The sequence below is a fragment of the Pangasianodon hypophthalmus genome, chromosome 9, assembly GCF_027358585.1.
Source record: "Pangasianodon hypophthalmus isolate fPanHyp1 chromosome 9, fPanHyp1.pri, whole genome shotgun sequence".
Lineage (NCBI taxonomy): Eukaryota > Metazoa > Chordata > Actinopteri > Siluriformes > Pangasiidae > Pangasianodon > Pangasianodon hypophthalmus.
Genome location: NC_069718.1, coordinates 542977 through 615065, shown reverse-complemented (window position 1 = coordinate 615065; position 72089 = coordinate 542977). Strand labels below are relative to the sequence as shown.

Here is a 72089-nt window from a genome sequence, read left to right as displayed (position 1 = left end):
AATAACAGACAGCAGTAACAGAATAACAGACAGCAGTAACAGAGTAACAGACAACAGTAACAGACAGCAGTAACAGAATAACAGACAGCAGTAACAGAATAACAGACAGCAGTAACAGAGTAACAGGCAGCAGTAACAGAGTAACAGACAGCAGTAACAGAGTAACAGGCAGCAGTAACAGAATAACAGACAGCAGTAACAGAATAACAGACAGCAGTAACAGAGTAACAGACAACAGTAACAGACAGCAGTAACAGAATAACAGACAGCAGTAACAGAGTAACAGACAACAGTAACAGAATAACAGACAGCAGTCACATACTAAGAACGCTCGTTATTATTGTAAAGGAAAAACATGTACGGGTTTAAACTGAATTCTGCTGAGCATCAGACACACTGAGCATGAACACAGTTATGCTGTAGATACAAAATAAAGGTTTAAACTGGATGTGTGTGAGTTTTAAAAGTGGCGTTACTTCCTGTGGAGGTTGTTGCGTGATGCGTTGATCACATGACAGCGACATGAAGGTGTTACACAGCAGTGTCTAGTGAACGGTTTACTACATCACCTGAGACACAGTTTTAGTAACGGACACACTGTCCTGAGTTCCAGCATGACCTTGACCCCAATGTCTGGTTCACTTCCTCTTCTTGTGTATATAAGCTCACAGTTTCAATAGTTTATTGCTAAATTTTCCTGTTCTCTAGTTGGTGAGTTCTGAACCTTGTTCATCCCCTTAACTCCTGAATGTGCTTCAGCTGGTTGTCTGTTCATTTAACTCCTCTTCAGGTTTTCCTCTAGTTCTGTCAATTAATACAGAAGCCCTGAACTGCAAGCTGTGAAAGTAAATTTTGAAGTGCTATCTCATTATTTCAACTTAATATCTTGTTATTACTTACATCTCTTTATTTCAAATTAATCATTATTTTGTGTTATGATCTTACAGTTTTTCTTGATTGCTTAAACACATTTCTTGAAACTATCCCTCGAATTCTCAAAACAGTAAACACAAATCCATAACGTCTCACCCAATTCCCCAAACCTCCTATTTTCAGGTCAGAATGAAGCTCTACATCCAAAACCATTCCCTCTTGCTGAAAAACCAAACTTTGCCCTCAGACATCACACACAAGCCCTCAAAAACACACACACTACAACATAGTCTTACACACTGGTGCAATAAATTCAAAACAATATTTCCAAAACTGGTAAGTTATGTTGCTTGTGGTTTCCCCCCAAAAAACCTTTTCACATGATGAACACAAAAGACACAACCAATGTATACACTGGCACATTTTTATTCATTCATGTACTACACAGTACAACACACACACACACACACAAAAAAAAATATATATATATATATATATATATATATATATATATATATATATATATATATATATTATTCCGCCTCAGCATCCCGTCTTTGGTCTGGGTCAGGCCAGAGAATCTCGTGCACATCACAGGCTGTACTGGTCCTAGCCAGGCAGCGGGGGTAAAATCCCCTGACACGCAGCTACTGATACGTCTAGGCTTCTTCCATGGCCTGGAGGAGGTGAACACGGATATAAGGTTCTCGGTCACACACTTTCCACCGCCATGCTGAAAAAACCTCCTCTATCGGGTTTAGAAAGGGAGAGTATGCAGGCAGAAAGATGTTTGAAAACCTCAGGTTATTGGTAAACCAGTCACGAACCAGAGCAGCACGATGGAAACTGACGTTATCCCAAACAACAGCGTAGTGAGGCTGCTCTGGCAGCTGCCCCCCCTGGGTCCAGGGCTGGAAGAGAAAGGGGTTATGATGCCTGGTGCATGAGTGTCGACTTAGTTTTGCATAATGGGGGGGGGGGGGGGGGGGGCAGCAAAATCTAAGTCGATACTCATGCACCAGGCATCATAACCCCTTTCTCTTCCAGCCTGGACCCAGGGGGGGCAGCTGCCCGGATATTACCCCCCCCTACACTGCCCCGTACCTTCTGCATCACTCACGCTGCCACCAATTCCTGAACCAACCACATTCACATCCTGGAGTCCTGGCTGGGGTTTGAACCAGCAACCGCTCAACCCAGAGGTGACGCTCATCCACATGAGCCACAGGACCTCACGCAAATGAGCTGTTTTATAGACCTTTTCACCTTCATATAGCTAAGTAAACTGCACACACAAAAAAACTGCCCTTTTCACTCCACCTTCTACACCCAGCAAACCAAAAAGAGGAACAAGCTGGATTTGAACCAGCAACCTCCAAGACCAGAGGTAAGGTTTTTAACCACGAAGCCACCAAACCCCAACACAGTCAGAGTGGAGTCTTAGCGTCTTTGTGTTTTAAAATGACACACAAGAAAAAAACACAAAACATTTTTGTCTCTTGCTTCATCCATATATCCATTGTATATACAATCTATACGATATACACTATATTACCAAAAGTATTCGGTCACCCATCCAAATGATCAGAATCAGGTGTCCTAATCACTTGGCCTGGCCACAGGTGTATAAAATCAAGCACTTAGGCATGCAGACTGTTTTTACAAACATTTGTGAAAGAATGGGCCGCTCTCAGGAGCTCAGTGAATTCCAGCGTGGAACTGTCATAGGATGCCACCTGTGCAACAAATCCAGTCGTGAAATGTCCTCACTCCTAAATATTCCACAGTCAACTGTCAGCTTTATCATAACAAAATGGAAGAGTTTGGGAACAACAGCAACGAAGTGGTAGGCCACGGAAACTGACGGAGAGGGGTCAGCGGATGCTGAAGCGCATATTGCAAAGAGGTCGTCGACTTTCTTCACAGTCAATTGCTACAGAGCTCCAAACTTCATGTGACCTTCAGATTAGCCCAAGTCCAGTACGCAGAGAGCTTCATGGAATGGGTTTCCATGGCCGAGCAGCTGCATCCAAGCCACACATCACCAAGTGCAATGCAAAGCGTCGGATGCAGTGGTGTAAAGCACGCCGCCACTGGACTCTAGAGCAGTGGAGACGCGTTCTCTGGAGTGATGAATCACGCTTTTCCATCTGGCAATCTGATGGACGAGTCTGGGTTTGGAGGTTGCCAGGAGAACGGTACATTTCGGACTGCATTGTGCCGAGTGTGAAATTTGGTGGAGGAGGAATTATGGTGTGGGGTTGTTTTTCAGGAGTTGGGCTTGGCCCCTTAGTTCCAGTGAAAGGAACTTTGAATGCTTCAGGATACCAAAACATTTTGGACAATTCCATGCTCCCAACCTTGTGGGAACAGTTTGGAGCGGGCCCCTTCCTCTTCCAGCATGACTGTGCACCAGTGCACAAAGCAAGGTCCATAAAGACATGGATGACAGAGTCTGGTGTGGATGAACTTGACTGGCCTGCACAGAGTCCTGACCTGAACCCGATAGAACACCTTTGGGATGAATTAGAGCGGAGACTGAGAGCCAGGCCTTCTCGACCAACATCAGTGTGTGACCTCACCAATGTGCTTTTGGAAGAATGGTCAAAAATTCCTATAAACACACTCCTCAACCTTGTGGACAGCCTTCCCAGAAGAGTTGAAGCTGTAATAGCTGCAAAAGGTGGACCGACATCATATTGAACCCTATGGGTTAGGAATGGGATGGCACTTAAGTTCATATGTGAGTCAAGGCAGGTGACCGAATACTTTTGGTAATATAGTGTATATCGTCTCCATCAGGGGACAGTGGATAACTTCAACAAACCGGACTTCTTGTGTTAACTGTAATGAATTTCCTGGTTACACAATCGCACTATTTGTCCTCATGTCATCTCAGGGAGTTTTTCCTCACCACCGTCACCTCTGGCTCGCTCATTAGGGATAAATTCATGAATTTAAAATTTATATCCTGAATGTATTTATTTCTGTAAAGAGCTTTGGGACAATGTCCGTTGTTAAAAGTGCTATACAGATAAAATTGAATTGAATTGAATATATATAGTTTGTTTTTTTTATTTTTCTATAAAAGTCTTATTTGAATATAATGTGTATTATCTAAATAAGGCCTAGAAAAAGATGCTACAGAAGAAAGATGCTAAAAAAAAAAGACAACAAAAAAATTAATTTTTATGTTTTGTTTCATATTTATTTTCTTAATTCAGTTGAATAATATGTTTAAATTAAGCATTACTTGTAAGTTGGTAGCTATAGGATTACAGTAATTGTAAAATGGCAGCTACAAGATCAGCCTTATGAACTTTGCAGTTTGATTGGAGCAAAGAGAAACATATTTAAATTTTCTGAAATATTTTACTTTATGTTATTGTCAGGTATCAGACAACGTCTGTATCATTTTCAACAGAATCATGGACTTAGTTCACTTATAAATGTTAAATGTCATAACCATTTATGATTAGTGAACTTTATCAGAACAGAAATGTAGCCACACCATGAACAGTCACCTCCAATATTTTCTCCTCTCTGTGGAAATTCCTGCTCTGGAAGATTAAATTCCCGTATCTCACAAGTCTGAATTTAATGCCTGACCTGAGTGTAGGTCGTGTTTAATAAGCAGAGAGAATGTCCAGGTAAAGCTGGGCTTATTTAATGACATTGATGTACAGGAGAGAATGTCAGAGATCTCAGCAGTAAAGATGGACAGAACCATGTTCTACTTACATCTACAGCATTTGGCAAACACCCTTATCCAGAGTGACTTACAGTTATCTCATTAATACCACTGTGGGTTAAGGGCCTTGCTTAAGGACCCAGCAGTAGCAGCTTAGCAGTGCTGGGATTAGAACTCACGAACTTCTAATCAGAAGCCCCACGTCTTACCCACTGAGCTACAGCGTCCCTCCCCCATGGTGCCTCTGCTGATGCCGGTGCTGATGCCGGTGCTGAGCAGTCTGCAGGAAACAGACCCTCACGGAACACGTCAGGATCCGTGCGGTGAGCTGAAGCAGCTCCGAGAGCTCGTGTGTCAGCAGGCAGCCGCTTTATCCGAGATCAAGGAGAAGTTGGTGAACATGGAGAAAGAGAAGGCAGGTAAGACGAAGAACATCACACTTACCTCCATCACAATCAGCATCACCGTAGCTGTTTATACTGTTTCTGCACTGGTCTGGTTCGGGTCGGAGAAACTGACAAACTGTAGAAAGTTAGCAAAAATTTAAAAAAAAAAAAAACTTTAAAGTCCCAGAGAACAGAGTGTGAGATTTTAATATAATTGTATGCAAAATTTAGCTGGTATATTAAACCATCAGCAAAGTAAAAACAACAACAACAGAAAAAACACCAGCTGAGCTCATTCACACATTGCCCTTTTATTTGGAAATTTAAAAAATAATTAATAAAAAATGAACAATTACTCCAGCTTGAACTCGGTAGGTTTTTGCTTTCACAAGGTAATTAATTTTCCCTTGCTAGTTATTTTTTTTTACAAGCTAGTTAACTTTCACTCAGTTACTTTAATCTCTAGCTTAGCTTTCTCTCACTAAATTTCCTTTCACTCGCTAGTTAACATTAACTTGCCAGGTTAGGTTTCACACACTAGTTTGCTTTCTCCTGCGACTCTCTTCACACTCAAAGAAAACTTTCCAGCGTGAACCTACAGTTCTGATAAAGTAATGTGGGCGAGACAAACACCGCTCCTGAGTCCACCATGTTACATTACAGAGAGATGGAGAATATGAGCTGGATGAACTTCACTAAACTGAGGTAATGAAACATGTCCATGTGGAGTATTTTACTTTAACCTGCGATTTGAAGCCCCACTGCTGAGAAACAAGAAAGAAATTGTGAGTCTGAAGAAGGAGAAGATTATCTACACTATTTAACCCAAACATTATTAGTAAGTTGTAAAACATGTGAAAATCTTTACATTTTCTGCTCTTTTATTTTCACCAAAGCTCAAGCTGCTGGCCGTGAAGAGCGAACTGGAGAGTGTGAAGAAACGAAACATCTGGAAACACACTCACACAAACAACAGATCAACATTTAGCCCTGATGCTAATTACTGAGAATTTACTGAGAAGAGTTTTAACTAAGAGCTAACAAAACGATCACCTCTCAAAGCAAGTCGTGTCAAATTCCGCCCATAGGGGGCGCTAAAGCTGAAAAACCACTAGAACTCTGCAACCATGTGATCCATGAAGTTGAAAAATTCTAATTTTCTGAAAAACGTACTTTTTTCAACTCTTTTTTGTCTGATTCACATAACATTAAGTTTTCACCATCTTGAGATGCTCCAGACAAAAAATTATCAAAAGAATTCTGATTGATTTAATCAGCGTGGAGATACAGGCCCATGTATTTGTGGGTGCGGCAAATAATAACTAATCGGCTTATATCTTGTGAACGCAATGTCCAAACCTCATGAAACTTGGTACACATGGACAACAGGACAGTCTGAGAAAACCTGTTAAATTTCTAACAGCAAATTCTAAATGATCAGCCATTTATCTCAAAGTGAGTAACAGATGTCGGCTGTAATACTAAAGTTATATTAGAATAATAAATCTTTTTAAGTCTAATCTTTTTCCTTCCGTTTGTATTAATCTGAATGGCTGAATAACTCAACATGTAATTTTAAAAAATGTATAGAAATTAGATTAAATGCATAGAACCATGTTACTCGGACAATATCTCCTGAGTTTTTTTTTTTCTTTTCAAATTAGCCTGCAAACAAATGTGTGAAATGCTCAAAGATGATTAAATGGTATCTTAACTTTTACATTTACGATTCTTCTTCTTCTTCTTCCATTTCTTATTCATTAAAAATACAGACTAAAAACAGTGACACGTTTCCAACACATACATTAATATAATGATTCTGATCTTTAACAATAATAAATAAATAAATAAATAACCAGAATCAGAAAGAGCTTTTATTGCCAAGTGTGTTCACACACACAAGGAATTTAACTTGGTATGAAGCTTCCAGAACACACATGCAAATAAGATGGCAAGACATATTATTATTATTTGTAAATTTGATTATTATAAGAGAGAATATCTAACACTGTACAGTAAACACAACAGGCTTAAATGGAACAGATATATGGACAGATATAATACTGTGCAAGGTGAAGGCAATGAGGTGAAGGCAGTGGCACAAGCAGTAAGGATATGTGTACAGGTAATACAGTAAAGAATGAATTTACATACTGCACAAAAAATTGTATCCACAGAGAAGTAATACATTAAGAAGGATCTAGAAGTAGTTAACTGTTCCTGAGGGAAATGGCTTGTGGGAAAACGCTGTTCTTGTGCCTGCTTGTTCCAGTGGTCAGGGCTCTGAGGCGCCGGCCGCAGGGCAACAGGACTTACTACAGGCTGGGCAGATGTTAGTTTCTGCCTGTATGAACTAGGCAGTGATCGGAGAGTCCCAAAGCTGCTCTGGGAACAGAACAATATGCCTCCTTTACTGTGGTGTAACAGTGGTCAAGTGTGTTATTGTCTCTGGTGGGACATGTAATGTGCTGTGTGTATTCTGTCAGTTCCCGAGTGAGGTTTGCTCTGTTAAAATCAGCAAGAATAATAGTAAGTGAGTTGGGATGATGTCTCTGTGTGTGTAATCTGATCAGCCAGCTTTTGCAGCGCCGTGCTCGTGCAGGCTTGAGGAGGGATGTAAACATTCACCACAATGAACGAGGAAAACTCGCGCGGCGAATAAAAAGGCTTGCAGCTGATGAGGAGCACGTCTGTGTCTTCAACATTGTTATATCAGTGCACCAACTGCACCAACCAGCTGGAAGCCCGGCAGATGTATAGCCCATTTATAGTTACATTTATTGTTGTGGAATGTGGGTGAAACTTACGTCGCTTACGTTATAGCAGCTGTAAACAGTTGTTTCCTCACCAGCCTCTTTTTTCTCTCTCTTCAAGTTAATAAGATAAAAAACAAACACAGCTTGTTACGCATGAAACCGCAAAGAAGCGTAAACTCCTCTGTCCTGAAGACGTCGGAAAACTTAAAGTTCCAGCTTTACCTCTGACTGTTACAAAGCACTGACACTGGAGACTCCTTCCATACATGTTACATACATGTGTCCTTACTTTAAGAAGACTTCATATCAGTGATTTTTCCTACTATAGAAAACATTTTCAGATAATTTAAAAATGATAATCAATATACAATACAATAAAAAGAAGACTTTAAAATGCTTCACAGATTGAGGCAGTGATCTCAAGGATCCAAGTTTGGCACAGGTGAAAAAAATACTGTTCTGTGACTGAATACTGTGTGATATTCCACATATTCTGAGCTGAAAAGCTTATAGAACAGACGTTAATGCTTGTCCTGAGAAAAAGTGTTTGTTCTTCATATCATAAAGGAAGGAATACAGTTTGCCAGTTTGCTTGGAGTGTAATATACTGTACTGCAGATTATGTGCCTGGGTCCTGATGGGAATATCGTACATCATTCCGGATCAAAACCACAGAACCTGAAACACACATAAAACAATTCTCTTCAATTATTTATCCTGTAATAACACAATGTTACTGGAGTTAATCCTCAGGAAACACTTTTGCTCTTTTCACTCTAATACACGCCAGTGTGTAAATGCTGAAGAATCTGAATATTATAGCTCTTGGTAATGAATAAATGGCTGTTGGCTGTTTGTGGGTTTGGAGGAATTTACAGCACATTTTAATCAAACAACAAGTTCACTCTTTGCTTTAAGCTCAGAATCCATGCATACTCTCTGTAATTGTACTTCCTTTATACATCTTTTAATGTGTTAATTATAAATACACTTTGTTATCATCTACAGCAAACTCTATATTAAAAAAACAAGCAATAAATTCATTCAAATATGTTTTCATGTAACGTCCTAAAATCACGTGAGCAATGAGACTCTGGAATCAGGATGAAGGAGGCAAGCTGCTGTTGTCTGAGCATTAGCGTTAACATTCTCCTAACAACATGCATGAAAATGCGAGTTATTGCAGTACACTGAAAGTATTGGCACCCCATCACGCAGCAAGTAGACATGAAGGTGCTGAGAGATATAGCCACGTTAAGCGCTTTTTACTGTTTCCTGTATCCCAGGGGTAAAAATATGACATTGCACACAATAAATTCCATCTAACAACTCATCACTGGTGGAAAACCAATAAACCTTCAAAGCACTAAAGAGACAGGCAGTTGCTGACCTGCAAAGTAAGGTAATAGAAATAAATGTCCTAAAAACATAAACAGAATTAAGACCATACTTAAAAGTTTAATTTTTGCAGTCAGCGTAAAAAATGTTCTGTTATTTTTCCAATAAAAACAAGCATGTTTCCACATTGTGCTGTGTTTTGTGTTTATACTCTGGATAAAGTATAAAGTCCTGTTTCTGATGGTTTCAACTTGTTTCTCTCCTTAGATTGTAATTTCACTGCAAGCTGACTCCAGTGTGTTAAGATAAAAAGCAGTACTTAATGTGCATATATAATGTGTGTGTGTGTGTGTGTGTGTGTGTTACAGTGTAGAGGGACTCGATGTCTCTTCCCCATGTTCAGGTGGTTTGTACAATCAGTAATGTGCTTAAGATGGTTTGCTGATTGTCTAAAAGAAGTCCAAATAATACTTATTAGAAAACAATGTCTATCCAATTCTAATCATCTGATTGGGGACTTTGAGTTTTAAACGCTTTGTTTGTTAAAACTGTGTTCCTAAAGTTCTGAGGATTAAACCTGCAGAGATACTCACTGTGACCACTTTCAGAGTTTGGATTTGGATTCAGAGGTAATGTGGTTTCTGGTAGATGAGCAGAGTTTCCATCTGACACTCCGCCTGTAAGAAACATTACATTTATTATATGTTTTACTCATCTCAAGTCTCAAAGTCAAGATTACTGTACTGAGGATTTTTACAAAATATTTACATGAGAAGTGCATGATAAGCTGAGTCATCTTTAAAACTAAATAAGTTCCTTTTATTTCCAGGCTATTTAATTATTTATCTAGTCAAGTGTCGGTTTGTGAATGGGGGTGGAGCTGGAGAAGGTGAGTGAAGGTGAGTGGTAAGGGTTGCACACCTAAGAAGAATTTTACTAACGTGGGTTCTGTTTGGCAGCAAGCTGTGGTGAGGATAAAGAGGGGAGAGACGAGCGCCTCGAGAGAGAGCCAAGCTGCACTCGGGAATAAAGCACCTTTGGAGTGGTGTCAAGCCTGTCTCCCATCTCCTCATTCCCTACCTGAACTGGGAAGTGTTACAGTGGAAAAGAAGGCTTATGACCTCAATGTTGTATAGAGACTTAAGTGTAGATAAGAGACAGATTACAGGTCATGACAAAAGCATCATTCCCACCAAGCTTCCGGTGAAGCTACACACAGGGTAGAAATAGCACACAGACCAATAGTATTTGCTTTCTATCTTAACACACCCGAGTGGTGAATTGGATTAAAAAAAGTGATAAACCTTTTACATGGTCTTCTATCAGTGATGTCAGTGGGTCAGCCACACCAGATCTCTTGGTTGACCATTGATTATGATGTCGTTTTTTGTGCCGTCTTCTTCAGGTGCGAACGTGTGTGACTAAGAAGACCTATTCTGGATGTGCACACTCTGGGACCGTAAGGGCACAGAAAGGATACGGTCGGTAGAGCAGTTGTAGGATTTTTCCTGTGCTGTCTGGCAGCCGTGGCTGTTTCTCGTCAACAGTGCTCAAACTTTCTGTAGGCCTGGTTGGTTGCTGCATGCCAGCTGGGTCTGTTCTGGACTCTGGATTCCAGCTCTGCCACAGGAAAGTCAAAGTACTTCAGACTATTTTTGATGCAGTCTTTGTTACGCTTCCTTGGACGACTGCGGCTCCTGTGGCCTTGTGACAGCGTTCCGTAAAAGAATCTGGCATGGGATGCAGGAACTGTCCATGCATATAACATGGCCTGTCCAGTGAAGCTGGGCCTTCATGATCATGGCCTCGGTACTGATGAGGCCAGCTCTGTCCAGAACCTCTAGATTTGTCACTCTGTCCTGCCATTTGATGCCCATAATTGATCTTAGAAGCCTCTGATGGAATTTCTCAAGCTGTTTCAGGTGCTTTCTGTACAATGTCCAGGTTACATCACCATAGAGAAGACTGATGAGCACAACTGCCTTGTACACGCTGGTCTTGGAAGCCAGCTGGATATTCCTATGGTTCAGGACTCTTATGCGCAGGTGGCTGAGGGATTGGCTGGCTTTGCTGATGCGTGCTGAAACCTACTTGTCTGGAGAGCAATCAGAAGATATGATGCTCCTGAGGTACTTAAAGTGCTCAACTGTCTTCAGCTCTGTTCCCTCTATAGTAATTGTAGGCAGAGGGGCTCTAGAGCCAGGAGCAGGCTGGAATAGGACCTCAGTCTTGCTAAGACTGATGGTGAGCCCAAAGAGGTGTGCAACTTGGAGATCAGACTCTGAGTGCACGATGAGAGCACAATCAAGAGCACAGCAAACAATACATCAAGGATCAGCTGTTCGGTCGTCTTGGATTTAGTTTTCGAAGATCAAAGAGGGAGCCATCCAGTCTGCATCACAGGTACACTCTGCTCTCGAGTCCTTGTAGAGTGTGTGCCAGAATGCAGGTGAAGAACAAGTTGAAGAGAATGGGAGCAAGCACACATCCTTGTTTCACCCCATTTGAAATATCAAATGGAAGTGAAACGCGAACCTATTAATCTAACTATTCTATTCTATAAACTAAACTATTCATCCTATTGTGGAAAAGGCAGATCAGGTTTGTGAACTTTCCAGGGCACCCAAACTTTGCATGAATGGTCCACAACGCTTCTCTATTCACGGTGTCGAAGGCCTTTGTAAGGTTGATGAAGACGGCAAAGAGGTCCACATGCTGCTCGATGCATTTTTCCTGGATCTGCCTGACTGTGAAGACCATGTCGACAGTGCTGCGGCCAGGTCTGAATCCACACTGAGCCTCAGGCAGGGACTTTTCACAGATGGAGACGATCAGCCTGTTGAGGATGATTCTTGCAAGAATCTTCCCAGCAATTGACAGAAGTGAGATACCTCTGTAGTTGCCACAGTCAGCCTTGCTGCCCTTATTCTTAAAGATGAATACCACTGAGGTGTCTTTGAATTCTTGTGGCATGATTTCCTCATCCCAGCTGCTAGTCAGGATGTTGTGGAATGTGCAGAGCGTTTCTGGGCTTGCCATTTTGAAGAGCTCAGCAGGAATGCCGTCCATACCGGGCGCTTTGCCACAGCTAGTTTGAGTGATTGCCTTCCTTACTTCCTCCAGAGTTGGGGGCAAGTCAAGGTCATTCAGAGTAGACTTCTGTGGGATGAAATCCAAAGCTGAGGGGGCAACTGTAGACGGCCTGTTGAGCAAGTCAGAGAAATGTTCCCTCCGTCGGTTGATAATGTTTGCCTTGTCTTTCAGAAGGGTGTTGCCATCAACAGAAAGTAGTAGCGTGATGCTTGGTCTTGATGGGCCGCAGACTTCAATTCAATTCATTTAAATTTTATTTGTATAGCGCTTTTAACAATGGACATTGTCACAAAGCAGCTTTATAGAAATAAATGGATTCACAAAAAAAATATTGTAAATATGTGAATTTATCCCTGTGAATTTATCCCTAATGAGTGAGTCAGAGGTGACAGTGGTGAGGAAAAACTCCCTGAGATGATATGAGGAAGAAACCTTGAGAAGAACCAGGCTCAAAAGGGAACCCATCCTCATCTGGGTGGAACGAATAGTGCGATTATAAATAAATCCCTTCTATTATTGTGTACTATATGGACAAAAAGTGCAATTGTGCAACCAGTAAATTCAGTTTCTGCGAAAGTCCGGTTGGTTAAAATCTATCCACTGTCCACTGATGGAGTCCTGAGTACGAAACTGTTCATGGCAACCGCAGCCCCAAAGCCACTACAGCAATTGCAGTCCCAAGCCATTACAGTACAGTACAGTACAGCTCCTCATATGAGATCCCCAAGCCATCTCCACAGCCCCCAGGTGGGACCATCTCCAGCAATCCAAACAGTTCTTCAGGCCGTCCATATGGGGCCCCAGCAGCAGCGAGCGATCTCAAACGATGAGAACTCCAACCAGAAGTAGGGCATCAGGATGGGTCAGGCAGCGAGGAGGAGCAGAAGGTGCATCAGGATGGATCAGGCAGCGAGGAGGAGCAGGAGGGGTCAGGATCACTGGCATCTCAGAAGTAGCATGTGTAGCTCAACAGAGAGAGAGGGAGAGAGAGAGAGTTATGTCTGGTGCTCTTGGTACATACGTGGGCAGTCGTGGCCTAATGGATAGAGAGTCGGACTTGTAACCCGAAGGTGAACCTGAAGGTTGTGGGTTTGAGTCTCAGGTCCGGCAGGGATCGTAGGTGGTGGGAGTGAATGACCAGCGCTCTCTCCCACCCTCAATACCACAACTGAGGTGAGACCCTTGAGCAAGGCACCAAACCTCCAACTGCTCCCCGGTGTCCATCCCACTCGAGAAGGTGCTGCTCTCATTTCTTGCAGCATAGCACATAGTCTAAGAACAGGACTAGTTAATCGGTGACAATCCAGGGCCAGGGAGCAGACAAGCAGGCTAAACCGACCATCTGCTAGCTGCACTGAGTCGTCATTTAGGTTCCACCGTATTGAGACTGTGTCTGTTCCCCGAGCTAAACAAAATTATAGACATACTCAGACAGTTTGTTTTAGTAACGTAATTAACATAAAATTAAATCAAGCCGAATGCATAGCCAGCACCGTTGATCTGAAGCTAGGACTGTTGAATATTAGATCTCTTACGTCTAAAGCGCTTATTGTTAATGAAATTATTACTGATCAGGAGTTTGATGTACTGTGTTTAACAGAAACGTGGATTAAACCAAACGAGTTTGTAGCATTAAATGAAGCTAGTCCTCCCGGGTACAGTTACACACATCAGCCCCGTCTAACTGGCAAAGGAGGAGGCGTCGCAGTCATTTATAATGATAATCTAGGCGTCACACAAAAACCTAGTCATAAGTTCAACACATTTGAAGTTTTTTATACTAACATAACATACGTAGCCACTAAAAATAAGTCTACCCAGGTGATTCCAGTAATTATTATTTACAGACCCCCAGGGCCATATTCGGAATTCCTATGCGAATTTGCGGATTTCATCTCTAACCTGGTTGTTTCTTTAGACAAAGCATTAATTGTTGGAGACTTTAATATTCATTTTGATAATCCAGATGACCCTCTGAGAACAGCAGTTGTGTCCATTCTAGATTCAGTAGGGGTTAATCAGAATGTAATAGGACCCACCCATAGTGGTGGTCACACTCTTGATTTAATACTAACATTCGGATTAAATATAGAAAATATAGTCTCATGTCCACAGTCTGAAGCTATCTCAGATCATTACCTCATCTCATTTAAAATGTGTATTAATCATAGTATATGCACCTTGCCACGTCACCGTGTCAAACGTACGTTCACGTCAACAACTGCACAGAGTTTTATCAGTAATCTCCCAGATTTATCAACCATGATTGGATCACCGTCTGATCCCGAAGAACTTGACCAGGCAACTGAATGCTTAGAATTAACGTTCTGCAACTCGCTAGATAAGGTAGCTCCACTTAAAAGAAAAATAATTAGGGAGAAAAAGCTAGCACCCTGGTATAGCGATCACACACGAACTTTAAAACAGACCACTCGAAAACTAGAACGTAAATGACGTCAAACTAATTCGGTAGTATTTCAAATAGCATGGAAGGAGAGCCTTTTGAGCTATAGGAAAGCTCTTAGTGCTGCTAGATCAATGTATCTCTCCACCCTAATTGAAGATAACAGAAATAATCCTAGATTCTTATTTAATACTGTAGCAAAATTAACTAGGAATAAGACCACAATAGAAACACGCACACAATCATTATATAGCAGTGATGACTTCATGATTTTTTCAATGGTAAAATTGAAAATATCAGGCAAAAAATTCAGACTATTAATTTAAAACCAGACAGTTTTATAACTAACCCTGTAGATGATAATATAATAATATCAGATCAACAACTACAATGTTTTATTCCCCTTGAAGAGACTGAACTAATTTCACTAATTTCATCATCAAAATCATCAACCTGTATGCTAGATCCTTTACCTACTTGTTTCCTCAAACAGATAATTCCTGAAACAATCAAACCTCTTTTAAAGATAATCAATTCTTCCCTTAGCATTGGCTATGTACCTAAATCTTTTAAATTAGCAGTTATCAAACCCCTGATTAAAAAACCTGACCTTGACCCCTGACAGCTGTCTAACTATAGACCAATATCAAACCTCCCCTTTATCTCCAAGGTCCTAGAAAAGGTCGTAGCACAGCAGCTATGCTCATACTTACATAGGAATAACATTCATGAAATGTATCAGTCAGGATTTAGGCCTCATCATAGCACAGAGACAGCACTGGTTAAAGTGGTAAATGACTTACTACTGGCCTCTGATCAGGGTTGTGTCTCCTTGCTGATGCTGCTTGACCTTAGTGCAGCTTTTGATACCATTGATCATGCTATTCTCCTCGATAGACTAGAAAATGTAGTAGGCATTAAGGGAACAGCCCTTTCCTGGCTCAGGTCTTATTTGACTGATCGTTATCAGTTTGTAAACGTAAATGGTGACTACACTACACATACTAAGGTAAAGTTTAGTGTCCCGCAAGGTTCTGTTTTAGGCCCACTGCTCTTTTCTCTATATATGCTACCTCTAGGCAAAATTATCCGTAAACATGGTATTAGCTTCCACTGTTACGCTGATGATACACAGTTGTATGTTTCAGCAAAGCCAGATGACAGACACCAGCTTAATAAAGTTGAGGAATGTGTAAAAGACATTAGAAACTGGATGCTTATTAACTTTCTCTTACTTAATTCTGACAAGACAGAAGTACTTGTACTAGGACCACATGCAGCTAGAAGTAAGCTTTCTGATATAATAACTCTGGATGGCCTTTCTGTTTCATCATGTGCAGCAGTAAAAGACCTTGGTGTGATTATTGACTCTAGTCTTTCTTTTGAAGCTCATGTAGATAATATCACTAGGATCGCTTTCTTTCATCTCAGAAATATTGCTAAAATAAGAAATATATTGTCAATACACGATGTAGAAAAATTAGTTCATGCTTTTGTTACCTCTAGGTTGGATTATTGTAATGCCTTACTGTCTGGATGTTCCAGTAGGAGCATAAATAAGCTCCAGTTAGTCCAGAATGCGGCAGCAAGAGTCCTTACTAGAACCAGAAGATATGACCACATCACCCCTATCTTATCCACACTGCACTGGCTCCCAATCAAATTTCGTATTGATTATAAAATACTACTATTGACCTATAAAGCACTAAATGGTCTCGCGCCACAGTACCTGAGCGAACTTTTGGTCTTTTATGATCCGCCACGCCTACTCAGATCAAAAGGTGCAGGCTATTTGTTGGTACCTTGAATAGTGCGTGCTACAGCTGGGGGTAGAGCTTTCTCTTACAAAGCCCCACAGTTATGGAACAGCCTTCCACTTAGTGTTCGGGGCTCAGACACAGTCTCAGTGTTTAAGTCTCGGCTGAAAACATATTTGTTTAGTCAAGCCTTTAGTGAATAGTTTTTTCTTAGGTACAGGGGCAGGTCTGGAGGGTTTCACAGGTATAGAGTGTTGTGGTGAACTGGGATGTTTGGATGCTGTCGCCCCTCCACTCTCACACGTTCACTCAGGTTTGTTGACGGTGGAGTGGCTGGAGCTTTATGTCCCAGGACTCCCTCATGTCTGTGTTAGCTTCTGGCTCTCCCTTTTAGTTATGCTGTCACAGCTAGTCTTGCTGGAGTCCCTGCTTGCTCTCTGCACGCAAAGTACATCGTGCTTAACCATTAGAGGACAAAAGCTCACCTAACAGTCTCTCCCTCTCTCTCCATCTCTCTCTCTCCCTCACTCTCTGTCGAGCTACACATGCTACTTCTGAGATGCCAGTGATCCTGACCCCTTCTGCTCCTCCTTGCTGCTTGACCCATCCTGATGCCCTACTTCTGATTGGAGTTCTCAACGGTTGAGATCGCTCGCTGCTGCTGAGGCCCCATATGATGGGTTCCCTTTTGAGCCTGGTTCCTCTCAAGGTTTCTTCCTCATATTGTCTCAGGGAGTTTTTCCTCACCACCGTCACCTCAGGCTCACTCACAATTCATATGATTTGTTTTGTATTTGTTGTCTTGGTCAGGAGGAGCAGATAATGAAAGACTGATTACAGTGACAGCTGTTCTAGCAGTGATAGCAGTTGTGGGGCTTTGTGCGCTTTTGATCTTTTGTCTGTGGAAAAAAAGATGTGGTGAGTAGGAATACAAGTTTTCTCAGCATACAATAGAACATTAAACCATATATCTTACAGATTTCTCTCCCAGTTACTGCTTCTGTGCACAGTTCCACTAAAACCAATCAGATATTGGAGGAATTACCACCACAGTAAACGTTTCTGTGACTTTATATATACAGTATATTTCTGTGATTTCTGGCTTTATATGTTCTCACAGAGACACTACAGGTGTTGCAAACAATCTTTTTCAGTGCATTTCTAACATTCTTACAAGTAGGTCTCAGAAACCTTTGTAAATCTAGCAGAAATCTTTAGTTGGGTTTAGTCACAAAAGTATTTACACAATTTTATTTTAAGATTCATAAAACACGCACAACAGGATTGAAAATAAGTGTTCTACTGTTTTCAGGACAAAAATAAACATAGCACTAATAAAACTTTTTTTAAGCATTTGAATGAATTGTGTGTAACTTCTTTTTGCTAAATGCACCCACAGTTAACATTATCTTTTCAGCAGGGATGTTCAGATGTTTTTCCCCTCCACTCATTTTGGTTTTGTTTTGCCATTTTTTTACTATTTTAGGACAGAGTTTTTCTGGTGGCGTCCCTAATCCGAAAGTATTGGAACAGCAAGGCCAATTTTGTTGTTTTCGCTACACTGAGTACATTTGGGCTTGAGATCAAAAGATGAACATGAGATAATAGTTCAGAATGTTAGCTTTCATTTCCTGAGATCTACATCGAGATGTATTAAACAACTTAGAACCCAGTTTTTTAGGTGAGCAAAACTATAGGAACAGATAATCTAAAAGTAAATAATACATTTACATTTATGGCATTTGGCAGAAGCTCTTATCTAGAGCGACTTACAATAGTGCTTTAGTCTATCAAAAATACATTCTGATACTGACTCACTAAGTCACAATCTAGGAACACCATCAGTCCAAAACTCTGTTGGGGAGGTGTTTTTTTGGTGAAAGTGCTAACTTAAGTACTTTATGAAGAGGTAAGTCTTTAGACGTCGTTTGAAGACTGCCAGTGACTCAGCTGTTCGGACATCTAGGGGAAGTTCATTCCACCACCTCGGTGCCAGAACAGAGAAGAGTCTCGATGCAGGTCTTCCTTGTACTCTGAGAGATGGAGGGATCAGTCGAGCAGTGCTAGAGGATCGGAGGGAGCGTGGTGCCGCTCGAGGTGTGATAAGTGCTTTGAGATAAGTGGGTGCTGGTCCGTTTTTGGCTTTGTAGGCGAGCATCAATGTTTTAAATCTGTTTTAAAAAGTGTTTTAAACACTTAATATTTGGTTGCATATCCCTTGCTCGCAATAACTGCATCAAGCCAGTGAAGGACTGACATCACCAAACTGTTGCATTCTTCTTTTGTCATGCTTTTCCAGGCTTGTAGCTCAACTTCTTTCAGTTGTATTTTGTTTTGGTGGGTTTCTCCCTTCAGTCTCCAGTGTTCCAGTTCATCCCAAAGGTGTTCAGTGGGGTTGAGGTCAGGGCTCTGTGCAGGACACTCGAGTTCTTCCACTCCAACCTTCACACACTGTCATGCATTGTCATGCTGGAACAGGAACGGTTCTTTCTCAAACTGCTGCCATAAAGTTGGAAGCATAAAACTGTGTAAAATGTAAAGTATGCTCTAGCATTAACATTCCCCTTCACTGAACCTAAAGGGCCAAAACCCGGAAAAACAGCCCCAGATCATTATCCCCCTCCACTTTACCGCTGGCACTCTGCATTCCAGTAGGTAGCGTTCTCCTGGCATCCACCAAACCCAGATAGTGAAGTGTGAGTCATCGCTCCAGAGAAGATGTTTCCACTGCTCCAGAGTCCAGTGTCGCTGCTTTGTTCTTACACAGTTCTTGTGCTGATGTTGCTTCCAGGTGCAGTTAGGAGCTCTGTAGTGAGTGATGCTACAGAGGATAGGCGATTATTACGCACTACATGTTTCAGCACTCGGCAGCTCGCTCTGTGAGTTTGCGTGGTGTAACGTTTGGTGGCTGAGCTGCTGTTTCTCCTAGACACTACCATTTCACAATAATAATGCCTTACAGTTGCCCGGGGTAGATCTAGCAGGGCAGAAATTTCACCAACTGACTTGTGGTAAAGGTGGCGTCCTACAAGATTGCCATGTTTAAAGTCACTGAACGCTTCAGCATGACCCATTCTACTGCCACTGTTTGTCTATGAAGACTGAATGGCTATGTGCTTCATTTTATGCACCTGTTAGCAATACGTGTGGCTGATACACCTGAACTCGATTATTGAGGGAACAATGAATTCAAAACTGTATCAAGACATTTACAGGAGAAAGTCGGGGCAACAGTCCATGACCTCAAGCTTAAGAGAGGTTGGGTGATGTAACAAGACAATAACCCAAAGCACACAAGTAAGTCAACTGAAGATTGGCTGAAAAAGAAGAAAAGTTGTGTTTTGTAATGACCAAGTCAGAGTCCTGACCTTAATGCAATTGAGATGCTATGGCATGACCTGAAGAGGGCTGTTCAATCGAGTCAGCCCAAAAATATCGATGAACTGAAACAGTTTGCAGGAATGGTCCAGAATTCCTTCTCATTGTTGTACCAGTCTTATACGCAGCTGTGGGAAACGTTTGGTGGAGGTTGTTGCTGCTAAAGGAGGATCTCCAAGTTACACGTTTCAAGGGTTAACTTGCTTTTTCCAGCCTGCACTGTGAATGATTACTCAATGAGCTCAATAAAGAACTGAAAAGTACTACTGTATATGTGTTATTAGGTTAGACAGATCGTGTTCCTAATTGTGACTTAGATGAAGATCAGACCACTTTTTATGAATGATCAATAAACAAACTCTGGTAACTCTATAGACTACACAAACTTTTTCTTGCAAGACTATATGACAAGTTAGGGGTGTTTATGTATGCAAAGAAGTGTGGCTGTGCAAGAGCACATCAATTTCGAATGTGTGGGATTTATCAGTGTCCATTGTGTACAGCTGGTTGTACGCACATGATCAAGTTTCTTGTGCAGAAATTAAAAACTTACTATGCATGCTATATTACCTGTGGAGTTGGGGGCGATGGTGTTGCTGCCGATCAGAGATGGAGTACCGGAGACTTTAGGCTCTGAGGGACACAGTTAGAAAGGTGACAACATTCATGTGACACAGCAAAAACAAACTTACAACTTAAACAGGATTCTTTAAGACAATCAGCTAGTAATACACAAATACATAAAGCACTGTGGGTTACGCAGACAGTTCTTCTTTTCAAACATGACGTGTTCCAATCCACAGTGGAACCACCGTGCGTTATAGAGTGAGTAGGGCGTGAGGATTGGAACGCGTCCCCAGGGGAACCGCCGTGTCGCGTGCGTTATAGAGTGAATAGGGCGTGAGGATTGGAACGCGTCCGCAGCGGAACCAGCGTGTCGCGTGCGTTATAGAGTGAACAGGGCGTGAGGATTGGAACGCGTCCGCAGCGGAACCAGCGTGTCGCGTGCGTTATAGAGTGAATAGGGCGTGAGGATTGGAACGCGTCCGCAGGGGAACCACCGTGTCGCGTGCGTTATAGAGTGAACAGGGCGTGAGGATTGGAACGCGTCCGCAGGGGAACCAGCGTGTCGCGTGCGTTATAGAGTGAACAGGGCGTGAGGATTGGAACGCGTCCGCAGGGGAACCGCCGTGTCGCGTGCGTTATAGAGTGAACAGGGCGTGAGGATTGGAACGCGTCCGCAGGGGAACCAGCGTGTCGCGTGCGTTATAGAGTGAACAGGGCGTGAGGATTGGAACGCGTCCGCAGGGGAACCAGCGTGTCGCGTGCGTAATAGAGTGAACAGGGCGTGAGGATTGGAACGCGTCCGCAGGGGAACCAGCGTGTTGCGTGCGTTATAGAGTGAACAGGGCGTGAGGATTGGAACGCGTCCGCAGGGGAACCAGCGTGTCGCGTGCGTTATAGAGTGAACAGGGCGTGAGGATTGGAACGCGTCCGCAGGGGAACCAGCGTGTCGCGTGCGTTATAGAGTGAACAGGGCGTGAGGATTGGAACGCGTCCGCAGGGGAACCAGCGTGTCGCGTGCGTTATAGAGTGAATAGGGCGTGAGGATTGGAACGCGTCCGCAGGGGAACCAGCGTGTCGCGTGCGTTATAGAGTGAACAGGGCGTGAGGATTGGAACGCGTCCGCAGGGGAACCAGCGTGTCGCGTGCGTTATAGAGTGAATAGGGCGTGAGGATTGGAACGCGTCCGCAGGGGAACCAGCGTGTCGCGTGCGTTATAGAGTGAACAGACTGTGAATAGAGTAGGATGATGTGCTCTTACTGTGAACTGTGAGGCTAAAGCTGCGCATGAGGTTTATCGTCTCATCCCCTTTGTAACAGTCGTATGTGCCACTGTCCTCCTCGGTGAGGTTGCAGAGCTTGTAACAGTTTCTATCCTGTAACTCCTCCTTGGAAACGCGTCCGCTGTAAAGCAGCTCACAGTTCTGCTGACTGCCTCTCATTTCACAAACTTCATTCATGCTGTTGAAATGACAGACGATCGTGTCGTGGGTCCCAGAGCAGTACAGCCTTACACACTCCCCCACAAAGGCAGTGACATCAGCAGAAACCCCTACAGAGAAAAATAATAAAACAGCATGAATATGACCTAAACTAACACCACTTCATCAGAAATGTATACATTTCAGAGTTTAGGTTAGAAATCCTCACCAAGACACCAGCACATCAAGACGAGAACCACCAGGACCTTCTCACTGTGAGTGCGGAACCTGCAAAAAAGGACAATAGTTGTGTAAATGTTTGTATCTGATTACTTTCATTATCAAACCAATTTATTATACGGGAATTCTCCCAGGCATTATTTCCCAACATTAAGCCTTGAGGTTTGTATTACATGTATATAACTTATTTACATATTACAGTTCATATAAAATCAGAAAAAAACAAGTCATGATACGATGCAAGAGACATTTCTGTCTGTCATTTAGCATCACTGAGTTCATCAAATGGTCAGAATCTTTAATAGATACATTTCCATTTTTGATAAATAAACATAAAAAATGATATCACAAATCCAATATGTAAATTATTGTTATTCACAACCAAGACAATCAGCTACTACTTTTTTCTTCTTCTGGTAATTGATTTTGTAGTAAATCTCAAGAATATGCTTATTTCTATGGAGATCTCTAACTAGCACATAGGGCCAAGGCAGCACTTATAAATGATGTTTTCTTTTATGGTAAGTGTCCTTGTGTATTACAATGTAATTAGCATACAGTATAGCCACAATTTTATTTGTTTGTTTTCAACTTGGGTCATTTATATTATTATATTACTATTATATCTCAATCTATTAGAATACAACTGTATTAATACTCAAATTCCTCCCTAGTAATCTTACGTTATCTTAGGTCACTGTGAACTGGTTTAGTGGTTTGATTTATATACTAATAATAATAATAATAATAATAATGATTACAGTTTCTTAATTTTTTCATAAAATGTACTTTTATTTGGCTTAATGCTTTATTGCGTCTCTTTAAACTTGATCGAGTTTGCCTGCTTTTAACTGTAAAGGATTATGAAAGCATTTATCCCGTATACTCCTAAATTCTGTGAATTGTTGTGTGTTGGTTTTGTTACTTATTTATTTAAAATGATTATTTTGTATAAAAGTTAAGTTGCTTTGCTTGTGTAGAAGCGAAGTGTGTAAAATAGGTTAAATTGTGGTTTTAGGAGGAGCAGCTATTTTATGGGAGATTTGTTCTCGGGATTTAAACTCTCAGTGACTAGAAATGACTAAAATTATAATTACTAGAATAACTTGTAGCTGATTGTCTTGGTTGTGAAAAGCAATAACTTGCATGTTTTAAGCTTTTTGAGCCCACCATTAGAAAGCTGTTTAAGACATCTCTGTGTGCTACGTTTGTGCCGACTTGTTTGTGCTGGTTTGGTGTTTGAGATATTAAACATTATTTTTTTGCCTGTGTGATGTCACTCTCCACCCCATGTCGCTCAAATCACTCCACATCAGCGCTGTTAGTTTGTGCTCGATTTGTGCCGTAGAAAGAAACATCATAACGTACTCCCATCTTTAGACATTCCAATATCTCTGGCCGAGCAGTGACGTCAGGCAAGCTGCTCTCCAGCCATCTCGTCCAGATTCAATTCAATTCAATTCAATTCAATTTTATTTATATAGCGCGTTTAACAATGGACATTATCACAAAGCAGCTTTACAGAAATAAATGGATTCACAAAAAAATATATTGTGAATATGTGAATTTATCCCTAATGAGCGAGTCAGAGGTGACGGTGGTGAGGAAAAACTCCCTGAGACGACATGAGGAAGAAACCTTGAGAGGAACCAGACTCAAAAGGGAACCATCCTCATCTGGGTGCAACGGATAGTGCGATCATAAATCATTCCCTTCTATTATTGTGTACTATATGGACAAATAGTGCAATTGTGCAACCAATAAATACCTGTCTTGTTTGTTTGTGTTTGCGCAGTGCTGGTTTGTTTCCATTGCTGTCATTTTATTTTATTTATTTATTTTTTTGATGGGGTGGAAAGTGACTTAGCTGTTCCTAAAAAGTTTTTTTTGTTATATTTAATAAGGGATCATAGTTACAGGCAGGGGCGTTGCTAAGGTTAGAAAAGATAAGGGGCTGAGCCCCCTGAGAACAAGACCACCCCGCTCAGCCCCCCTCGCCCCCCAGGGATTAATTTTCAAAATAGGAAAATTATTTTATGAATGATTAGCGAATACCACACCAATACCTATGGTGTTCTGCATTTATTGCATTCTGAACACAATAAACAAACACACAATTCCCTGTACTCTAGTGTTCTGTACTGGTCATTACCCTCTCTCTTCTTCTTGTCTCTCTAGTCTGTCTGCCCTCTTACATATTAATATTAATATAATATTCTTCTTGTTTTCGTTTTTCTCACTTCCTCCTTACTTTGTTTCTGCTCTCTTGCCTTTTTACTGTATCTCTCTTTTCTCTCCTTTCATGCAGCTTTATATGTTCTTTGTCTCTCTTCTTGTCTGGTTTTTGTCTCAGTTTCGTTTCTCATTGTCTGTGGTTTAGTTGTTTATCTTCTTCTTGTTTGTACTTCTGAAGTCCTGAAATGTGATTTATATTACGGTCTAATATGGTCTATGAAGCATTCTCCAAGCAGCGTGCTACAAGGCTACAAACATGCTCATCTGGACAAAGTGCTGAATTGCCTGAGGTGCAGTAAGCTAACTAACCAGCCTCTGATTTAACCATCACTGCAGTTACAGCTCGCTGATTTGCCCAGCACTGGATTACATCACAGTAACAGATGATATCAGACAGCTGTCTACGGCTATATCAAATCTAGATAAAGTAGTAGACCACCCCGCAGCAACCGAAACAGAATGGACAAGACAAAGATCCCCGTGTGTAAGCAACAAGATGGAGAAACCGTGTCCCAGTTCCTCACCCGCCTAACCGACATGTCATATGAGGAACATCTGAGAAACAGTTTCATGAATGGCCGAGAGAGGATATTGCACGAAAGACAAAACAAACACGGGAAAGCTCACTTTGCATGAACAGCATGGAATACATGCAGAAAAAACTGCTGAATGCAGAGAACCAAAAGAGACTAAAAAAGAGAGATGATCAAACACACAAAGTTCAGCTGACCATGTGGCAAACGGAGGGGACTCAAAATGAACACCGTCATAACGACAGAGGTCGGGGCAGAGGCAAAAAAAGAGGACGAGGGAGAGGCAGAGGAAGGGGTTAAGAGCGGGGAAATAACAACGAAGGATGTTTTATCTGTGGAAAACATGATCATTGGATAAGAGACTGTCCACAAAGACTGGCGTCGAGAAAACAGGACCAAGGCGATTGAGGTACGGTGGGTCCGGGTAAGGATGAACCTCCAGGGATGGGTGAGTCAGCTCTTTTAATGCTTTGCAAAGAAGAAAAGCTTGCGCTAAATATTCCTTTCCCCTCTGATAACTCCCTTTCTGATAATGCTGTTGATGAAAGAAATTGAGGGAACATATGCTAAATATGATATGCCTAGCCATAAGATAACTGTAATCTTGACAGTTGAGAACATGTCAGTGGAGTTTCTAATCAACTCTGGAGCAGGGAATTCTGTGATAAGGTCGTGTGAATTTCCAAAATTGCCTGAAATGAGCGATCGTACATTGCTCTCTATCCAGAATCTCAGTCATAGAACGATTTTCCACACCCTTAAATTGATAAAACAAAGACTGGATTCACATTTTCATTTTTAATTTGAGTGCTGTCCAATTAATTTGTTGGAATGAGATTTAATGTGTAGGATGGGGCTTAGTTTAAAGAGCAAACCAACGGGCCTTATTGTCGAATATGAAAGAGATTTTCAATTAGTGCAATACGACCCCAGACCCCTGCTGTATGTGTATGAGTGGAAACTCTGTACTGCTCCTATGAATGATGTCACAGCAGAGATTGTGAGAAAAGCAAAAACTCTCACCCCCTCTTTTGGCACAGACTACACAATGACGCCAGATACACTGCACTGCACACACACACACACACACACACACACACACACACACACACACGGGTGCACGACACAGAGTGTGAGAAAGAGTGGTTTAGAAAGTTAGAGAAGGCAGACATTTTGATCCTGAAGCGTGTGATATGGAGTGACACACACACACACACACACACACACACAGCATGTCTAAACTTTCTTTCCCAGTAGCAGATATGGGTGACTTACAGAGTATGATCACACTGGAGGAGAAGATTATCTGGAGGAAAGCAGGCTGCCAACTGAGAGAAGATGTCTGGCATGGCCCAAATGGTAAACCTTGTCTTCCAAAGAAATTGTTTCCTTTTTGTGCAAAGTTGACACACGGTTGAGACCATGTGTCAAAAGGAGGGATGGGTACTGAAATACAAAGATACTGGTACACAAAAGGTTTTATTAATTACTCCCAAAGATTTTGTGAACGATGTGTGATCTGTGCAACTAACAATATGGGGAGAGGCATTAAAATCACCCAAAGTGCACATCCCCCACCACAAAGACCATTTGAACATTTGCAAATGGATTTCATTGAGCCGACACCCAGTGAAGGTAAGAAGTACTGTTTGGTAGTAGTTGACATGTTTTCTAAATGGGTGGAAGCATTCCCAACCTCAAAACAGGATGCAAGTGCTGTGGCAAAAGCACTACTCACTGAAATTATTCCACGATGGGGAATTCCAGAGAGAACTGGGAGTGATAATGGAACCCCATTCGTGAATCAAGCCCTACAGAAAGTAAGTGAGTACCTAGGGTTTGACTTAAAACAACACTGTGCACACCGGCTAGCGGGGGGGCAGTGGAAAGAGAAAATGGCACTCTAAAAAATAAACTGGCTAAATGCTGTGCTGAAACAGGATTATCATGGGTGAAGGTGCTCCCCAGTGTTTGATGCACATGAGAGCACGAGTAAGGGAAGGGCCAACATGAGTCCTTTTGAAATTCTTTTTGGCAGACCCCTGAACACGAGTGTGGGACCATCCGGAAAGCAGAGGTCCACAATCGGCGAATGTGAAGATGAAATGTTGAATTATTGCATAAACTTGTTTTCTGTGTTATCTGATGTTCACAAACAGGTGAAAGACACGCTGCCTAAACCAAACCCTGATATACTGCACGACACATTGTTCGAGTCGTGAGATAAGAATTCTGTGGTCCACAGTATCAAAGGCAGCACTTAAAGCTAAAAGTATTAGTATCACAGAATCCCCCGAGTCAGCAGACACCAAAATATCATTAAAAACTTTTAATAAAGCTGACTCAAATCCAGAGTGGAATTCTTCAAAGACACTATTTAGCTCCAGAAAACTCTGCAGTTGTTCCACACAACTTTCTCTAAGATATTAGAAATAAAAGATAAATTTGAAATAGGCCTGTAATTGGAGAGAATGTTTGGGTCAAGATTTGATTTTTTAAGCAAAGGTTTAACAGTTGCATGTTTTAGGTATCTAGGAACAACCTGTGAGAAGGGACATGTTTATTATAGCTAGGATGCTAGGATGCTAGAATGCTAGGCCCAACGACATCAAAGACCTGCAGTAAAAAACGTGTCGGAATAATGTCATGAAGATGTGTGGTAGGTTTAAGCTGCTTAATAATATCTTGTAGTGAGTTAAAAGTAACTGACTGGAATTCCTTAAAGGACAAAGCACACGGAGAGAAAACAGACACATCGCAGTTTAAAGATACAATATTCTGTCTTACTTCAACAATTTCGTCTGTGAAAAACTTTAAAAAGCTATCACATACTGCAGTTGATGCATTAAGACAGACAGCACTCACAGCACTCACAGCCGAATTTAAACCAGTAAAAAGCATTTTAGGTTTATGACAGTTTTTCGCTATAATGTCAGAGAGGTATGCAGACTTTGCCGCTTTGATTGATTTTTGGTATCTAATGAGTGACTCACGTAATATTTCAGAAGACACTTGTAATTTATCTTTCTTCCACTTTTGTTCAGCTCTACAATAAACCCGTCTAAGTTCAAGTCTGGTGCTAGTTAACCAAGGTTCAGTTTTAGAATTATGCGGTTTATCTCTTAGTGGAGCCACAGAATTCATTATGTCAGTACTGATGGAACTGAATAACATAAGATGCTCATCAATATTAAACAGATCTGAAAGAGAATCAAAACAATAAGTTTGAAAAGCCTCCTTGAATAAAGCAGAGAAATCAGCATTAGAAGATGGACTAAAGGTACGAATCTGCTGTGAAACCATCGTAGTTTTTGAAACTTCATTCGAAAAAGAGCAGGTCAATGTAACAGGCATATGATCAGAAAAACTCAAATCAAAAACTTCGAGTTCACAAATTGAAATACCATGCACCAACACAAGGTCTAATGAGTGGCCCAGTTTGTGAGATGGACCATTCACCACTTGAGTAAAGTCAAAAGAGTCAATCAGATTAATAAAATCCCTAGCCAAGGAGTTTAATTCACAACAAATGTGGATATTAAAATCCCCCACAATCAAAAGCCGGCCATGGCGCAGAACAATCTCCTAAGAAGTTCGCAAACTCAATTTAAAAATCCTTATTTGGTTTTGGGGGTGATAAACCACAGCAATGGCTAACTTTGTTCATATTTAGCTGAAATAGGAGAACTTCAAAACTCGAGAACAAGTCAGTCTTTAGAGATCAGCAACCAAAACTGCTCTTAAAAACAGACGCAAGCCCAAACCAAACAACCCAAAGAGCAGACAGCTAGCCGAGCACACCGCCCCTGCCAGAGCAGCCTGCAGGAACAAGCTCAGAAAACGAAACCAAACAACCAACCAAACAAACAACCCAAAGAGCAGACAGCTAGCCGAGCACACCGGCCTGCCAGAAAGTCAAAAACGAGCAGCCTGCGGGAACAAGCTCAGAAAACGGCACAGCGAGCAAAGATTGCAAAGATTCACACCTCCGCGACAAAGGCATGGTGTCCAATGGCAAGAAAAGATTAAAAACTTGTCCTGAGACACAGGTAAAATCCACTGAAAAGCCACTTCAGGTGAGCGCCGCATAACAAAGCGATCACATCCAGGCCCAGGCTGAAGGTGATCCATAAGCAACTTCAGCTGATGCATTAAACTGAAGTTAAGTTCAGTCGCAATGCCCCCTCGCTTTCCCCTTCTCCTGCAGCGTTCCCTTCCAGGATGCGTTCACAGGCTGGGACAGTCGTCAAAAAGAGCGGAGGAGAGTCTGAATAAGAAAAAGAGCGGAGGAGAGTCTGAATAAGGAAAAGGAGAGTCTGAATAAGGAAAAGAGCAGAGGAGAGTCTGAATAAGACAAAGAGCGGAGGAGAGTCTGAATAAGAAAAAGAGCGGAGGAGAGTCTGAATAAGAAAAAGAGCGGAGGAGAGTCTGAATAAGAAAAAGAGCGGAGGAGAGTCTGAATAAGGAAAAGAGCCCCTGCCAGAAAGTAACGAGCAGCCTGCGGGAACAAGCTCAGAAAACGAAACCAAACAAACAACCCAAAGAGCAGACAGACAGCACACAGCTAGCCGAGCACACCGGCCCAATCTTTTTTCAGACTCATGAACCACGTTTTACAGAAGAAATAGAGCGCATTCTTACATTTTCCAGGAGGTTTTGGCTCCTCAGCGGAAAGACTCCTCACTCCAGGGCGTTAAGGCTGCGCTTGACACGCGGTCGCTCACTAGTGATGGGGCGGGAAGAACGAGTCGGGATCCGTTCAGTCGCGCATGCGCAACATCCTATAGGTTCTGTACTGGAATTAGTTCACCTTTTTTTATTATTAATATTTTTTACGTACAAAGAAGTGACATTACATGCAAAGCACCATTTGTAGACATATGTAACAATAAGTAAATAATACAAAACGAAAGCTTTAACAAAAGAAGTTAAAAAGATGAACTAAATTAACTGTTTTAAGAGCTTTAAGATTCTTGGAAGATGAAATAGTTTGGATATACTGTTGAACCTCTTTTTTAAAAACAATAAATAAAGGATTTTGATGAGTGAATTTACTGCGGTGAATATGAAATTTTGCAAGAAGTAATAATAGGTTAATAATAAAATATTCATTAATTTGATCTTTTTGTATATTAAAGAAGCCAAACAGTACATCCTTGAAAAGCAAAGAGAAACCCTGGAGCACACTGCGATTGATACCATTAGAGAATTCAGTCCAAAATAGCTGTGTGTGAGGACAATCCCAGAAGATATGCAACTCTCTCCTGGCAGCTCTGCCTCTGAGCTCCATTCGTCCTCTGCAACTGATCCAGAAAGCAGCTGCATGACTGGTTTTCAACCTTCCTAAATTTTCCCACACCACCCCATTGCTGCACTCCCTCCACTGGCTTCCTGTAGCTGCCCGCATCAGATTTAAAACACTGATGCTCGCCTACAAAGCCAAAAACGGACCAGCACCCACTTATCTCAAAGCACTTATCACACCTCGAGCGGCACCACGCTCCCTCCGATCCTCTAGCACTGCTCGACTGATCCCTCCATCTCTCAGGGTACAAGGAAGGCATGCATCGAGACTCTTCTCTGTTCTGGCACCAAGGTGGTGGAATGAACTTCCCCTAGATGTCCGAACAGCTGAGTCACTGACAGTCTTCAAACGACGTCTAAAGACTTACCTCTTCATAAAATACTTAAATTAGCACTTTCACAAAAAAAAAAAAAAAAAAAAAAAAAAAACACCTGCCCAGCAGAGTTTTGGACTGATGGTATTCCTAGATTGTGACCTAGTGAGTCAGTATCAGGATGTATTTTTGATAGACTTCAAAGCACTATTGTAAGTCGCTCTGGATAAGGGCGTCTGCCAAATGCCATAAATGTAAATGTAAATGTAATACTGAAGTCATGTGACCGTGGTGTAGTTGGTTTGTAGCCTAACTTTAGCTTTTTACTTCTACTGATTGTACTCAAGCTTCAAAATTCATAAAGCTTGTGTTCATTAGTGAAGATTATCTTGCTGAAAAAATGTGTAAGAATCATAAACTTTTGCTGGTCACAGAGATCACAGACATTGTCACAAAGCAGCTTTACAGAAATAAATGGATTCACAAAAAATATATTGTAAATATGTGAATTTGTCCCTAATGAGCGAGTCAGAGGCGACGGTGGCAAGGAAAAACTCCCTGAGATGATATGAGGAAGAAACCTTGAAAGGAACCAGGCTCAAAAGGGAACCCATCCTCATCTGGGTGCAACGGATAGTGCGATTATAAATAAATCCCTTCTATTATTGTGTACTTTATGGACAAATAGTGCAATTGTGCAACCAGTAAATTCATCACAGTTTTTGCAAGAAGTCCGGCTGGTTAAAATCTATCCACTGTCCACTGATGGAGTCCTGAGTACGAAGCTGCTCGTGGCAACTGCAGCCCCAAAGCCATTACAGCAATCGCAGTCCCAAGCCATTACAGTACAGTACAGCTCCCCATATGTGATCCCCAAGCCATCTCCACAGCCCCCAGGTGGCACCATCCCCAGCAATCCAAACAGTTCTTCAGGCCGTCCATATGGGGCCCCAGCAGCAGCGAGCGAACTCAACCGATGGGAACTCTAACCAGAAGTAGGGCATCAGGATGGGTCAGGCAGCGAGGAGGAGCAGAAGTAGGGCATCAGGATGGGTCAGGCAGGTCTGGGAGTAGAAGGGGTCAGGATCACTGGCATCTCAGAAGTAGCATGTGTAGCTCGACAGAGAGTGAGAGAGAGAGAGGAAGAGATTGTTAGGTGAGCTTTTGTCCTGTAATGGTTAAGCACAATGTACATTGCATGCAGAGCGCAAGCAGGGACTCCGGCAAGACTAGCTATGACAGCATAACTAAAAGGGAGAGCCAGAAGCTAACACAGACATGAGGGAGTCCTGGGACATAAAGCAGCAGCCACTCCACCGTCAACAAACCCGAGTGAACGCGTGAGAGTGGGGGGGCGACAGCATCCAAACATCCCAGTTCACCACAACACTCTATGCCTGTGAAACCCTCCAGACCTGCCCCTGTACCTAAGAAAACTATTCACTAAAGGCTTGACTAAACAAATATGTTTTCAGCCAAGACTTAAACACTGAGACCGTGTCTGAGCCCCGAACACTAAGTGGAAGGCTGTTCCATAACTGTGGGGCTTTGTAAGAGAAAGCTCTACTCCCAGCTGTAGCACGCACTATTCAAGGTACCAACAAATAGCCTGCACCTTTTGATCTGAGTAGGCGTGACGGATCATAAAAGACCAAAAGTTCGCTCAGGTACTGTGGCACGAGACCATTTAGCGCTTTATAGGTCAATAGTAGTATTTTATAATCAATACGAAATTTGATTGGGAGCCAGTGCAGTGTGGATAAGATAGGAGTGATGTGGTCATATCTTCTGGTTCTAGTAAGGACTCTCGCTGCTGCATTCTGGACTAACTGGAGCTTGTTTCTGCATCAACTGGAACATCCAGGCAGTAAGGCATTACAATAATCCAACCTAGAGGTAAGAAAAGCATGAACTAATTTTTCTGCATCGTGTATTGACAATATATTTCTTATCTTAGCAATATTTCTGAGATGAAAGAAAGCGATCCTAGTTATATTATCTACATGAGCTTCAAAAGAAAGACTAGAGTCGATAATCACACCAAGGTCTTTTACTGCTGCACGTGATGAAACAGAAAGGTCATCCAGAGTTATTATGTAATCAGAAAGCTTACTTCTAGCTGCATGTGGTCCTAGTACAAGTATTTCTGTCTTGTCAGAATTAAGTAAGAGAAAGTTAATAAGCATCCAGTTTCTAATGTCTTTTACACATTCCTCAACTTTATTAAGCTGGTGTCTGTCATCTGGCTTTGCTGAAACATACAACTGTGTGTCATCAGCGTAACAGTGGAAGCTAATACCATGCTTATGGATCATTTTGCCCAGAGGTAGTGTTACGTTCTGGGGTATGTCCACGTGTTTTTGTGTTGACTTCTCTCCCCCTTTTCTCTCACCCTCCCTCTCTTTCTCTCTCTCTCTGCAGCGGTCGCCCCATTGGATAACGTTCCTGTCTGTCTCAATTAACCCCGCTGATGTCATCGACCGTGACATCCAATCAACCTCTGACCCCGCCTATTTAAAACCCGCTGCCATTCACTCAAAAAAAGTCGTTGTTGTCCTGGTTACGTTAAACTAAAACGCTGTTGTGTCTCTGTTTGTTCAGTGTTAAGTTACACTGCCTTACTGTGTTTGTCCTTGTATGTCAATTGTTCCATGTTTCCCCGCTTTGTGCTAGTCACGTGTTTGCATGGTAAATTTGTTGTTTGTTACCCCAGTTGTGACTTTGTTAGTGTTGGGGAAAAGGGGACAGGTAAGTACGTCACGTGACATACATGGTGCAGCACGCAGGAGGTCCGTTTGTATTAGACACACTAGGTTAGGAGCGAGCACCACCCTCTGTACTTTTGGTTTGGCTAGTTAGAGTAGGTAGTTAGAGCGTCCTGGATGCTGAAGATTTATTTTCTATCTTTTGTTGTAGTTAGGTTAGAGGGCTAAATAGGTAGACTTGTTTTGTTTTGTTCATTTCTTTGCTTTGGTGCCGCTCGCGTCCCTTTTTCCCCTTTGGTGTCCTGTTCAGTGTTACTGTAAATAGTTTGTAAATATTACCACTCTCACCCGACACTACACACTTCACTACTTGTATATTGATAAATAAATCACGTGGATTGTTTTGCACTACTGGTTACTGGTCCGTGATTACCCGCACACCACTTATATTTTAATAATCCAATAAGTGTTATTCCCCACATACCCCTGGACTAATTGGGGTTGTAACAGGTAGCATATATAGAGAAAAGAGCAGTGGGCCTAAAACAGAGCCTTGCGGAACACCAAACTTTACCTTAGTATGAGAAGAGAAGTCACCATTTACGTTTACAAACTGATAACGATCAGTCAGATAAGACCTGAGCCAGGAAAGGGCTGTTCCCTTAATGCCTACTACATTTTCTAGTCTATTGAGGAGAATAGCATGATCAATGGTATCAAAAGCTGCACTAAGGTCAAGCAGCGCCAGCAAGGAGACACAACCCTGATCAGAGGCCAGCAGTAGGTCATTTACCACTTTAACCAGCGCTGTCTCTGTGCTATGATGAGGCCTAAATCCTGACTGATACATTTCATGAATGTTATTCCTATGTAAGTATGAGCATAGCTGCTGTGCTACAACCTTTTCTAGGACCTTGGAGATAAAGGGGAGGTTTGATATTGGTCTATAGTTAGAAAGCTGACAGGGATCGAGGTTAGGTTTTTTAATCAGGGGCTTGATAACTGCTAATTTAAAAGATTTAGGTACATAGCCAATGCTAAGGGAAGAATTGATTATCTTTAAAGGAGGTTTGATTGTTTCAGGAATTATCTGTTTGAGGAAACAAGTAGGTAAAGGATCTAGCACACAGGTTGATGATTTTGATGATGAAATTAGTGAAATTAGTTCAGTCTCTTCAAGGGGAGTAAAACATTGTAATTGTTTATCTGATATTATTATATTATCATCTACAGGGTTAGTTATAAAACTGTCCGATTTTAAATTAATAGTCTGAATTTCTTGCCTGATATTTTCAATTTTACCATCGAAAAAATTCATGAAGTCATCACTGCTATATAATGATCTTTGTACGTGTTTCTATTGTGGTCTTATTCCTAGTTAATTTTGCTACAGTATTAAATAAGAATCTAGGATTATTTTTGTTGTCTTCAATTAGGGTGGAGAGATACACTGATCTAGCAGCACTAAGAGCTTTCCTATAGCTCAAAAGGCTCTCCTTCCACGCTATTTGAAATACTACCGATTTAGTTTGACGTCATTTACGTTCTAGTTTTCGAGTGGTCTGTTTTAAAGTTCGTGTGTGATCGCTATACCAGGGTGCTAGCTTTTTCTCCCTAATTATTTTTCTTTTTAGTGGAGCTACCTTATCTATCGAGTTGCAGAACGTTGATTCTAAACATTCAGTTGCCTGGTCAAGTTCTTCGGGATCAGACGGTGATCCAATCATGGTTGATAAATCTGGGAGATTACTGATAAAACTCTGTGCAGTTGTTGACGTGAACGTACGTTTGACACGGTGACATGGCAAGGTGCATATACTATGATTAATACACATTTTAAATGAGATGAGGTAATGATCTGAGATAGCTTCAGACTGTGGACATGAGACTATATTTTCTATATTTAATCCGAATGTTAGTATTAAATCAAGAGTGTGACCACCACTATGGGTGGGTCCTATTACATTCTGATTAACCCCTACTGAATCTAGAATGGACACAACTGCTGTTCTCAGAGGGTCATCTGGATTATCAAAATGAATATTAAAGTCTCCAACAATTAATGCTTTGTCTAAAGAAACAACCAGGTTAGAGATGAAATCCGCAAATTCACACAGGAATTCAGAATATGACCGTGGGGGTCTGTAAATAATAATTACTGGAATCACCTGGGTAGACTTATTTTTAGTGGCTACGTATGTTACGTACGTATGGCATTGTTAGGTGAGCTTTTGTCCTCTAATGGTTAAGCACGATGTACTTTGCATGCAGAGTGCAAGCAGGGTCTCCGGCAAGACTAGCTAAGACAGCATAACTAAAAGGGAGAGCCAGAAGCTAACACAGACATGCAGTGAGTATCCCAGCAGTGAGGGCTCTAATGCCGGAGTTGGGGGATTGCTAACTCCGCCTAAGGCATCCAGACTTTCCCCTCCAGAAACTACACTGCTCTCACTCTCACTAACCTTCTCTAGAGTCTGGATGCGCACCTCTACACTAGTGTTTACACTATTTTCAGCTACTTATATCGTACTCTTGTAATATTTGCACTATTGTCACTAGGTCACTTTTAAAACAGAACTGTGTACTGGTCGGCGCTGTAGTCATTGTGCTGTCTTGTGCTGTCTGCACGTTTGCACTTGTGCACTTTATGTATAAATTATGTAGTCCCTGTAGTTGTGTTGTTCTGTGTCGTCTTATGTAGCACCTTGGTCCTGGAGAAATGTTGTTGAAAATATGGTAGAATAGAATGTGAAAAATACAACAGATGAAAACAATAGAGCAAAATTATTGATTTAAAAAAGAAAGAAACAGTAAAGTTAAGATGCTGACGCAGACAAGAAACTCCCGGTAAAACAATTCGAAAACCGGAAGTGACGACTTTCTCTGTGTGATGAAATCCTGGAGTTCCCAGAACTTCCCCATCTCATCCCTGAGTCCTGTCCCCACCCTTTTCTCATCCCTGAGTCCTGTCCCCACCCTTTTCTCATCCCTGAGTCCTGTCCCCACCCTTTTCTCATCCCTGAGTCCTGTCCCCATCCCCTTCTCATCCCGGAGACCTGTCCTCAACCCTGTCATATCCCTGAGTCCTGTCCTCAACCACATCTCAGCCCTGACTCCTGCCCCCAACCCATCTCATGATTCATAGGGCAGGTGAGGCATTGGACCCAGTGGACCTATCATTTCACAGTCAGTTACCTAAAAGAGCCTTCTGAGAATTTCAATGGAGAGGTCAACATTGAAGAGTTTTTAAATTTTGGAACTCCTTGAAGTTTAGTGAGTCAAGAACCTTGAACAGAACCCTGTGGCTTTGGTGATCCTGTATACCAATGTGTTTTTGAGGTTATAGCTTACAACAGATATTTCATGCCCTTAAACATACATACACACATAAATAAATAAATAAACAAACACTATTTTCCCCACATGTGATCACATATTCACATGTGAAAATCATATGATCACACGTGAAATGTATGTGATTTTTTTATGTAAGGGAAGCAATTTTCTGGTCAGGTATTTAATAATTTAAATAATTAAAACCTTTAAAAACTGCAGTCTGCCAGCTTGGTGGTAGTTTTCCAGAAATAAATTCCCAGAATCTGCATCATGTAATATGTGCATGATATTATAACATCTTTCCCCACAGTGACACAGAAGAGAGTTTCTTGCATAAGCAGTTTATTGAACCAGGCTATTGTTGGTCGCAGCCACGCCAGCTTAGAGCATCAACACATCCAAAAAAAACTAACTGTGCACTTTGCACCCTTTTCCCCTCTTCACTCCCACCACCCAGAACTCTAACCCTAAACCCCAAATCCGCAATTCTAACTTTTTACATCCTCCCCTGGGGGTCCTGCCCACCACACACTGAGCAACCAACCATTGATGCCTGGAATGTATTGACACAGGCATTCCAATCGATGGTGTGTTAGAGATTGATGAGGGGTTCCCCCAATCAGTGTCCATTAATTTCACCATACAGCCCCCCTAACTCCCCCTAGGTCGCTCCACTATATTTGCAAAATATTTTATATGAATTCACTTCTCACAGTTTCCAACACTTTACACTCAATTGCCACTCTATATCTATTAAATTTAAATAGAAGATTCTTCAATAAAAACATGATCAGCAGAAAATTGAAGCTGGTAGAATGTAGATAAACAGTCAGTATTAAAGAGACAGAGACCTCTAGAGGTGAAGCTGAACATTACTGAACTATAAAAAGGAGAATAACATCAAATTGCAATACAGAATTAAATACATTATATATATATATATATATATATATATATATATATATATATATATATATTTAAACTTTTTTAAAGCTTTTAAAGCATTAACTTTCATCAACATAATTTTAACTCATGACCGATGATACTGTCCATGTTTGATCACGGTGCATGCAACAACAGTAGCGAGGAGGAGGAGCAACATGGCCACGCCCACACCACCAAACATTAACACTCTCTTACACACACTCCCTGTACCTGAGAGAGAGATAGAGAGAGAGACTTTTAAATGCTGCTTTCTGAATACAAATTTAATCACAGAGGTGAATTGTGCTTTTTATGTTTATTACCTGTAGTCTCCACTTCTTCTTCATGTGGTTTTTGAGTAGAGAAACTTGTTTCTTTGCTTTTGTCTGAGAAGAATTAAGACAACCAAAACAGTGTTACTAAGTCAGTATTTCGCATCCTCTTCACCAAAACCGAAACAGCAAACCACATGTCGTGTGTGTGTGTGTGTGTGTGTGTGTGTGTGTGTGTGTGTGTGTGTGTGAGAGAGAGAGAGAGAGAGAGAGAGAGAGAGAGATGTAACAGTTGTGGTGTGGATGAGAAGATGTGATGGAAACCAAGAAGACTTTACTGAAACACTTAATCTTTCAAAACATTTCATAATACAATAAGCCTTAAAGCCAACACAATGCAAGAAGTATTGAAATATTGAAACAACACATCCATAATGCTCAAAATTAAATCAATTTATAGTTCTGTGAAAAATATGCAATTTGTGTTCAAAAACCACACCCTCACTTCAGTATGCAATCGATTTAAATAAACATCAATTCTTTTTTTTCTAGTTTAGTGAGCTTTTGCAAAATAATATTAAATTTAACCCAGTAAAGTAAATAAAATATACACTTTGGGTTTTGGCTGCATATTTACATGAATTAATTTAGAACTTAAAACATTTTAAGTAGTTTAAGTAATTTAAGTAATTCTAATAATTTAGTTTTTGTGTAAAAAAAATCACATTATTTGTTTTTGTCTTATTTACTGAACCACTGAATCATTTTTTAGTGTGTTTGTGTTGCTAGTCTATAAACACAGTCTGGGCATGATTGTAAAGGTGTGATGTGTGAGTTGATGGATTTCCATCTTGTATCTACTTCTTTTTTTTTTTGCATGTAAGCTCAATGCAATGATAAAAGCCTAATATACATATTAATTAAAAAATAAATAAAAGTGTACAAACCTCCAAACTGCAGTCTGGTACCGCTGCCAAAATGCAACTCTGTTGGCTTGGATGCAGTTCCGCAGAAATAAAGTCCCTGATCGTCCTCCCTTAGGCTGATGATGGTGAAGATAGCCATTTTAATCTCACTGTCTGGCTTCAGTGCAAAGTGTTTCTCATCTTTGTTATAATAAACGGGGAGGCCTTTACGCGTGCGAGTTTTCCGTGCTGAGATCAGAAGTGTAAACCTGTCTGAACTCAGAAGATACCAGGCCACATCTTCATGACCAGTGATGTCACACAACAGTGTGATATTGTCTTTCTCTCTGACAGTCAGAGTGTCAGGTGATTTGAAATTCGACAGAGATGTATCTGGAAAAAATGAATAAATCTTAATGGAAGTTAAATATAAAATGTGCACAGGTGCTCCTTTACCGAGAGATGTGTTTGATGCCTGAAGTTTTTCTTTCATTTTAACCCAGGTGATGCGAGGCTAATGTAGCTTATAGCCTCCAGTTTAGCATGGTGTACGAAATGTGTTTGTGTAAATCATCCCATGCGTCAATGGCTACGTTTGGTGGAAAATTTTTGTCACATTTTTTAACAGTTAACACAGGATGAATGTCTAGTTGAGTTTTAGTTCAAAGCGGAAAACTTCTAGCCAACAGAAGACAAGGAAAGAAAGGTCAGATCACTTTACTCCAATTTTTATTTTGTTTACTTTGGCTGCCTTTTAGGTTTTGAATTGACTACAGAGTTTTGCTGTTTGATGTGTAAAGCTCTGAATGGTTTAATGTTGTATCTTACTGATCTTCTGGAATAGTATAACCCACCTCAAGCACTTTGTTCAGCTGATACAGGTTTATTATCTATTCTTAGGATTAATAGCAGCTCAGCCAACAATTTGTACTCAAACAATTCACATGTGGTTAAAGTGCACATTCTCAGATTTTAATAATGCTACTCCTGAGATGCCAGTGATCCTGACCCCTTCTGCTCTCCAGACATGCCTGATCCATCCTGATGCCCTACTTCTGGTTGGAGTTCTCATCACCTGAAAATCACTCACTGCTGCTGAGGGCCTCCAACATTTAGGACAACCTAAAGATCACCATGAGATTACTGTGGATGGTGCCACACAGAAACCATCAACATGGCTGTGGATGTTCTTTCTTGGAGAGCGTTAGGACTGCAGTTGCTAAGAACAGTTTGCACTTAAGTCTCCATCACTGAACAGTAAATAACTTCAGTTTGATACAATAAACTTTAAGTTATAACTATAATGAATTCAGAAATAACTCTGATGCTCATATTCATAAGTAGCTCAGCAGCTCACACCATCATCACATTTGACTCACTCATTAGGGATAAATTCATAAATTTACAATTTATATCCTGAATTTATACTTTTCTGTAAAGCTGTTTTATGACAATATGCACTATACAAATAAAACTGAATTGAACTGAAGATCTTTTTCCAGAACTCTGCATGCACTTTTAAGTACATTTTAAAAACTGCAACCTGGACACCCTGTTTTTGTGGCTCAATAGTATCTTGCAGTGTAGAAACAGTGCTGTAATTTCTACATGGTAAAAGTAAAATGTATAAAAATGTCCTTTATTAAAATCTAAGAATGTGCATTTTAACAACACGTGTTTGAGTACAAATTTAGAATGGTGGAGTACAGAGGCAAATCAAATTATGCCCTTGTCCTAAACATTATGGAGGACGCTATAAAGGTGTAAAATGGTATCTATAACATTTGCCAGATCTCTCAATATTCCTGTTCTTCCAGACATTTAAAAACCATACCATATTTGTGTGCTATGCTGAAAGTTTTACTGTCTTTACATTAATAACTTAAATACACTTCACATATATACCACATATACAGTTCCATGTTGTCAGTATGACTGTTTTCATAACCATCGCTACAAAGGTACCTGCAATAATTATCATAGAGGTAAACATAAACTCAACATACCAGCAGAAACAACTTTCATATTCATGCAAGACAGCAGAAAAAATAACAGGTAGGCTTCCATCTCGAGCTTCTGGTACAAATGAAATCTTGCTCTTGGGTTTCAGATCAAAACTGCATCAGCACACTAAGCAAAGCATGATTAAACATCCTTTCTAAACCACTTCACACACACGCGCGCACACACGCAATGTTTAAATGTGTGTGTGTGTGTGTGTGTGTGTGTGTGTGTGTAGCACTTGAAATTTAATTGTGCATTGTGCATTTTAGGTCATTTTTATGCATCTTCTTTTTTGCTTTTAATATTTATTTATTTGGTATGTATGTGCATGTGTGCAATCTGGTGTCCACACTCTATGTTCATCATGCCAATGAAATCTGTTAAAAATTAGTTATTAAACAGATTCTGAAACTGCATATAATCATTAAATCTGCTTGTGACTGAGTTCATATTCATGTGAATTTTTATTTTACACTCTCATGCTAACAGTGACAGATTACGTACAGTATGCAGAGATTTTGTTTGAAAATGCTTGCCAGAAATGTGATGATAGAAAAAAGTAATATTTGTAGGCTCAACAAAAGATTATCAGGTCATGATAAAAGCATCAGTCCCACCAAGCTTTGGCTGAGGCTACACACATGCTAAAAATAGCACTAGAGTGGTGAATTGGATTAAAAAAAAGTGATAAACCTGTTACATGGCCTTCTAAAATGGCCTAGAAGTAGCAGGATGTGGTTTTAGTCGACCTGTCTGTCTGAAATTCACTCCATGCACACAGTGATTATTTTGGTTGTGTGGAGGACATTACAAGTGGAGGTGGGTGAGTCACCATTACCAGCAAGGCATTTAAAACTAACAGTGGCATACTGGTGCATAGCCGTGCCATTAAGCAGATTGTTGAGGATTGTTGGGAGTATGGTCACACCAAGCTAAGTAGCTTTGGATGGGTGGGAAACTGTAGAACAAGGGATTTGGGCAATGCTAACATCTTGTGATGGCTATATACGCCCATAGTGGATATGGAAGTATGTAACGGGACTGTCACATATTACAGCACTATTTAGACAACTTTTATGGAGACACAATTCAGTATACTGATGGTTCAAAGGACCCAAGTACAGGAAGAACAGAAGCAGCCATGTACATCCCGCAAATCGCTAGATAAGGTAGCTCCACTTAAAAGAAAAATAATTAGGGAGAAAAAGCTAGCACCCTGGTATAGCGATCACACACGAACTTTAAAACAGACCACTCGAAAACTAGAACGTAAATTGCGTAAAACTAACTTGGTAGTATTTCAAATAGCATGGAAGGAGAGCCTTTTGAGCTATAAGAAAGCTCTTAGTGCTGCTAGATCAGTGTATCTCTCCACCCTAATTGAAGATAACAGAAATAATCCTAGATTCTTATTTAATACTGTAGCAAAATTAACTAGGAATAAGACCACAATAGAAACACGCACACAATCATTATATAGCAGCGATGACTTCATGAATTTTTTCAATGGTAAAATTGAAAATATCAGGCTAGAAATTCAGACTATTAATTTAAAATCGGACAGTTTTATAACTAACCCTGTAGATGATAATATGATAATATCAGATCAACAACTACAACGCTTTAGTCCCCTTGAAGAGACTGAACTAATTTCACTAATTTCATCATCAAAATCATCAACCTGTATGCTAGATCCTTTACCTACTTGTTTCCTCAAACAGATAATTCCTGAAACAATCAAACCTCCTCTAAAGATAATCAATTCTTCCCTTAGCATTGGCTTGTACTTGGATTAGACAATGTGTGCTCAATCTATCAACTTTTAGTTTCTCCTCCAAACACATTTTAAAGTGAAACTGATGAGAGAGTCAATAATCCACTTCGTTCATGTTCATTACACCCAAGACTGAGTCTAAATTCAGCTTAAATGTAGGGGTGTGTCACTAAGTGTAATATCCAGGTACAACTGCCACTGATTGGCTGTGAACCAACCTTTAGTGGGGCTTAGCCATGCTGACCCATAGACACAAGCTGCCCCAGAAAACCTACTCTATAATGTCTAAATGTCTAGTATTACTCAATATTAATAAAATTCATATAATATTTTAATAGTGGGAAAAGTTACATTTATGGGTATGCTATTTGTTTTAGCTGAATGACTTGTTTCTGCTACAATTATTGATTATTATTTAGTACCCATTAGATGATTGATGCCATTACCCACTTATTGCTGATCTATAAAATAAAGTGTTACAGAGATTATAATTCTGGTATCTGTAGCATTATTTACTCAAATATTTATAATTAAAGATGAAAATAGACCCATTAATTATTGTATGATGACATCTGTAATATCGCTCTACTTATTTCCATGATAACAGATGTTAAGTGTTAATTTTGTGGTGCTAATGAAGGTGCTGATTTGCATAAAGTAAAATTATTCCATACAATAGAGGAATAATGTTTCTTAATAATGTAACTTCCATATTTCCAGAATTGGACAAAAAATGAAGTGTTATGCTTCATTATTATGATTTCATAAATGTGATATACTGACATAAAAGGCATATGTTGAATAAGTAATATAATTGTGATTATAGATGGGGTAACTGTTAGGACAAACATTTAGTATTTTTTTAAGTTTCGTAACTTTAGCCAATTTTATTCTGAGTATAAATCCAGAACAACTTAGACCATAGATAAATTAGATTGCACGTGCCAAACACACACATCAGAGGTTCTATAAGTGAAGTGAAGTGTGGCGACCCATACTCGGAATTTGTGCTCTGCATTTAAACCCATCCAAGTGCACACACACACACACACACACACACACACACACCCGGAGCAGTGTGCAGTGCCGGGGAGCAGTTGGGGGTTTGGTGCCTTGCTCAAGGGTCTCATCTCAGTTGTGGTATTGAGGGAGAGACGCTGGTCATTCACTCCCCCCACCTACAATCCCTGCTGGACCTGAGACTCGAACCTACAACCTTCAGGTTCCCAGTCCGACTCTCGATCCATTAGGCCGTGACGTGCGATGACGTGATGTGACGTGATGTGACGTGATGTGACGTGATGTGGCGTGATGTGGCTTTAAAGGCGAAGCCTCTTCAGTTTTGTGGAAGGCAACTTTTCTTGCAAAAGGAAACCCACCTCTGCCCGCTCGAAATGGAGGTGTACGTACTTCTCTTACTGCTGACTTGCACGCATTTGCAAGCCTTTTCCACTGGTATGTTTACTTTAAACTTCTTTTCTTACCACTTCTCTTTTAATGACAGCGCTTATCACTAGAATTGAATGCGTTTAATCCAAACTTTAATAACATAAAAACAGGAAGACCTACACATAAAAAAACCTCTCCAAAATTAGCTGAAATATTAGTGCACACATTTAATTAATAAGCGTAATATCTGAATAGTTAGTGTAGTTGAATATATGAATAGATTATATTCATAAAATAAATCAGTACTGAGGGGGTCTGTGGAATTTATTTATAGTTAAAGGGGTCCTTGGCTGCAAAATGTTAGATGTTATATGGTTTACATTATTATATCAAATACAAATCACAGAGTAGTTTATAAAGTTTCTAGAAGTGCAGCAGTGCAAAACTGAGAAAGTAAACTTCACACACCCAGTGTCTTGGTTTAAAGACTGCACTTTAAAACGGATATTCATGTTTTTCAGACACCTCTTCGTCTCCTCACACACAGACTGTCAGACCGACAGATACCATCACACTGCGATGTAACATCACCGGGCATGAGCAGGTGGCCTGGTATCTCCTGAGTTCAGACGATTTTACACTTCTGATATCAGCTGAGAAAACCCGCACTCGTAAAATCCTCCCTGTTCATTATAACAGAGATGAGAATCGCTTCATCCTGGAGTCAGACCCCGAGGTTAACACGGCTATAGTCACCATCATCGGCATCACGACAGACGACCTGGGACTTTATTTCTGTGGAACTAAAACTACATTCGGGGACCTGATGCAGTTTAAGAAAGTGACCAGATTGCAGTTTGAAGGTTTGTGTTCCTCTGTTTATTAGGGGTCCAAGCACCACAGATGCTGGAACTCTATTGTTAGAGGGTGTGAAACGCTGACTTAAAGTTTTAAATCTTAACTGCTTTGTTTTTTCAGTGAAAGAGGAGAAAACAGCAGTCAAGCGAAAGCGGATGTGGAGATTGAAGGCAAGAATGATATAGAAGACAATAAGGACATAGAATTCATGTGTAATGTAATTATTTTTATTTTCTATAACAATATTCCTGCATTTTGAAATGTAATTCTCTCTCTCTGACCAGATGAAGCGACTACGTGTGAGAAAGTGTTGATGTTTGGTACATTATTATTAAGTGCATATATTGTTTGTACAAACCTTTTAGCACTAAATGTTGGATTTAACTAAAAGAATGTTTGCTTAATATTGTGTGTGTATTTACACGCAGCTTTGACCAAAGCTGACCAAAGAACTTGCCATGTTAAACAACGCAGGTTATCTTGCTTTGCTGGAGGATGTTGCATGCTGTTTGGAGAAAATGATTTGAATCTGAATCGACTCGGCTGCAGGAAGTGACTCAAATACGCCTTGTGTGTTTGGGGTTGCAGTAGATTTTGGTAGATGTGAGCTGCTAAACTGAGCAATACTTGTTTTTTGGCATATTTTAAAGAAAAAATAGGGGAAAAAGCTGGAAATTTTAGCATTTCTCTTGGCCAGACCTATCAAATTCCCAACCTACACCATGTGTAACAGGTAGATCTGAAAGTGGACTTCTGCATTTTTCACAAAGTCATCCACTCGAGCTATCAAAGGCACTTGTGTGACTATCAGAAATACATTCGATCATAAACCCCTGAACGTGCAGCTGATTTGAGATGGGCCATTTTTTAACACTTAGGTTTAACAATAAAATAAAAATGACCGTAATTCAGATACACACTGTATGTGGTGTTTTATAGAATTTGTTCTTGGCAATGGGACTATTGTAGATTCAAGTGTGTCAGGTGACTGTATAAAAAGTTAACTCAATAAATCTAAATTTCTAAAAAAAAAAAAAAAAAAAAAAAAAGTACATTTATTTATTTATTTATTTGTACTAATTTCACTTACACACTGAACTTTGGTGTCCTGTCATAGGCAGCCAAAAGCCTTGTGGTTATTTTCAGTCTAAAATAAACCCAATACAATAATAAACTAAAACAAGGTTAGAGAACCCAGAGAAGAACCTTCATGGACTGCTTTAGATAAAGTTTACACGTTTCTCTCACTAGACAAAAAATGATCAAGGTCCTTTATTTAGTTTCATTTTAACGAGAAGATTACAGACTGAATTCCATACCAACAGCTACGAACAACTTAGAACAGATAAATTAGGTTGCACATACCAAACACACAGATCAAAGGTTCTGTAACATGTACGATGTGGTTTTAAATGCGAGGCCTCTTCAGTTCTGAGGAAGGCAACAAGGTTTCTATTCGTTTTGCTCGCTCGAGATGGAGGTGTACATACTTCTCTTACTTCTGACTTTCACACATTTGCAAGCCTTTTCCGGTCGTATGTTTACTTTAAACTTCTTTTCTTACCACTTCTTTTTTCTGTTATTGACAGCGCTTACTATTATGAGTCAAGTCAAAACAAACAAAACAGTGCAGAACAGACAACACGAGACAGTGCAGGACAAGTACTGTACAGGACAAGTACACAAACACAAAATAGCAGCAACCCGTAATCTACTGTATATATATATATATATATATATATATATATATATATATATATATATATATATATATATATCTATATACAGTGCAATGTGCAAATTTACAAGTATTAAAGTGGCAGTGCCAGTGATGTGCAAAAAGAACCGAGCAGAGCAGCAGTAGCAGTGGTGGAATGTACAATGTAAACAGTAGAACAAGCCAATTTGTTTGTAATAACTTAATGAATGTATGAAGTTGAATAAGTGTGAGTGTGTGTGTGTGAGTTTAGTTCCAGTTCAGTTGTGTGTGTTGAGAAGCCTGATGGCTTGAGGGAAAAAACTATTGCACAGTCTGGTTGTGAGAGCCCGAATGCTTCGGAACCTCTTCCCTGATGGCAGTAATGTGAAGAGTGTGTGAGAGGGGTGTGTGGGGTCGTCCACAATGCTGTTGGCCTTTTGGATGCAGTGTGTGGTGTAAATGTCCGTGACAGAGGGGAGAGAGAATCCGATGATCTTCTCAGCTGTCCTCACTATCCGCTGTAGGGTCTTGCGATCCGAGACGGAGCAATTCCCAAACCAGGCAGTGATGCAGCTGCTCAGGATGTTCTCGATGGTCCCTCTGTAGAACATGGTCAGGATGGGGGGTGGCAGATGGGCTTTCCTCAGCCTTCTTAGGAAGTAGAGACACTGCTGGGCTTTCTTGCTGATGGAGCTGGTGTTGAGTGACCAGTTGAGGTTCTCCGTCAGATGAACACCAAGGAATTTGATGTTCTTCACGATCTCCATGGAGGATCCATCGATGTTCAGTGGAGAATGGTCGCTCTGTGCTCTCCTAAAGTCAACAACCATCTCTTTAGTTTTGTCCACGTTCAGAGACAGGTTGTTGGCTTTACACCAGGCTGATAGATGTTTCACCTCCTCTCTATATGCTCATATATGGTCTTGTTATCGGCGAACTTTATGATGTGGTTTGTGCTGTGCATTGCTACACAGTCGTGAGTCAGCAGAGTGAACAGCAGTGGACTGAGCACACAGCCATGTGGGGCCCCAGTGCTCAGTGTGGTGGTGCTGGAGATGCTTTTTCCGATCCGGACTGACTGAGGTCTCCCAGTCAGGAGTCCAGGATCCAGTTACAGAGGGAGGTGTTCAGACCCAGTAGGCTCAGCTTCTCGATCAGGTTCTGAGGAATGATTGTGTTGAATGCTGAACTGAAGTCAATGAACAGCATTCTGACGTAAGTGTCTTTGTTGTCCAAGTGGGTGAGAGCCAGATGGAGAGTAGTGGTGATGGCATCGTCTGTTGAACGGTTTGGACGATACGCAAACTGCAGGGGGTCCAGTGAGTGTGGAAGGTGGGATTTGATGTGCCTCATGACAAGCCTCTCGAAGCACTTCATAGCGATGGGTGTGAGTGCAACGGGACGGTAGTCATTGAGGCAGGAGACTGAAGACTTCTTAGGCACTGGGATGATGGTCGTTGTCTTGAAGCATGTGTGAACAACGGTGCTGCTCAGGGAGATGTTGAAGATGTCAGTAAAGACATCTGCTAGCTGTTCTGCACATTCCCTGAGCACCCGGCCAGGGATGTAGTCTGGTCCAGCAGACTTCCGTGGGTTGACTCCGCGTAGAGTGTTCCTCACTTCATCTGTGGTTAGACAGATCACCTGGTCGTTGGTAGGAGGTGTGGTCTTCCTTGCCGTCACATTGTTCTGTGCTTCAAACCGGGCGTAGAAGTCATTCAGCACATCTGGGAGGGAGGCGTCACTGTCACAAGCAGGTAATGTTGTCTTGTAGTTTGTGATCGCCTTGATGCCCTGCCACATGCGCCGAGTGTCTCCGCTGTCCTGAAAGTGACCGTGGATTTTCTTGGCATGTGCGCGTTTTGCCTCTCTGATGGCTCGGGACAGTTCGGCCCTTGCTGTTCTTAAGGCTGCCTTGTCCCTTGCTCTGAAGGCGGAGTCTCTGGAATTTAACAGCGCACGCACCTTTGCAGTCATCCACGGTTTCTGGTTGGAGCGTGTAGTGATGGACTTGGAGATGGTCACGTCATCAATGCACTTTCCAATGTAGCTGGACACTGATGATGTGTACTCCTCCAAGTTAATAGAATCACCGTTGGTTGCAGCCTCCCTGAACATATCCCAGTCAGTGCACTCAAAACAGTCCTGAGTAGCCGAGGTGGGGGCGGGGCTCCGCGCGGTACGCGCCGGGTATGTTTGTGTAAACAAGATCCAGCGTGTTTACGCCTCTCATAGCAAAGTCCACATGTTGATGAAATTATGATGAAATAATAATGTGACTATAAATGACTATAACTGACTATAATGACTATATAAACTATAAACTATAAATGACTATAATATATGGACATAAATCTCAGAGTGGAGTCTGTGAAGCAGAGTGTCTGACTTTTATTTTGTTTTTTATTTAGTTACAGTGGTAAAAAAAAAAAAATTACAATCCAGCATAATAAAAGTAATATTTTTAAGATAAATCAACAGGTTTGTTGAGGTAAAATTCTGAAGAAGTGATGATGTATAAACGAGTAAAGGGCCTAGAATGAACCTCTGTGGGACGCCACATGATTCAGCACAATGCTGAACGTTTGAGTGAGTACCCAGGGAATATAATCACCACCACTTAAATCAACCAGTCTAACTGGTTCATTAGCACCACAAAATTAACACTTAACATCTGTTATCATGGAAATAAGTAGAGCGATATTACAGATGTCATCATACAATAATTAATGGGTCTATTTTCATCTTTAATTATAAATATTTGAGTAAATAATGCTACAGATACCAGAATTATAATCTCTGTAACACTTTATTTTATAGATCAGCAATAAGTGGGTTAATAAGGCATCAATCATCTAATGGGTACTAAATAATAATCAATAATTGTAGCAGAAACAATTCATTCAGCTAAAACAAATAACATACCCATAAATGTAACTTTTCCCACTATTAAAATATTATATGAATTTTATTAATATTGAGTAATACTAGACATTTAGACATTATAGAGTAGGTTTTCTGGGGCAGCTCGTGTCTATGGGTCAGCATGGATAAGCCCCACTAAAGGTTGGTTCACAGCCAATCAGTGGCAGTTGTGCCTGGTTATTACACTTAGTGACACACCCCCTACATTTAAGCTGAATTTAGACTCAGTCTTGGGTGTAATGAACATGAACGAAGTGGATTATTGACTCTCTCATCAGTTTCACTTTAAAATGTGTTTGGAATGAAGCTAAATAAAGGACCTTGATCATTTTTTGTCTAGTGAGAGAAACGTGTAAACTTTATCTAAAGCAGTCCATGAAGGTTCTTCTCTGGGTTCTCTAACCTTGTTTAAGTTTATTATTGTATTGGGTTTATTTTGGACTGAAAATAACCACAAGGCTTTTGGCTGCCTATGACTGGACACCAAAGTTCAGTGTGTAAGTTTCCACATTGTGAAATTATTTTAAAAAAATGTTTTACTTTTTTTTTTTTTTTAGAAATTTAGATTTATTGAGTTAACTTTTTATACAGTCACCTGACACACTTGAATCTACAAAATTTATCCCTAATGAGCAAGCCAGAGGCAATGGTGGCAAGAGACAATGAGACAATAAGAGGAAGAAACCTTGAGAGGAACCAGACTCAAAAGGGAACCATCCTCATCTGGGTGCAACGGATAGTGCGATTATAAATCATTCCCTTCTATTATTGTGTACTATATGGACAAATAGTGCAATTGTGCAACCAGTAAATTCATCACAGTTTTTGCAAGAAGTCCCGTTGGTGAAAATCTATCAACTTTTCACTGATGGAGTCCTGAGTACGAAGCTGCTCGTGGCAACTGCAGCCCCAAAGCCACTACAGCAATCGCAGTCCCAAGCCATTACAGTACAGCTCCCCATATGTGATCCCCAAGCCATCTCCACAGCCCCCAGGTGGCACCATCCCCAGCCATCCAAACAGTTCTTCAGACCGTCCATATGGGGCCCCAGCAGCAGCGAGCAACTCAACCGATGAGAACTTCAACCAGAAGTAGGGCATCAGGATGGGTCAGGCAGCGAGGAGGAGCAGAAGGCGTCAGGATCACTGGCATCTCAGAAGTAGCATGTGTAGCTCAACAGAGAGTGAGGGAGAGAGAGAGAGAGAGAGGGAGAGATTGTTAGGTGAGCTTTTGTCCTCTAATGGTTAATGACAATGTACTTTGTGTGCAGAGCGCAAGCAGGGACTCCGGCAAGACTAGCTATGACAGCATAACTAAAAGGGAGAGCCAGAAGCTAACACAGACATGAGGGAGTCCTGGGACATAAAGCAGCAGCCACTCCACCGTCGACAAACCTGAGTGAACGTGTGAGAGTGGGGGGGCGACAGCATCCAAACATCCCATTTCACCACAACACTCTATGCCTGTGAAACCCTCCAGACCTGCCCCTGTACCTAAGAAAACTATTCACAAAAGGCTTGACTAAACAAATATGTTTTCAGCCTAGACTTAAACACTGAGACTGTGTCTGAGCCCCGAACACTAAGTGGAAGGCTGTTCCATAACTGCGGGGCTTTGTAAGAGAAAGCTCTACTCCCAGCTGTAGCCCACATTATTCGAGGTACCAATAAATAGCCTGCACCTTTTGATCTGAGTAGGCGTGACGAATCATAAAAGACCAAAAGTTCACTCAGGTACTGTGGCGCGAGACCATTCAGTGCTTTATAGGTCAATAGTAGTATTTTATAATCAATACGAAATTTGATTGGGAGCCAATGCAGTGTGGATAAGATAGGGGTGATGTGGTCATATCTTCTGGTTCTAGTAAGGACTCTCGCTGCTGCATTCTGGACTAACTGGAGCTTGTTTATGCTCCTACTGGAACATCCAGACAGTAAGGCATTACAATAATCCAACCTAGAGGTAACAAAAGCATGAACAAATTTTTCTGCATTGTGTAGTGACAATATATTTCTTATTTTAGCAATATTTCTGAGATGAAAGAAAGCGATCCTAGTGATATTATCTACATGAGCTTCAAAAGAAAGACTGAAGTCAATAATCACACCAAGGTCTTTTACTGCTGCACATGATGAAACAGAAAGGTCATCCAGAGTTATTATGTAATCAGAAAGCTTACTTCTAGCTGCATGTGGTCCTAGTACAAGTATTTCTGTCTTGTCAGAATTAAATAAGAGAAAGTTAATAAGCATCCAGTTTCTAATGTCCTTTACACATTCCTCAACTTTATTAAGCTGGTGTCTGTCATCTGGCTTTGCTGAAACATACAACTGTGTGTCATCAGCGTAACAGTGGAAGCTAATACCATGCTTATGGATCATTTTGCCCAGAGGTAGCATATATAAAGAAAAGAGCAGTGGGCCTAAAACAGAACCTTGCGGGACACTAAACTTTACCTTAGTATGTGTAGTGTAGTCACCATTTACGTTTACAAACTGATAACAATCAGTCAAATAAGACCTGAGCCAGGAAAGGGCTGTTCCCTTACTGCCTACTACATTTTCTAGTCTATTGAGGAGAATAGCATGATCAATGGTATCAAAAGCTGCACTAAGGTCAAGCAGCACAAGCAAGGAGACACAACCCTGATCAGAGGCCAGTAGTAAGTCATTTACAACTTTTACCAGTGCTGTCTCTGTGCTATGATGAGGCCTAAATCCTCACTGATACATTTCATGAATGTTATTCCTATGTAAGTATGAGCATAGCTGCTGTGCTACAACCTTTTCTAGGATCTTGGAGATAAAGGGGAGGTTTGATATTGGTCTATAGTTAGACAGCTGACAGGGGTCAAGGTCAGGTTTTTTAATCAGGGGCTTGATAACTGCTAATTTAAAAGATTTAGGTACATAGCCAATGCTAAGGGAAGAATTGATTATCTTTAAAAGAGGTTTGATTGTTTCAGGAATTATCTGTTTGAGGAAACAAGTAGGTAAAGGATCTAGCATACAGGTTGATGATTTTGATGATGAAATTAGTGAAATTAGTTCAGTTTCTTCAAGGGGAGTAAAACATTGTAATTGTTGATCTGATATTATTATATTATCATCTACAGGGTTAGTTATAAAACTGTCCGATTTTAAATTAATAGTCTGAATTTCTAGCCTGATATTTTCAATTTTACCATTGAAAAAATTCATGAAGTCATCGCTGCTATATAGTGATTGTGTGCATGTTTCTATTGTGGTCTTATTCCTAGTTAATTTTGCTACAGTATTAAATAAAAATCTAGGATTATTTCTGTTATCTTCAATTAGGGTGGAGAGATACACTGATCTAGCAGCACTAAGAGCTTTCTTATAGCTCAAAAGGCTCTCCTTCCACGCTATTTGAAATACTACCAATTTAGTTAGACGCCATTTACGTTCTAGTTTTCGAGTGGTCTGTTTTAAAGTTCGTGTGTGATCGCTATACCAGGGTGCTAGCTTTTTCTCCCTAATTATTTTTCTTTTTAGTGGAGCTACCTTATCTAGCGAGTTGCAAAACGTTGATTCTAAGCATTCAGTTGCCTGGTCAAGTTCTTCGGGATCAGACGGTGATCCAATCATGGTTGATAAATCTGGGAGATTACTGATAAAACTCTGTGCAGTTGTTGACGTGAACGTACGTTTGACACGGTGACATGGCAAGGTGCATATACTATGATTAATACACATTTTAAATGAGATGAGGTAATGATCTGAGATAGCTTCAGACTGTGGACATGAGACTATATTTTCTATATTTAATCCGAATGTTAGTATTAAATCAAGAGTGTGACCACCACTATGGGTGGGTCCTATTACATTCTGATTAACCCCTACTGAATCTAGAATGGACACAACTGCTGTTCTCAGAGGGTCATCTGGATTATCAAAATGAATATTAAAGTCTCCAACAATTAATGCCTTGTCTAAAGAAACAACCAGGTTAGAGATGAAATCCGCAAATTCACACAGGAATTCAGAATATGGCCCTGGGGGTCTGTAAATAATAATTACTGGAATCACCTGGGTAGACTTATTTTTAGTGGCTACGTATGTTATGTTAGAATAAAGAACTTCAAATGCGTTGAATTTATGACTAGGTTTTTGTGTGACGGCTAGATTATCATTATAAATGACTGCGACGCCTCCTCCTCTGCCAGTTAGACGGGGCTGATGTATGTAACTGTACCCGGGAGGACTAGCTTCATTTAATGCTACAAACTCGTTTGGTTTAATCCACTTTTCTGTTAAACACAGTACATCAAACTCCTGATCAGTAATGGTTTCATTAACAATAAGCGCTTTAGACGTAAGAGATCTAATATTCAACAGTCCTAGCTTCAGATCAACGGTGCTGGCTATGCATTCGGTTTGATTTAATTTTATGTTAATTAGGTTACTAAAACAAACTGTCTGAGTATGTCTATAATTTTGTTTAGCTCGGGGAACAGACACAGTCTCAATACGGTGGAACCTAAGTGACGACTCAGTGCAGCTAGCAGACGGTCGGTTTAGCCTGCTTGTCTGCTCCCTGGCCTTGGCCCTGGATTGTTACCGATTAACTAGGCCTGTTCTGAGACTATGTGCTATGCTGCAAGAAATGAGAGCAGCATGTTCCCCAGTGGGATGGACACCTTCCCGCCCTAACAGGCCAGCCTTGCCCTCAAAGTTAGTCCAATTATCTATAAAGCCCACATTGTTTTCGGAGCACCACCTGGACATCCAGCAGTTCAGCGACCATAACCTGCTGTAAGCTACATCGCCACGCCGCATTGGGACGGGGGCAGAGCATATTACTGCATCGCTAATTTACACACCTCTACCATGTTACTCTTAGTAATCTCAGACTGACGAAGGCGTATATCATTAGCTCCTACATGAATAACTATCTTTGAGAACCTGTGCTTGCCTAAGACCCTAAGATTACCTGCTATGTCCGGCGCCCTGGCTCCCGGTATACACCTAACTAAAGCTGCTGGTGCCCCTAAAGGCCTAGCTAATTTCACGTGCTGCAAGATAGAGTCACCTATAACCAGAGCTCTTTCAGGTTTCTCAGCGGGTGCATCACTGAGGAGAGCAAAGCTGCTGGACACGTGAAGCGGAGAGGAGTGGTGCTCCCGTGGACGAGCCTTAGCGTTAGCTTTGGCTTTGCGATTATGCCGCCGAGTCGTCACCCATTCGCCCCGCTGTGAGGGCTCTAATGCCGGAGTTGGGGGATTACTAACTCCGCCTAAGGCATCCAGACTTTCCCCTACAGAAACTACACTGCTCTCACTCTCACAAACCCTCTCTAGAGTCTGGATGCGCACCTCTAATGCAGCAATCTTCTCCGTCAGAGAGCTAACTAACATGCATTTATCACAAATAAAGTTAATACTAACGACGGAGGAAGAGTGACTAAACATCCTGCACTCAACACACTGAACAAGCTGAATGTTAGACATGTCGTTTAACGCACCTTAGTCGAAGATTTGTTGATAGTATTGTAGACGGCGTGGATCCGGTGTGGATGGCCTCCGCTCGCTGTCTTGACAAAATACAAAAGCGCACTTCGAGAGAAAAAAAAATGAAAATACGGTAGAAGAGAATGTGAAAAATACAACAGATGAAAACGATAGCACAAAATTATTGATTTTAAAAAAGAAAGAAACAGTAAAGTTAAGACACCGACACAGGCAAGAAACTCCCGGCAAAACCTCTTCACAACAACAAAATCATGGTTAACTATGCAATAACTGCAGTAACTATGAACTACCATCACTTGTTTTAATTGTTTCTAGTTGTTTCACAACACAGAGTATAGAAATAAAATATTCATGAATAAAATATGAAAACAAAAAACATCATTGCAGTACATTTCAGCATGAACAGAGTTATACAATAAGCTGTTGCTCTTTTCTTCTAGTTAAGATGTGTACTCTGGAACCTTGTTCTGAAGCCAAATCTAAAAGTTATGGGAGGAACACATGCAGAAATCACTTGAAACTAGATGTTGGACAAGGATGTTCTGAGATGAGGGTCTGAAGATCCTGTGTTTGGCACAACATTGTGAGAAGACATGTTTCTAACTGCACCCTTACAAAAACTCATCATACTTTTACTATGGTAGATCATAGCTACTACAGTTATTGTTAATTCACATATTTACAACATATTTTTTGTGAATCCATTTATTTCTGTAAAGCTGCTTTGTGACAATGTCAACTGGGGCGACTTTTTTTTTACAGTTAAGATCAGAAGAGTCTGTTCAGATCAAACTGACAAAAACAAAAAGTCAGAAATAACCGAGTGTTTACGCAACAGACTGAAAGATTAGCGGAGGCTGGATATCAACGAACACCTGGTCAACTACACAACAAAATTAAAAAGGCCAAAAAAGATTACAAAGCTGTGAAAGATAACAATGCCTTAATTTCTGAGATGAAGACGGAGCAGTAAACACTGATGCTACTGTACAAGTGAACGCACATCTTTCCATGCTTAAAAGGAATAAAGAAAATTATATAATTTACTCCTCTGTTTTCTTTTTTTTGTCTTTTTATCTTTGTTTTCTTCCCTTTATGCATCTCAGGAGGCTCAAATATGCAAATAAGAACCTTACCGCAGGGTTCAGGAGTGTACGGTGTGAAAAGTCAGCTTATAAATACCCAGGATTAATTGTTAACCCCGGTAAATTATGAGCCGTTTATGCGGGTTTAGACGACCCATGTTAACTATTTAAGAGTGAAAAGCCTTCTGTGGTTGTGTGACTAAAGCAGGAATGTGTTACGCTACATTAATACACAACTAACACAACTACAGCGATTCTGCACCTTCCATGCTTCAGCCCCTATAAACAATAATAATAAAAGCGTACGGTCACTAGTGGACTTCTTCAGAGATTAGACTCTGATAAAATAACACACTCATGTTCCTTCAGCTCCTGTGACAGAAGCTGTATTAATAATAATCAGTAAACACACAGTCAGTACAGAGCTCACACAGCATTCAGCGATGTCTCTCTCTTTCTGTCTGTCTCCCTCTCTCCCTCTCTCTCTCTCTCTCTATTTCTCTCTCTCTCTCTCTGTCTGTCTCTCTCCCTCTCTCTCTCTCTCTCTCTCTCTCTCTCAGTTCAGTTCAGTTCATCAGTACTTTATTGGCATGAATGTTATAAATCACATTGTTGCCAAAGCAAATAGTGCAAGTAGATCAAACCAAAATTTAAACAAATACACATACACATATTTAAACATTACATACATCATAAACAGGAACAGTAAAAATATATATATATATATATATATATATTTATATATTTTCATATATATATGAAAATAAACTTTTTGAATCTTTGAATCTTGAATAAAGCAAACAACAACAACAAAACCCTGACAGGTGAATGTGTGAACAGGGTGTGTGTGTGTATTCAGGGTGTGTGTGTATTCAGGGTGTGTGTGTGTTCAGGGTGTGTGTGTGTATTCAGGGTGTGTGTGTGTATTCAGGGTGTGTGTGTGTATTCGGGGTGTGTGTATTCGGGGTGTGTGTATTCAGGGTGTGTGTGTATTCGGGGTGTGTGTATTCGGGGTGTGTGTGTATTCGGGGTGTGTGTATTCAGGGTGTGTGTTCAGGGTGTGTGTGTATTCGGGGTGTGTGTATTCGGGGTGTGTGTATTCGGGGTGTGTGTATTCAGGGTGTGTGTGTATTCGGGGTTTGTGTATTCGGGGTGTGTGTATTCAGGGTGTGTGTATTCGGGGTGTGTGTATTCGGGGTGTGTGTATTCAGAGTGTGTGTGTATTCAGGGTGTGTGTGTATTCAGGGTGTGTGTATTCGGGGTGTGTGTATTCAGAGTGTGTGTATTCAGGGTGTGTGTGTATTCGGGGTGTGTGTGTATTCAGGGTGGGTGGGTGTATTCAGGGTGTGTGTGTATTCAGAGTGTGTGTATTCAGAGTGTGTGTGTATTCGGGGTGTGTGTATTCAGGGTGTGTGTGTATTCGGGGTGTGTGCAGGACACTCGGTGTCTCGCTGTCCCTCAGACTCTCACATTCAGACACACACTGTACAGTGAAGGCTGCAGTGTTTCTCCTAGAATGATTCTTAATTTCTCTTTTTCTGTCAAATTGCATGTTTTCAGTGAAGGTGGAAGAGGAAGTGCAGCTCTGTCTCTCTCTCTCTCTCTCTCTCTCTATGTATTCAAATAAGGAGTGGTAAATAAAACATGCTGTGATTGAACCCCTTTGAGCATTAGTTAATGAGAGTGTGTGTTAGTGTGTTTTAGTGTGTGTCAGTCAGGCAGCAGTAACAGACAGAATAACAGGCAGCACTAACAGAGTAACAGACAGCAGTAACATACAGTAACATAATAACAGACAGCAGTAACAGAGTAACAGACAGCAGTAACATAATAACAGACAGCAGTAACAGAGTAACAGACAGCAGTAACAGACAGTAGCAGAGTAACAGACAGCAGTAACAGAGTAACAGACAGAATAACAGACAGCAGTAACAGAGTAACAAACAGCAGTAACATAATAACAGACAGCAGTAACAGAGTAACAGACAGCAGTAACAGACAGTAACAGAGTAACAGACAGCAGTAACAGAGTAACAGACAGAATAACAGACAGCAGTAACAGAGTAACAAACAGCAGTAACAGACAGAGTAACAGGCAGCAGTAACAGAATAACAGACAGCAATAACAGGCAGCAGTAACAGAATAACAGACAACAGTAACAGAATAACAGACAGCAGTAACAGAATAACAGGCAGCAGTAACAGAGTAACAGACAGCAGTAACAGAATAACAGACAGCAGTAACAGAATAACAGACAGCAGTAACATACTAAGAACGCTCGTTATTATTGTAAAGGAAAAACATGTACGGGTTTAAACTGAATTCTGCTGAGCATCAGACACACTGAGCATGAACACAGTTATGCTGTAGATACAAAATAAAGGTTTAAACTGGATGTGTGTGAGTTTTAAAAGTGGCGTTACTTCCTGTGGAGGTTGTTGCGTGATGCGTTAATGACATGACAGCGACATGAAGATGTTACACAGCAGTGTCTAGTGAACGGTTTACTACATCACCTGAGACACAGTTTTAGTAACGGACACACTGTCCTGAGTTCCAGCATGACCTTGACCCCAATGTCTGGTTCACTTCCTCTTCTTGTGTATATACGCTCACAGTTTCAGGAGTTTATTGCTAAATTTTCCTGTTCTCTAGTTGGTGAGTTCTGAACCTTGTTCATCTCCTTAACTCCTGAATGTGCTTCAGCTGGTTGTCTGTTCATTTAACTCCTCTTCGGGTTTTCCTCTAGTTCTGACAATTAATACAGAAGCCCTGAACTGCAAGCTGTGAAAGTAAATTTTGAAGTGCTATCTCATTATTTCAACTTAATATCTTGTTATTACTTACATCTCTTTATTTCAAATTAATCATTATTTTGTGTTATGATCTTACAGTCTTTCTTGATTGCTTAAACACATTTCTTGAAACTATGCCTCGAATTCTCAAAACAGTAAACACAAATCCATAACGTCTCACCCAATTCCCCAAACCTCCTATTTTCAGGTCAGAATGAAGCTCTACACCCAAAACCATTCCCTCTTGCTGAAAAACCAAACTTTGCCCTCAGACATCACACACAAGCCCTCAAAAACACACACACTACAACATAGTCTTACACACTGGTGCAATAAATTCAAAACAATATTTCCAAAACTGGTAAGTTATGTTGCTTGTGGTTCCCCCTCAAAAACCTTTTCACATGATGAACACAAAAGACACAACCAATGTTTTCATTGGCACATTTTTATTCATTCATGTACTACACAGTACAACACACACACACACACACACACAAAATAAATTATTCCTCCTCAGCATCCCGTCTTTGGTCTGGGTCAGGCCAGAGAATCTCGTGCACATCACAGGCTGTACTGGCCCTAGCCAGGCAGCGGGGGTAAAATCCTCTGGCACGCAGCTACTGATACGTCTAGGCTTCTTCCATGGCCTGGAGGAGGTGAACACGGATATAAGGTTCTCGGTCACACACTTTCCACCGCCATGCTGAAAAAAACTCCTCTATCAGGTTTAGAAAGGGAGAGTATGCAGGCAGAAAGATGTTTGAAAACCTCGGGTTATTGGTAAACCAGTCACGACCCAGAGCAGCGCGATGGAAGCTGACGTTATCCCAAACAACAGCGTAGTGAGGCTGCTCTGGCTGTGCTGGTTCCCTGTGGTCCAGCTGGAACATACGCTCTCTTAGAACATCAAGGAAAGCGAGGAGGAGCATAGTGTTATAGGGTCCTGGAACGGCATGGCGGTGGAGAACCCCTCGCTGGCTGATGGCTGCGCACATAGTGACATTCCCTCCGCGCTGACCAGAGACAGTCACAATAGCCTGATGGCCAATTATGTTCCTCCTCCTCATCCTCCTCCACCTCCTCCTCTCCCTCCTCCTCCTCCTCCTCCTCCACCTCCACCACCACCTCATCCTCCACCTCCTCCTCCTCCTCCTCTCCCTCCTCGACCTATTCCTTCATTTCTCTGTGGATCCATTGTTTCAAAACTCAGTGAACTGATTCAGGCCCTTTTATCTCTCTATTGAAGGATCTGATTGATGTGTGTTCAGTTTTGACTCTCAGTGTTTTCACCTGGGGAATTGTGTGATTGAGCTCAACATGTGCTGACTCGAGTGAACAGTATCGAATGCTAGTGCTTTCAAAATGACCACATGGTGTACGCAATAAGAAATTAAGGGATTTGTGTGTAGAGTTCTGCAGTGACAGCTCAACAAATCTGACTCGTGTAAAAACAGTGTTACAGTGTTTAGAGTTTAGGGAATTGGGGGTGCTTTTTGATAAATGGCGTTATGGTTTTGAAATTTTAGTTCAAAAGCCTGGTTCTAGTGTTTTAGCAATCGAGAAAAACTGGAATAAGCTAAAAAACAAACACAGCTTGTTACGCATGAAACCGCAAAGAAGCGTAAACTCCTCTGTCCTGAAGACGTCGGAAAACTTAAAGTTCCAGCTTTACCTCTGACTGTTACAAAGCGCTGACACTGGAGACTCCTTCCATAAATGCTACATAAATGTCTCCTTACTTTAAGAAGACTTCATATCAGTGATTTTTCCTACTATAGAAAACATTTTAAAATGATAATCAATATACAATACAATAAAAAGAAGACTTTAAAATGCTTCACAGATTGAGGCAGTGATCTCAAGGATCCAAGTTTGGCACAGGTGAAAAAAAAACTGTTCTGAGACTGAATACTGTGTGATATTCCACATATTCTGAGCTGAAAAGCTTATAGAACAGACGTTCATGTTTGTCCTGAGAAAAACTGTTCCTTCTTCATATCATAATGAAAGGAATACAGTTTGCCAGTTTGCTTGGAGTTTAATATACTGTACTGCAGATTATGTGCCTGGGTCCTGATGGGAATATCGTACATCATTCCGGATCAAAACCACAGAACCTGAAACACACATAAAACAATTCTCTTCAATTATTTATCCTGTAATAACATAATGTTACTGGAGTTAATCCTCAGGAAACACTTTTGCTCTTTTCACTCTAATACACGCCAGTGTGTAAATGCTGAAGAATCTGAATATTATAGCTCTTGGTAATGAATAAATGGCTGTTGGCTGTTTGTGGGTTTGGAGGAATTTACAGCACATTTTAATCAAACAACAAGTTCACTCTTTGCTTTAAGCTCAGAATCCATGCATACTCTCTGTAATTGTACTTCCTTTATATATCTTTTAATGTGTTAATTATAAATACACTTTGTTATCATCTACAGCAAACTCTATATTAAAAAAACAAGCAATAAATTCATTCAAATATGTTTTCATGTAACGTCCTAAAATCACGTGAGCAATGAGACTCTGGAATCAGGATGAAGGAGGCAAGCTGCTGTTGTCTGAGCATTAGCGTTAACATTCTCCTAACAACATGCATGAAAATGCGAGTTATTGCAGTACACTGAAAGTATTGGCACCCCATCACGCAGCAAGTAGACATGAAGGTGCTGAGAGATATAGCCACGATAAGCGCTTTTTACTGTTTCCTGTATCCCAGGGGTAAAAATATGACATTGCACACATAAATTCCATTTAACAACTCATCACTGGTGGAAAACCAATAAACCTTCAAAGCACTAAAGAGACAGGCAGTTGCTGACCTGCAAAGTAAGGTAATAGAAATAAATGTCCTAAGAAAATAAACAGAATTAAGAGTTTCATTTTTGCAGTCAGCGTAAAAAATGTTCTGTTATTTTTCCAATAAAAACAAGCATGTTTCCACATTGTGCTGTGTTTTGTGTTTATACTCTGGATAAAGTATAAAGTCCTGTTTCTGATGGTTTCAGCTTGTTTTTCTCCTTAGATTGTAATTTCACTGCAAGCTGACTCTAGTGTGTTAAGATAAAAAGCAGTACTTAATGTGCATATATAATGTGTGTGTGTGTGTGTGTGTTACAGTGTAGAGTGTCACTTTGACAAAATATTTACATGAGAAGTGCATGATAAGCTGAGTCATCTTTAAAACTAAATAAGCTCCTTTTATTTCCAGGCTATTTCATTATTTATCTAGTTTTGTGGATGTGGAAGCGGAGGCGTGGTGGAGCGCCGGTTTGTGAATGGGGGTGGAGCCGGAGAAGGTGAGTGAAGGAGAGTGAAGGTGAGTGGTAAGGGTTGCACACCTAAGAAGAATTTTACTAACGTGGGTTCTGTTTTGCAGCAAGCTGTGGTGAGGATAAAGAGGGGAGAGACGAGCGCCTCGAGAGAGAGCCAAGCTGCACTCGGGAATAAAGCACCTTTTAGGGCCTTTCACACCGCTTTAGTTCCAGAACTAAATTTACGGTACCTATAGTACGGGGCGATTTTGCGTGAACTATTTCCCAGTACCGTTTAAAGGGCTGCATTCGCACCGACAGCGGGCACTAGGAAGTGACGTAAGCCGGTCGACAGTGACGTCATTTGTGCGCGGCGTTCAACAACGGAAACAAAGAAGAACAACGTAAACAACCGGAGGATGGAGGACGCTGTGATCAGAGCTGTGTGTTTGTCGTGTCTCGCGTCCATCTATCGCTGTTCTCCATACTTGTGAAATAAGTCGACACTACAGTATGTTTACACGGCGTTTTAAATCATGGCGGGTGAGGGCGTTTTCGTACGCGTTTGGCCAATCAACGTCTGCTTACGTCACGGATAGTACCAGTTGTGCTGGTTAGACCCTGCTCCGGAGTAGGAGCTCATCTGGTTCTCGAAAAAGGCAGTCGGTACTAAAATCACACCCAGTTCCGGAGGTGCGAAAACGCCAAAAAGTGGGTAGTTCCACAATTAGTTCAGGTACTATGAAAAGGTTCCCACAGTGCAAAAGGCCCTTTTGAGTGGTGTCAAGCCTGTCTCCCGTCTCCTCATTCCCTACCTGAACTGGGAAGTGTTACAGTGGAAAAGAAGGCTTATGACCTCAATGTTGTAGAGACTTAAGTGTAGATGAGAGACAGATTATCAGGTCATGATAAAAGCATCAGTCCCACCAAGCTTTGGCTGAAGCTACACACAGGGTAGAAATAGCACTAGAGTGGTGAATTGGATTAAAAAAAGTGATAAACCTTTTACATAGCAAGTGGCCTAGAAGTAGCAGGATGTGGTTTTGTCTGAAATTCACTCCCTGCACACAGTGATTATTTTGGTTGTGTGGAGGACATTACAAGTGGAGGTGGGTGAGTCACCATTACCAGCAAGGCATTTAAAACTAACAGTGGCATACTGGTGCATAGCCGTGCCATTAAGCAGATTGTTGAGGATTGTTGGGAGTATGGTCACACCAAGCTAAGTAGCTTTGGATGGGTGGGAAACTGTGGAACAAGGGATTTGGGCAATGCTAACATCTTGTGATGGCTATATACGCCCATAGTGGATATGGAAGTATGTAACGGGACTGTCACATATTACAGCACTATTTAGACAACTTTTATGGAGACACAATTCAATATACTGATGGTTCAAAGGACCCAAGTACAGGAAGAACAGAAGCAGCCATGTACATCCCTCAGCATCAGATATCATTAAAAAAGAACATCTGACTATCTAGCAGTCTTTTCAGTTGAGCTGGATGCTCTCATAATGGCTCTTCAATGGCTTGAGGAGGTTTACTCCTGAGAGGATAGTATGTTCAGACTCTCTATCAGCAGTCATGAGTATCCAGAGTGGGACCTCTACATGCAGACAAGATCTAGTCCATGAAATTATTAAATCTATCTCCAGACTCTCACAGCAAACAGTTTCAGTAATGTTTGTATGGATTCCAGCTCATGATGGAATTGAGGGAAATGAAGCGGTTGATATACTAGCCAAGCAGGTACTAAAATTAGAAAAACACCTAAAAAACACCAAACTCCAGGTACCTCTCAGAAGGCAAGAGATTAAGACCATAGTCAAAGATGCTACCAACAGAATCTGGCAGGAGATATGGGTCAAAGAAGAAAGAGGGTGACATTTATTCAGCATTCAGAGGAAGTTGTCTCTGGGAGGATTGTAGGTCTGAGCTCTCCATTAATACTTAAGGAGTCTACAGTTTGGACTCATTAGCCTCGTGCTCACTTGAATCACTGTTTTTGTGCTACTTGTTATTTGTGATTGATTCTGGTATTTGACCCCAAGCTTGTTTGTGCATTTTGAGATTTTCCTATGCCCTTTTGCTTTGACAACAGATTGTATATATTCCCTACTGTGTAAATATTTGTGTATATGTTAACCAGGTCACCGCGTATAGGGTTTGGCTGCCATTTTTGTTGTCTGTCTTTTTGGTTAGTCAGGGAGAAAAGGGAAGCCAAATATCATTTGTTTATTATCTTTTCTGTCTTTTGTGGATTGTGTTTATAAAATACAATGCCTTGGAAAAGTATTCAACCTCCGTGAAAGTCAGCAGATTTGACTGGATTACAAATGACACTTTGGTGATTTGTGCTGTGTGATGTTTTATTTTAAAAGACTGACTATCAATACTTCATTTAAAGTGATATTGGTTTTATGTTATATATATTATACTGCAAATAATATTTTAGAAGAAAATATTCTGTGACAAAAATTACTAACCAATAATTAGTCATTTGTAGTAAGACAAACTGCTTCAGTCTGATAAAAACTAAAACTTGGGAGAAACTTCACCTTTCATCAGGACAATGGTCCCAAACACAAGCATCCACACACCATCACACTACCACCACCATGTTTCACCACTGGCATGATGCTCTTATTGTGGAATGCTGTGTTAGCTTTTCTTTCTAATGGTGGAATCATGAACGCTGACATTATCAGAGGTGAGCAAGGCCTGCAGTTCCGTCTGGGTTCGTCTGGGTTCTCTTCTGACTTCTTGGATGAGTCACTGATGTGTTCTTGGAGGAATTTTGGTAGGCCAGCTTCTTCTGGGAAGAATCACTGGTGTGAAGTTTGCTCCATTTGGAGATAATGGAGTCCCAGGGCCTTAGAAATGCCTTTGTAACCCTTTCCCCACTGATATATTTCAATTACTCTTCCTGAATTTCTTTTGTTCACAGTGTACTGCTTGTTGAGACCTTTTAACCTACTTCACACTGCGGAAAACGTTCTATTTAAGTGATGTTTAGATTCAGCTGGTCTGGCAGTAATCAAGCCTGGGTGTGTCTAGTCTAAATGAACCCAGTTATTAATTAATTATGAATAATTGTTTGATTGTGTAACTAAGGGGTAGTTAGTTTTTCCCACACAGGGCCAGTTGGTTTTGGAAAACCTTTTTCCTTCAATAAATGAATGATCACTGACAAACTGTATTTTGTGTTTATTAAAATTGTCTCTGTGTTATATAAATGTTTTCTGTGAATATCTGAACTAATTAAGTGTGACAAGTGTGCAAAATAACAAGTCATTAGGAAGGGGGCAATACTTTTTCACGGCACTGTATGTGAGTATTATGTAGTCACTTGTTTTATTTAACTCATGCAAAGGTTTGGTTTCATTACAAAGAGGTAATTTAGCACTGACGTGTGTGTGTGTGTGTGTGTGTGTGTGTTTTTGGGTCACAGTACTGAGAAATGTAATACTTCACCTGGTATCAAGGTTTTGGTAAATTGTAGTATTGTGACAAGCCCAATCCTAAAGTTCAAACCCGCTACAATACTCACAATCATTTCCTTTGTCGGGATTCTCTCAGTCTTTCCCTCAACTCAGTGTCTTTAGGTGAATCACAGTTTCCGTCTGATCTCCAGCAATTAAAACCTGTGGAGTACATTTTTTTTTTGAGTAAAAGAATGCGCATGCAAATATCAAATACAAATATAAAACTGTAGGTTCATGATTTGAAAATTTGTGATCAATTCCATCTCAAAAATCCAAACAGTTTATGTAGACACGGCTTTAGTCAACATGTGATGCAAGTAAAATTAAGAAAAAGCTTTAAAAATGTTTTATTAGCGCAATGCTTATTTTTGTCCTGAAAAGAGTAGAACACTTATTTTCAATCCTGTTGTGCATGTTTTATGAATCTTAAAATAAAATTGTGTAAATACTTTTGTGACTAAACCCAACTAAAGATTTCTGCTAGATTTACAAAGGTTTCTGAGACCTACTTGTAAGAATCTCTGAAAAAGATTGTTTGCAACACCTGTAGTGTCTCTGTGAGGACATATAAAGCCAGAAATCACAGAAATATACTGTATATATAAAGTCACAGAAACGTTTACTGTGGTGGTAATTCCTCCAATATCTGATTGGTTTTAGTGGAACTGTGCACAGAAGCAGTAACTGGGAGAGAAATCTGTAAGATATATGGTTTAATGTTCTATTGTATGCTGAGAAAACTTGTATTCCTACTCACCACATTTTCCTTTTTTCCACAGACAAAAGATCAAAAGCGCACAAAGCCCCACAACTGCTATCACTGCTAGAACAGCTGTCACCGTAATCAGTCTTTCATTATCAGCTCCTCCTGACCAAGACAACAAATACAAAACAAATCATATGAATTGTGTGTAACTTCTTTTTGCTAAATGCACCCACAGTTAACATTATCTTTTCAGCAGGGATGTTCAGATGTTTTTCCCCTACGCTCATTTTGGTTTTGTTTTGCCATTTTTTTTACTATTTTAGGACAGAGTTTTTCTGGTGGCGTCCCTAATCCAAAAGTATTGGAACAGCAAGGCCAATTTTGTTGTTTTCGCTACACTGAGTTCATTTGGGTATGAGATCAAAAGATAAACATGAGATAATAGTTCAGAATGTTAGCTTTCATTTCCTGAGATCTACATCTAGATGTATTAAACAACTTAGAACCCAGTTTTTTAGGTGAGCAAAACTATAGGAACAGATAATCTAAAAGTAAATAACACATTTACATTTATGGCATTTGGCAGAAGCTCTTATCCAGAGCGACTTACAATAGTGCTTTAGTCTATCAAAAATACATTCTGATACTGACTCACTAGGTCACAAACTAGGAACACCATCAGTCCAAAACTCTGTTGGGGAGGTGTTTTTTTGGTAAGTGCTAACTTAAGTACTTTATGAAGAGGTAAGTCTTTAGCCGTCGTTTGAAGACTGCCAGTGACTCAGCTGTTCGGATATCTAGGGGAAGTTCATTCCACCACCTTGGTGCCAGAACAGAGAAGAGTCTTCCTTGTACCCTGAGAGATGGAGGGATCAGTCGAGCAGTGCTAGAGGACCGGAGGGAGCGTGGTGCTGCTCGAGGTGTGATAAGTGCTTTGAGATAAGTGGGTGCTGGTCCGTTTTTGGCTTTGTAGGCGAGCATCAGTGTTTTAAATCTGTTTTAAAAAGTGTTTTAAACACTTAATATTTGGTTGCATATCCCTTGCTCGCAATAACTGCATCAAGCCAGTGAACGACTGACATCACCAAACTGTTGCATTCTTCTTTTGTCATGCTTTTCCAGGCTTGTAGCTCAACTTCTTTCAGTTGTATTTTGTTTTGGTGGGTTTCTCCCTTCAGTCTCCAGTGTTCCAGTTCATCCCAAAGGTGTTCAGTGGGGTTGAGGTCAGGGCTCTGTGCAGGACACTCGAGTTCTTCCACTCCAACCTTCACACACTGTCATGCATTGTCATGCTGGAACAGGAACGGTTCTTTCTCAAACTGCTGCCATAACGTTGGAAGCATAAAACTGTGTAAAATGTAAAGTATGCTCTAGCATTAACATTCCCCTTCACTGAACCTAAAGGGCCAAAACTCGGAAAAACAGCCCCAGATCATTATCCCCCTCCACTTTACCGCTGGCACTCTGCATTCCAGTAGGTAGCATTCTCCTGGCATCCACCAAACCCAGATAGTTTAGTGTGAGTCATCGCTCCAGAGAAGATGTTTCCACTGCTCCAGAGTCCAGTGTCGCTGCTTTGTTCTTACACAGTTCTTGTGCTGATGTTGCTTCCAGGTGCAGTTAGGAGCTCTGTAGTGAGTGATGCTACAGAGGATAGGCGATTATTACGCACTACATGCTTCAGCACTCGGCAGCTCGCTCTGTGAGTTTGCGTGGTGTAACGTTTTGTGACTGAGCTGCTGTTTCTCCTAGACACTACCATTTCACAATAATAATGCCTTACAGTTGCCCGGGGTAGATCTAGCAGGGCAGAAATTTCACCAACTGACTTGTGGTAAAGGTGGCGTCCTACAAGATTGCCATGTTTAAAGTCACTGAACGCTTCAGCATGACCCATTCTACTGCCACTGTTTGTCTATGACGACTGCATGGCTATGTGCTTCATTTTATGCACCTGTTAGCAATACGTGTGGCTGATACACCTGAACTCGATTATTGAGGGAACAATGAATTCAAAACTGTATCAAGACATTTACAGGAGAAAGTCGGGGCAACAGTCCATGACCTCAAGCTTAAGAGAGGTTGGGTGATGTAACAAGACAATAACCCAAAGCACACAAGTAACTCAACTGAAGAAAAAGTTGTGTTTTGTAATGACTAAGTCAGAGTCCTGACCTTAATGCAATTGAGATGCTATGGCATGACCTGAAGAGGGCTGTTCAATCGAGTCAGCCCAAAAATATCGATGAACTGAAACAGTTTGCAGGAATGGTCCAGAATTCCTTCTCATGGTTGTACCAGTCTTATACGCAGCTGTGGGAAACGTTTGGTGGAGGTTGTTGCTGCTAAAGGAGGATCTCCAAGTTACACATTTCAAGGGTTAACTTGCTTTTTCCAGCCTGCACTGTGAATGATTACTCAATGAGCTCAATAAAGAACTGAAAAGTACTACTGTATATGTGTTATTAGGTTAGACAGATCGTGTTCCTAATTGTGACTTAGATGAAGATCAGACCACTTTTTATGAATGATCAATGAAAAAACCCTGGTAACTCCATAGAGTACACAAACTTTTTCTTGCAAGTCTATATGACAGTTTAGGGGTGTTTATGTATGCAAAGAAGTGTGGCTGTGCAAGAGCACATCAATTTCGAATGTTCAATTCAATTCAATTCAATTTTATTTGTATAGCGCTTTTAACAATGGACATTGTCACAAAGCAGCTTTACAGATATAAATGAATCCACAAAAATATATTGTAAATATTTGAATTTATCACCGTGAATTTATCCCTAATGAGCAAGCCAGTGGCGACGGTGGCAAGGAAAAACTCCCCGAGATGATATGAGGAAGAAACCTTGAGAGGAACCAGACTCAAAAGGGAACCCATCCTCATCTGGGTGCAACGGATAGTGCGATTATAAATCATTCCCTTCTATTAGTGTGTACTATATGGACAAATAGTGCAATTGTGCAACCAGTAAATTCATCACAGTTTTCACAGGAAGTCCGGTTGGTTAATATCTATCCACTGTCCACTGATGGAGTCCTGAGTGCAAAACTTCTTGCAGCAACTGCAGCCCCAAAGCCACTACAGCAGTCGCAGTCCCAAGCCATTACAGTACAGCTCCCCATATGTGATCCCCAAGCCTTCTCCACAGCCCCCAGGTGGCACCATCCCCAGCAATCCAAACAGATCTTCAGGCAGTCCATATTGGGCCATCCCCAGCAGCAGCGAGCGAACTCAACCAATGAGAACTCCAACCAGAAGTAGGGCATCAGGATGGGTCAGGCAGCGAGGAGGAGCAGAAGGGGTCAGGATCACTGGCATCACTGGCATCTCAGAAGTAGCATGTGTAGCTCGACAGAGAGTGAGGGAGAGAGAGAGATGGAGAGAAAGGAAAAGATTGTTAGGTGAGCTTTTGTCCTCTAATGGTTAAGCACGATGTACTTTGCATGCAGAGAGCAAGCAGGAACTCCGGCAAGATTAGCTATGACAGCATAACTAAAAGGGAGAGCCAGAAGCTAACACAGACATGAGGGAGTCCTGGGACATAAAGCTCCAGCCACTCCACCGTCGACAAACCTGAGTGAACGTGTGGGAGTGGGGGGGCGACAGCATCCAAACATCCCATTTCACCACAACACTCTATGCCTGTGAAACCCTCCAGACCTGCCCCTGTACCTAAGAAAACTATTCACAAAAGGCTTGACTAAACAAATATGTTTTCAGCCTCGACTTAAACCCTGAGACTGTGTCTGAGCCCCGAACACTAAGTGGAAGGCTGTTCCATAACTGCGGGGCTTTGTAAGAGAAAGCTCTACCCCCAGCTGTAGCACGCACTATTCGAGGTACCAACAAATATCCTGCACCTTTTGATCTAAGTAAGCGTGGCGGATCATAAAAGACCAAAAGTTCGCTCAGGTACTGTGGCGCGAGACCATTTAGTGCTTTATAGGTCAATAGTAGTATTTTATAATCAATACGAAATTTGATTGGGAGCCAATGCAGTGTGGATAAGATAGGGGTGATGTGGTCATATCTTCTGGTTCTAGTAAGGACTCTCGCTGCTGCATTCTGGACTAACTGGAGCTTGTTTATGCATCTACTGGAACATCCAGACAGTAAGGCATTACAATAATCCAACCTAGAGGTAACAAAAGCATGCACTAATTTTTCTACATCGTGTATTGACAATATATTTCTTATTTTAGCAATATTTCTGAGATGAAAGAAAGCGATCCTAGTGATATTATCTACATGAGCTTCAAAAGAATGACTAGAGTCGATAATCACACCAAGGTCTTTTACTGCTGCACATGATGAAACAGAAAGGCCATCCAGAGTTATTATGTAATCAGAAAGCTTACTTCTAGCTGCATGTGGTCCTAGTACAAGTACTTCTGTCTTGTCAGAATTAAGTAAGAGAAAGTTAATAAGCATCCAGTTTCTAATGTCTTTTACACATTCCTCAACTTTATTAAGCTGGTGTCTGTCATCTGGCTTTGCTGAAACATACAACTGTGTATCATCAGCGTAACAGTGGAAGCTAATACCATGCTTATGAATAATTTTGCCCAGAGGTAGCATATATAAAGAAAAGAGCAGTGGGCCTAAAACAGAGCCTTGCAGGACACCAAACTTTACCTAAGTATGAGGTAGGTAATCGGCGCTATCGTTTTCATCTGTTGTATTTTTCACGTTCTCTTCTACCGTATTTTCATTTTTTTTTTTTTTTTTTTTTTCTCTCGAAGTGCGCTTTTGTATTTTGTCAAGACAGCGAGCGGAGGCCATTCACACCGGATCCACGCCGTCTACAATAATATCAACAAATCTTCGACTAAGGTGCGTTAAACAACATGTCTAACATTCAGCTTGTTCAGTGTGTTGAGTGCAGGATGTTTAGTCACTCTTCCTCCGTCGTTAGTATTAACTTTATTTGTGATAAATGCATGTTAGTTAGCTCTCTGACGGAGAAGATTGCTGCATTAGAGGTGCGCATCCAGTCTCTAGAGAGGGTTAGTGAGAGTGAGAGCAGCGTAGTTTCTGTAGGGGAAAGTCTGGATGCCTTAGGCGGAGTTAGTAATCCCCCAACTCCGGCATTAGAGCCCTCACAGCGGGGCGAATGGGTGACGACTCGGCGGCATAATCGCAAAGCCAAAGCTAACGCTAAGGCTCGCCCACAGGAGCACCACTCCTCTCCGCTTCACGTGTCCAACAGGTTTGCTCTCCTCAGTGAAGCACCCGCTGAGAAACCTGAAAGAGCTCTGGTTATAGGTGACTCTATCTTGCGGCACGTGAAATTAGCTAGGCCTTTAGGGGCACCAGCAGCTTTAGTTAGGTGTATACCGGGAGCCAGGGCGCCGGACATAGCAGGTAATCTTAGGGTCTTAGGCAAGCACAGGTTCTCAAAGATAGTTATTCATGTAGGAGCTAATGATATACGCCTTCATCAGTCTGAGGTTACTAAGAGTAACATGGTAGAGGTGTGTAAATTAGCGAAGGCGATGTCCGATGCTGTAGTATGCTCTGGCCCCATCCCAATGCGGCATGGCGATGTAGCTTACAGCAGGTTATGGTCGCTGAACTGCTGGATGTCCAGGTGGTGCTCCGAAAACAATGTGGGCTTTATAGATAATTGGACTAACTTTGAGGGCAAGGCTGGACTTTAGGGCGGGACGGTGTCCATCCCACTCGGGAAGGTGCTGCTCTCATTTCTTGCAGCATAGCACATAGTCTCAGAACAGGCCTAGTTAATCGGTGACAATCCAGGGCCAAGGCCAGGGAGCAGACAAGCAGGCTAAACCGACCGTCTGCTAGCTGCACTGAGTCGTCACTTAGGTTCCACCGTATTGAGACTGTGTCTGTTCCCCGAGCTAAACAAAATTGTAGACATACTCAGACAGTTTGTTTTAGTAATCTAATTAACATAAAATTAAACCATACCGAATGCATAGCCAGCACCGTTGATCTGAAGCTAGGACTTTTGAATATTAGATCTCTTACGTCTAAAGCGCTTATTGTTAATGAAACCATTACTGATCAGGAGTTTGATGTACTGTGTTTAACAGAAACGTGGATTAAACCAAACGAGTTTGTAGCATTAAATGAAGCTAGTCCTCCCGGGTACAGTTACATACATCAGCCCCGTCTAACTGGCAAAGGAGGAGGCGTCGCAGTC

The 72089-nt window shown here is 41.0% G+C and overlaps 1 long non-coding RNA gene across 1 annotated transcript; it reads right to left on the bottom strand.

Annotated features, from left to right (window-relative positions):
- Positions 1 to 60251: 60251 nt before the first annotated feature.
- LOC117598181 (uncharacterized) lies at positions 60252 to 68878 on the bottom strand. The gene is made up of 4 exons (XR_004578874.2): positions 68687 to 68878; positions 65959 to 66069; positions 65267 to 65360; positions 60252 to 60571 (listed from the first exon to the last, which is right to left on the bottom strand). It is a non-coding gene; the product is annotated as an uncharacterized LOC117598181 (long non-coding RNA).
- Between the last annotated feature and the right edge of the window lie 3211 nt (positions 68879 to 72089).